General features: G+C 40.8%; 2 protein-coding genes across 4 annotated transcripts; one reads left to right on the forward strand and one right to left on the reverse strand.

Moving 5' to 3' along the window:
• Positions 1-6818: 6818 nt before the first annotated feature.
• Positions 6819-17295, forward strand: RB195_019601 (uncharacterized protein; the record flags this gene model as incomplete). 2 transcript variants are annotated; one of them, XM_064187528.1, is made up of 15 exons in its annotated part: positions 6819-6878; positions 7545-7617; positions 8441-8517; positions 10310-10462; positions 10536-10646; positions 10971-11106; positions 11863-11976; positions 12042-12220; positions 13902-13996; positions 14058-14198; positions 14819-14928; positions 15096-15163; positions 15277-15378; positions 17007-17074; positions 17130-17295. In XM_064187528.1, the coding sequence occupies 15 exons, from the start codon at positions 6819-6821 to the stop codon at positions 17293-17295; spliced, it is 1653 nt and encodes a 550-aa protein (XP_064043408.1). The 2 variants fall into 2 exon arrangements, with proteins under 2 accessions (XP_064043408.1, XP_064043409.1); XM_064187527.1 differs by lacking the exons at positions 6819-6878; positions 8441-8517 and having other exon boundaries at positions 7570-7617.
• Positions 17296-21634: 4339 nt separating this feature from the next.
• On the reverse strand, positions 21635-54475 carry RB195_019602 (uncharacterized protein; the record flags this gene model as incomplete). Of its 2 annotated transcripts, XM_064187529.1 has the most annotated exons (46): positions 21635-21763; positions 23533-23760; positions 24142-24249; positions 25105-25242; positions 25301-25437; positions 25756-25949; positions 26014-26147; positions 27378-27518; positions 27581-27760; positions 27821-27984; positions 29428-29548; positions 29605-29703; positions 29759-29838; positions 30020-30085; positions 30153-30289; positions 30486-30700; positions 30766-30891; positions 30982-31100; positions 31179-31251; positions 33917-34029; positions 34419-34512; positions 34577-34658; positions 34712-34896; positions 35195-35297; positions 35355-35470; positions 35528-35676; positions 36010-36109; positions 36172-36280; positions 38151-38263; positions 38317-38423; positions 38474-38597; positions 38656-38819; positions 38875-39004; positions 39517-39619; positions 39677-39808; positions 40138-40254; positions 40311-40398; positions 40480-40648; positions 40704-40799; positions 41129-41236; positions 42561-42638; positions 45072-45237; positions 45487-45633; positions 51959-52188; positions 54216-54322; positions 54448-54475. In XM_064187529.1, 46 exons carry the CDS (start codon positions 54473-54475, stop codon positions 21635-21637), a joined length of 5847 nt encoding a protein of 1948 aa, XP_064043411.1. The 2 variants fall into 2 exon arrangements, with proteins under 2 accessions (XP_064043411.1, XP_064043410.1); XM_064187530.1 differs by lacking the exon at positions 23533-23760.
• Positions 54476-60948: the final 6473 nt, after the last annotated feature.

The following is a 60948-nucleotide window of genomic DNA, read 5'->3' on the forward strand; positions in this document are numbered from 1 at the left end:
AGATCGAGTTGTAGGCGGATGAGCTTCAACTCTAAGTGAGGTTTGTACATCACTGTTTCTATTTGTTTCGGGAGAAATTATTTTCCGTTGATTAAAAGATTCGAACGCGATGTAATTTGGCGTCATACATACATACATACATAATCAGTCATACAGAATGATTTCTCTGCTTTTCCTGCAAAGATGACGTTTGATCCTTTCATTTTCTGAAAACTGGGAGTGAAAAATCGAAAAAGTGGAAAAATAAATCATGGATTTCTCTCGCATAGCTCTTGAGAAAACCAGAATACCATTTTTTTGAACGGATACGCTCTTAAAACCTTCATTGAAGTGTGTTAATGGTTTTTAGAAGTCGGTGTCGTTATCTCTTAGTGAGAAAATCTAAAATCTGCCGGTTTCGCTCACGCATAAAAAATGTGCAGTTTTGAAAAATGTTCAATAACTTAGCTGAAATAGGCGCTAGATAGCAGAAAGATGGAGCTGGGACCGTCCCACCTCATCCCTCTACCTTCTGGCACTGGCGCATCCATCTGACGCTGAAGAATCCGTCCCACTCCATCTTACGAGTTTCCGCTGTAGGCGCACGTCTTCACGCACATCTGCCTGTCCTTTTCCCCGGCGCTCTCGTACCTCCTCAACATCGTGGAACTCGCCTCACCGCTTTCACTCAGCTCACTTCTCGTCGTGAGAGTCGTCCTACTCCGATCGGACTAAGAATGGATGGAAAGCTTGGTTGACACTAGGGCGGATTTGAACTTCCGATCTATCGTACGGCCACAGTGGAACTTGATTCTTATGAGATCAAATCAAAATAAATTGAAGAATGCAACAAACTTTTGCTCCGTCTTATTTGGTTCCGTTGTCAGTTCCATTAAAATCCTTGAAATGCAAACTATCGTTGGGCATTCAAACCCTTTCACTTAACTTATATCCACAGGGTGAGGGTGGTAATATTGTTCGTAGACCATAAGCAGCTTACAATCTAAAAACACCTACAAATCATACTTAAGTACGACCAATGTGTATGAGTGAATATATATTGAATAAGAAACGTAAGCTTATGCACTGGATCGTAGCTCCTCATAAGAGAGACGCACGAGCTGCGTGCCAGCGGCAAAATGAAGCCCGTGGTGAGCGACGGAGTCACATCCTCACTGAAACTGCATCAGTGACCATGTCTACCGCTGAGACTGGATAACCTCTTTTTTATTTTATTACATTCAAAGGCATCACCCCACGAATCTGAAGTGGTACGGATTTGAGGTGGAGTATTTGTATACGGGATCGTAGATTATGGAGAGAAGGGTGGTCCCGTCCATTTCTTCCTAATTGCCGTAAAAAACGGCTCGGACGATACGGCTTCGGGCGTTCCGACAAAGAGTTCGATTGGGGCGCACCAGCTTTGTGCACGCGCCACATATTCCGGGCCGTTTTTACTGCAATTAGGAAGAAATGGACGGAATCACCCTCTCTCCATAATCTACTATTCCGTATGCGAATACTCCACCTGAAATCCGTACCACCACAGATTCGTGGTGTGCTGCCTTTAATTTAATTTAATTAATTAGTAATTAAATTGATCAATTAATTAATTAACTAATTTCCGCTCCATTAAAAATAAGACATTAAATGCAAGCTATTCCGATGTCAAGTCACATACCGTGTTTGCGATTTTCTTAACACAGCTCGTGCACATTGTAGACGAAGATCTTTAGGTTTCTAGTGTACAAGTTAAGTTATTCGTCCAAATCTGGTTTGTTGAGATTCTGTTTCCGTCAGGTGTTGAATGTGAAGCAGTGAAACGCTTCGGTGCACGTCTTCTTCACTTCCGCTGAGTACAAGCAACTAGTGTTAACCATCACTTCTCTTCAGCAGCACTCAAAGCATCTTTATCCTTTCATTCATCAGTGGCTGGGTGCCTTAATTCTTTCGTTTAACTTAACAAGTGTCAATAAGCGAGTGTGTTCAGTTCATAGACCTCGCGCGTTAGTAGCTTACGACATTGAAAAGTTAATACAATAGTGACCATGTACATGAATGCGTTTAACTGTTACTGTTGTACGGAACGAATTCACAACTCCCCCAGTGGAAGTGGGGCTTCAGAGGCAGGGTGTCTTGTTTTATTATCATTGGTATCGCTCAACCCAGGGCAGGAACATCAACTTCAGTCACTTTGTTGAAATCCTTACAACATCATGATTTTTTGAGACCTGAAGATGAAGTTTCACTTTGGAGTTTGAGTTCGCAAACCCATGGAACTCATATCGCCGATAAAAAGGTGAACATCTCTTCTGTGTTGATGGAAAGTGCTTTATTTGCTGACCACTTTTGAACAAAAAAGATTTGGAACTCTCTCAAACAACGATTAAGAAGGCAAGAATTGCTGATTACACCCCGTCAGCTGAGAAGAGAGACGAGACGATTCGTGGTCCTTCACTTATCAGTTATTTTGACTGCAGTGGGAGCCAAAGTGTTTGTACAGCGAGAAAGTATTATTAGAAACCAATCCCATACTTTATTAACGCTGTCCAAACAAGCTGAAGAACATATATTATCCACAATTACTAGGTGCTTAAAAACCAAAGCAACGTTTGTGCTTTTGAGATGTTTAACATGAAATGAAAATGCGACAATGAATGCGGCCAAAACGAATCGCGCCTTACGCCACTATGGAGTGGGAACTAAATTACTCAAACGAGCAAATGGGTGGAAAAGTGGTCTACATGCCGAAATTCACTGTTTTCTGAAGCGAATTGCACGCGGTGGGTAAAGGACGAGGGAATGAACTAACCTAGCAAAACTGATAGCATTGCAATAAAAACCAAAGCGCTGACAGCTTTAGTTAATCCTCCTTGGGAAGGTACGAGGCGAATAAACGGCGAAACTCATTTATTCCCATCTTACCGACAATAAATCGAATATCGCTAGCTGATAACAGATGTAATTCATAAACGAACTCTTTAAATACAAGTTTATACAAAAACAAAATATATACAAAAACGATGATAGTGCATAAGCTTCTTTCTCAATTGGCCGCAACGGCCAGCAGCTAAGAAGTGGATAGAAAATATGAGATGTGAGAGGAGCTTAGCTATCTATCATTTAAAAGCACCATTTCGAATCGGTGCAAGCTCTTAATTTAACGTGACCTCTTTGAACGCAGATGGTCGAAAAGAACAGGCTGAAACGTCTGGTGCAAGTGCTATCTGATACGCTAAATTAGAAGCAGTAACTTGGAATCACTGGTCTAAACAAGAAGCGCATAATTACCCTTATCAATGAATTTCTCGGTGCAACATTTTTAACTGGCGATTTGCTGTCCCAAATGAGAGGATTTGTTGTGGACCAAAGACAGGCTCCACTTCTTGTCATTTGCTTCATGTGCAGAACAGAACAACCGATAATAGAACGATTTCTACACAAGTGCTGCTGTCAAATCGATGATTGCCTTGTTGTAACGTCAACGCGATCCGAGATGGAAGAATTAAAACTAAATAAACAGTTGAAGAACATCAAAATTACTCGATGATTGTTGGCTACCCTATTTAAAGGCATCACTCCACGAATCTGAGGTGGTACGGATTTCAAGTGGAGTATTCGTATACGGGATAGTAGATTATAGAGAAGGGGTGATTCCGTCCATTTCTTCGTAATTGCCGTAAAAAACGGCCCGGAAGATACGGCTTCGGGCGTTCTGGCGCACTATTTTCTACATTATTTTCTATTCTATTTTCTACAAGGAGATCGACTGATCGACTGGAGCGCGCCAGCCTTGTGCAGCGCCGCATCTTCCGGGCCGTTTTTTACGGCAATTACGAAGAAATGGACGGAATCACCCCCTCTTTATAGTCTCCCATCCCGTATACGAATACTCTACCGGAAATCCGTACCACCTCAGATTCGTGGGGTGATGCCTTTAAGTGTTCGAATAGGACTTTCAAATTATACTGCATGAGTGAAATGGTACGGCAAAGAGAATATGAGAAACGTACTGAGAAAAAAGGACGAAGTCACTAGCGCATCAACCCATCTGAGATACACCATTGCGTTTTACTGGAATTCGTAATCGTTGAGATTTTGGAACGCGTATTGGCCTATACAATGAATGCGTGGCCATGAAGTCAGTGTTTTTATACTTCCGGACAAGTCTGGCACCAACTTATTGACCCCGGGCGGATGAAGGGTTTGGTTGGCGCTAGGGCTGTTTTGAACCATCGACCGTGCGGCGACAGCGAACCTCTAACCGCCTGCGCTACATCCCCCCACGTACTGAGAAATACAAGTTAATTTACCCTATAGACGTGAACGAGATAATTGTTTGCAACACAGTCAAAACAATTATAGAAATTTACATAGTTGACAAAATATAACACTTATTCTTGAACTGCTACGAACAGCAGTTACATGGCGACGCTGTCTTTTGTAATCTAGCTGATAAAATGTATAGCGTGCAAGGCTATTTGTATTGAAGGCATTACTTTGTGTCAAAGTAGGAAAGAAAATGATGGGAACTTCCGTAAGCGAAGGCTGGCTCAGTAAAAGAACAAACTACCATTTTTAAAGGCTCCATTTCTTTTTAGAGTTACTCGGGAAATTAGGATTTCTGGCAATTTTCCCAGTTTTCTTTAAATTAACCTCTGAGAGAACGATAATTAATGTCTAAAAAAAGTAAAAAAGAGTCTTGTAGAAAAACGTACTGCTGTAACATATTTCTGATTGAAAAACTTTTATAAGGTATGAGCTGGTTCTTTGGACTTGGTCCTAAATACGCACATTTTGATGCACATCCAAAAAAACTAAATTTTCGCGCTATTCTTTGTTGGGTGTAGTGTAATTGAAGAATCCGACCTCAGTCTTTACAGAGTATCACAAAGAACTCAACTGGATATTTTATCTCTGTGAATCCAAAAAAAAATCCAGAAATCACAAGAGAAATTTGCCATTTCTCTCAAGATTCCAATAAACCTAGTGAGCTTAGAAACGCCAGGTTTCGCTCAAATATGTACAGAATCAGTCTGCATTGCCACGTTTTGTGCTGCATGAAATTTTATTATGAACATCGTTGTTGACCAATTCGTCCAACTACAGGACTTTTTCTCGTTTTTCCGGCTGCATCATGTTTACTAGATTATCGGATTTCCTCGGAGAAAAAAAAAAACAATTCACTTCGGGTTATTTTTATACGTCGTTTATGAACTACTGAAGGCCTTACGACCTGCGTTTTATGATGCCTTTACTCGACATCAAACTCCTTTTTCTCGTTTTCCGCCTCTCCGCTCCAGTTTCCTTGTTGTCATCTCACTGTTCGTCCTACTCTCTTCTTCATTCCCCTCCTCACTCCTCTCCTTCTCCTTTCTCCTCATGTTTCTCCTCTTTCTTCTCTCTCCTCCCTCCAACTCTTACGATTGCCTATCGCTCTCACTCATCCCTCTCCCTCCACGTCCCCCTGTTGGGAAAACCCCAACGACTGACCCATAAAGGCTTTCCAGTAATGTAGATGTGACGATATCGAGGCTTGATGAAAAGAGAGGAGGAACCTGATTGGGATATGCATTGTGTAAGAAACGTTGTGCCTCCTTCGGGTCTTTGGTAAGGACGGCATTGTCGAGACAGCCGGATATAAGTACAAAATAAAGGGATGATGAATTCTCCTAAGCTCCGAGAGCGCTTAGACACTGACACCACAAATGTTCTTCTTGAGAACCACTATTTTTAAGGTGAAAATATTAAGCTTGCGCCAACAAAAAACGACATTTCTACACAATATCTCCACGTATGTACTTGTGCGTATGTGTATTGACAAGTACAGGTAATAGGAGAAACGTTAATGGCAAGAAACAACCCTCTAATGATATTAGGTAGTAACCTACACTTGATGCATGAAAATCATTTTCTTATTTTACCCTTGCTTCCTGCGAATTTTCGAGTTGCTGTTTCTTTTTTTTACTTTGCTCTGCTGTCGTTTAATTTTGGCTCAAGCGCTTACTGTTATGTCATTATTTCCGTGATTGGTGTCTTTAATGGAGTTTGTTAGTTTTGCTCGCCGTTTACTCGATTTGTTGAACTTTTAAACTATAATCAATAAAAAATTATTATGAAATTCGGAAACGTCGCTCAGTTTCCGCTAAGTGTCGAATTCCTTACAAAGAAGATAAGACAAGAGGTACGCACTCATTTGGAACTTCCCTTACTTTTAAAGGCATCACCTCACGAATCTGGGCCGGTGCTGGTTTCAGGTGGGTTATGACTATACGGAGTCATAGATTATAGAGAGAAGGGTGATTCCGTCCATTTCTTCCTAATTGCCGTAAAAAACGGCCCGGAAGGTACGACTTCGAGCGTTCAGGCGTGCTATTTTCCACGACTTCGATTGGAGCGCGCCAGCCTTGTGCATGAGATGCATCTTCCGGGCCGTTTTTTACGGCAATTAAGAAGAAATGGATGTAATCACCTCCCTCTCCGTAATCCGCTATCCCGTATACGAATACTCCACGTGAAATCCGTACCACCTCAGATTTGGGGGGTGATGCCTTTAAGGGGTGAAAGCACTGATCCCAAGGAAAGAAAGTGAAATATGCCGGTAGAACCGAAAAAACCTCCAAACAACATTTTTTTTCAATTTGGAAGTCCAAAGAACGTGAATGAAGTCTGATGGTCAAGATACCTCCCACTTCTGGGAATGAGCTCTGCGTTTTTCCGCCCTGCTGCTTGAGCTTTCTATTATTTTCAAGAAATCCACGAACTACTGGAGGATTTTCACTAAATAGCTGCTAGTAGTAACAATCATCTTCTTAGCCTCATGGCGCTCCTATCTTATTATGAAAATCGGCGATATCAAGTTGTCTGCGGCTTTGGACGAAATCTCAACTTTGAAGAAAGTGCGAGTGTCTGAGTTCATGACTCTCCCAGTTTCTAGTTGTCCAGACCAGAGGAATCTACAAGGAATTTGACCCTTATGACTTACACAAAAGTTACTTCCTACGCGGGAGTCGAACTCATGCATCTTCGCTCTCCATGCACTCGTGGTCACTGCTTCATGTCGTGTGTAACGTTGGAGGCGGATCGATTGAGTAAAAAAAGTGACGAGCAGAGCCCCAAGCTGAATGGATGGTCGCACCTCATCCTTTCCTCTTTTAGCTTTCTTTCCATAATACGATATATCCATGATTTGAAGACTTGTTAACAATATAATGCTGTTTCATTACATTGGAATTACATACTCACTCGCGATGAAAATTCCGTGAGTTTTTATGTTTTTTCAATGGCTACCCTCAGAGTTCTTAGAGGCAATAACCGCTGTTTCAAAGGTTAGCAGAAAAGCATTTTACAATTCGTAAACATTCGGACATGTCAGGACGTTCATAACATTTTCTCTCTGATAACAGTTCGACAAGGCAACTCTCTTTTTCCCGATACGATGTGAGGGAATCGTAGGCTGTTATCGAGAAGTTTCTGTTTCTACTGCACTTTTTTGTTCTTTTTTCTGAAACATGTGGATTTTCACAGTGATTCGACGCTGTTTTTAAAATCAATTGTCTTAATAGGGATGCGTTCATTCGAACTCGCTGAATGATTCGAACTTCGTCAAGTCGAAGCACCGACAGGACTGCAACTTCGGTTAGTGCCAGAATAGAACTATTACTTTTCTTATCACAATAGTTTTTTTTACTTCTGTAATTGATAAAATTCAGTTGCTTGGGTCTATTAGTCTGTGACTTAGCGAATACTTCAACAACTACATTTCTATGAATATTATCTCCGATTTGTTTCTGTGTTAGAGTTTTTCTGTCATGTTAGGCTCTGGCAAGATGACCTCTCGCCCTTCTATTTGTTTTGGTCTGATTACGAGTGTCAGAGCTGGGGCAAGTCACGGATTTGATCGCAAACTTTCAGTTCTCTGTATTTCATCGATCAAGGGATTCTCTTTTTTCTCCCCATTTTTTTTTGAACCGCCGGTACTATTTAGATAGTTGCGCTTTGACTAGTTTAGTGACTGTCTGCGTTGTATTCATTTGTGGTTATCAGGAGTCTACCTATGGGGTAAAATGGGGGCACTCGGTGGTGCCCTTATTTCTCGAAATAAATAATTAACTCAATTGGGGGACTAGGGCCTAAACATTAGTCTTAGAGAATCAATGAGATGTAAACTAAAGTTACTAAGAGAAAAAAGTAAGATAGAGCGTCGGGAAATAAGGGCGCCACTATGTGCTCCCTCCTCCCAACTAAATTTTTCCCCTACCTATGTGGGTGTTGTTTGTTTCCAAATAATATTTTACCAGTAATGTACACTCTAAAATACACTGCAAGACCAATGAGCCAGTTTTCGAATATTATCGGCATGTTATCACTGCCGGACGATTTCTGCCGATTTTATGAGGAGCTATTTGCATATTCAAATTACTTCATTTGAATTGAAGTGACACCAGTGACCTAACTTCAGTCAACGGCATCAAATCGACACTGCACTGTTGCCACCACTGGCGCAACCCGATCGTCGGTCAAATGAACAAAATCAAGGTTTTTCTATCACTTTAAGCAAATTTTTACCTCATCCGTATTGAATTCAACCCACGTTACGCAAAAATGAAATAATCAAATTCTTCTAAAATCCCACATTTGAGCAAGTTGTATTATTGTTGCGTCACTGTTATGTTGAGAAAAATCAGCGACCAGTAGTCTTAACTGTTATTTTGTTCTCTTATATTCGTCTGAAAAGAGTTCTGTAGAAAATCTTTAGAAGGATTGTAATCTTATTATTATTACATTTCAGTCGTTAGAAGGATTGTAACCTTAGATTGTCTCTGCTAATAATGTATTATTATTATTTCATTTATCGGTGTTTCGAGTGATTTCTTCAGCATTCTAATTAATTTTGAACCTCTCAAAATTTTTACACTTCTCGTAGTTCTAGTTCTCATCATTCTAGAATTGGCTCTTGAAGGAAATTTAAATTATAACCTCGTGACCGCTATCAATGTGCCCATTCTGAGCCGTTCATTTTTGAGAAACAACGTTTGGTGGAAAATATTTGAAAATTTCATTAGGCTGTACGATTTCCCAAATATCTACTTGATATTTATTATCTCCTAAATTACTTCGCTGTGGAGATAAGTATGTCATGAGAACTCCTTTTAAGACACTTCCACGCTGTTGTTTGTAAGTCTGTTCAATTCAAGATTTTTTTGCGTCTAATTCTTCATTAACTGTTTTCAGAATTTATTGAGCAATTTGTTCCTAGAAATGTGTTCAGTGAAATAACTTCAAAAACAGTAAAAACCGAACTACGCATGTACGCTTTTGGTTGGGACGAGGTACTCGTCCAGAAACAGGTTATGAAAGTTTGGATAATATGCCTAAAAATAGGAGAATCATGTAGCCGAGTTCTTGGTTCCGGAAACAGAGTATAAGACATGGTGCTTCATCTAATTGAATTCTACAAAGTATCATTTTTTGATTTTCTTTTCTTCTTCTGATTTAGAGCAGGGTATTTCAAGGAAATAACCGTTTTGGAGAAACTCTTTCGGCTTCTTTCTGACCTCTGCGGCAGAAATTACAGATCGCCAGCCGATTTTATGATATTAGCGCCGATGACCTGACGAATGTCAGCCCTGAAGTTCAAAAAATTGGCTATATTGTTGTTTTCTGTTTAACTGTTAAGAGAGTAAACATGAAGACAAAGTCTAAAAAAACCATTTGAGGTTGGGCTTTCTCCACGAATTAGTAGGGCTCGGAACGTAGTTTGCAATTACCACAGCGAAAACGTGCAGCTTTCCTTAGAAATCTAGGAATGTGTGGGGAGTAGAGCAGCTCAGACCCACCAGTCAGCCTCACCAATCGTAACTGCCAAAATGAGGACATCTACATGGAAGAGCAGTAGAACCTTTTGCCTACCCACTGGTAACTTGAATAAAAGCAGCGTTCTCCTCATTTTGTGAGAACTGCTCGTCTACAACGAGACCTGTTGTGCTCCAACCCCGAAAATGCTTCTAAGCGCAGTCTTTGACTCTCTACTATCACTGCCAATCTAACAGACGACGGTAGATCGCACATGGAAAGAGATTCACAAGATTTATAATTACTACTTGTCGTCTTTAATAACTGTTTTCATTATGTAAAAAGCGAGAATAAAGTGCAGCGAGATTATCGTTGTTTCAATGCCCGAAGCAGTGCAATTTCACCGAAAATACCGACGGAGAAATTAAGTTTGCATGTAGGGCTAGACTATTGTGGAATCGTTCATTTTAAAAAGGAATTGGTAGAGACAGCTCCGGTCACTAACATTCCAATGGTCATAGTTTAAAAAATTCAGGATGCTTGTGAAGAAAGTTCATTTCCTAAGAAAGAGAAATCCGAAGAACCGGCGACACCATGGACATCGGTTTACGTTGCTGGCGCATGTGCTTTCATTCAAGCCGCTCAATTCAGCATCTTTTTCAGCTCTATGTGGCCATATTTGAGAAAAGTGAGCTTATTTTGATTGATGTTTTACGTTTTTCTGGGTTCGTGATAAATTCCTCGACGTTCTTTCTTTCCAGCTCAATCCACACGCTGAGGAGACACAGTTTGGTTATATTGTAGCGTTGTACAGTTTCGGTCAATGCATATCAGCACCATCGTTTGGATATTGGAGCAACCGGATAGAACAGGTGTTTTACTTGAAAGATCCCGTACTTATCACTCGTTCCTCGATATTTCGGGGAGTTTCGCAAGAAAAATTATAATAAATTTCACTAAATATATACTCAACCATTCTGTTTTAAGTAAGCGTTTGAGTTTTTCTTCTCTCCTTCCGTTCATTCCTCTACCGCAATCCAATCAATACCCGATTTTCAAAAAAAAGGTGTTGTCAGCACGGAACTACGGAAATCTGATTAATGACAAATAAGACGGAGTGAAACAAGGAGGAAAAGGGGGAACAATAATGATTCAGGTGTTCCCAGACATGTCATCGAATCAACTCCGCCATTTAGGTACGAATACCTCTTCTAACCGGATTCTGCTTCATGATAACTGGGAACTTTCTGTATCTATTGCTCAGTTTTTTTCCTCCACAAAATGTGGTTTTGGGAATGGCAATCGCTCGGTTTATCGCAGGATGCGGGACAGGTAATAAGGAATTTTGCATTTGGTTGTGTTTTGTGGTTCTTCGCCCAAATATTGATAATTTGCTTCGAAAAACCTCTTCACGGCGGAATCGTTGCAGAACAAATGAGATTTCTTTCTGTTGTGACTTCCTGCTTTCTTCTGCAGACTCGTCTGAATACGATATTACAGGCATCACCCCACGAATCTGAGGTGCTGCAGATTTCAGGTGGAGTATTCTTATACGAGATAATAGATTACGGAGAGGAGCGTGATTCCGTCCATTTCTTCCTAATTGGCGTAAAAAACGTCCCGGAAGATGCGGCGCCGCACAAGGCTGGCGCGCTCCAGTCGAACTCCTTGTGGAAAATAGTGCGCCAGAACGCCCGAAGCAGTATCTTCCAGCCCGTTTTTCAATTAGGAAGAAATGGACGGAATCATTCTCCTCCCCATAATCTACTATGCCGTATACGAATACTCCACCTGAAATCCATACCACCTCAGATTCGTGGAGTGATGCCTTTAAAAATTAAAATGTGCATCAGCAAATTTATTTTGTGGAAAAACCCAGAATGTCTACATTTAAATAATGAGAGTAGCAAATGTGGCTTAGCTACAAAATGTTACCACTGCCTTTAAATGGCAAATCCAGCGCGACGGAAATGGTATTTGCGCTCTTGACCCATCATGACCAGTCAGCAGTTCTTTGCCCATGTAAGAAGCGCTATAGACTGCACTGTTTTCCGGCCAGTAAATGACGATAATAAAATGTGCTATTAGGTAATATGTCACTTCTGAGAGCTTACGCTTCTACCTCATCATCCAGATCGGATCGTTCTCGTGCAATCGCATGTGTGAGTGGTGGAATCGCTACTGGTACAATGATTGGACCAGGTAGGTTCTATGCCGAAATTTTGCTCTACGTTTCTATGTCGATAATTTGCTCATTTTCTCTCTAGGCTTTCAACTACTTTTCACACCACTTGGACCTGACGGAATTCACATATTGCCATTTTTTCGCCTCAATATCTACAATTCGCCGGCACTTTTCTCCCTCTTGCTGAGCGTTGCCGGCGTTGTAGTTTTGATTTTTGCTTTCGAGGAAAGATACGACGTGCTGAAGGCCGACGCTGCGAAAGTGAGACACACGATTCTTTTTAGATGCTTAGTTCAGTAATGTGATGATGTAATGGTATGGCTATACGTACTCCGTCAACTATGACGTTAAACGTTGGCGATGGCGACCTACATAATTCTTGATAGGTAACAACTTTGCACTGCAGACTAATGGTCGGAATGAGTACTTTGTATTTACGGTGCACTAGCGTTTAGTGACGAAATTGGGTGTTTATAGTTGAAAATCCACAACTTCTTGCAAAAAAGTATCTTTGGGGGAAGTGGCTGGGAATGATGTTCGATAACTGTGCTGCACAGCAGTTCAGCAGTTCATTGCACATTTTCTTTGCTGTGCTCCAAACTTCTCATCCGTCCAGCTTGCTTGAGTAGCAGTAGCAAAGAAGCTCAAACCTGCAGTAATAATTTCTTTACAGTTATTGTTTAAATCTATAAAGACGAATAGCAGCAGCGTAGATGCCAGCGATACGTAGACTACGGCAAATTTCAAAGCATAGCACGCGGTTGAAGTTTCGAATACTTATTTTTTTTCGTTCCTTAACTTTCTATTCAGACTCTTATTTTTCCATTTTGATTCTTGTTTTATTTACAGGCATACTAAAATTAATGAAATAATAAGTTGGTATCTATTATTTTTTTCTTCAACCGATTTTCTGCTGCTAATCATCAAATAAAGTGCAACTCGCAGGAGCAAAATATCTCCGCAGGCATATCCTGAGGACACAAGTTTGTTCCTCGACAACGCGGCACATTAGCGGAGGCACAGTTATCTGCTGGACAATCAGTCGCTGATTCATGCACTTCGCGGCAGGAAATAAATGATTCCAGGGCAACTAGCGGAATGGACATCCGTCTCCTTTCAACAATGATGAATTAAGATGAAGAACTTCGTCTTACTGGCAATACCATCACAACAGCCTTATACGTGGATCAGATGCAAAAATTGGCAGAAGAAATTCGAGGAAATTGCCCGATAAGCTCAATTTTTCGTCTGCTCCGGACAACGCATGGCTGCATGTCGCTACAGAAACTCGCAAGTCTGCAGAGCCCGGCTTCGACCCGTATTCGACGAATATTGCGCCCGTCAGGCTACCTTTTGTTACTATCACTTGCTCGACAAATTCGACCTCGACGAGGAAGTTCGACAAGTGCGACGACTTCAAAGCAGCAGTCGAGAATTTTTTTCGCATCGGAGCTTCCTGGATTGTGGGCAAATGGCATCAGTGATTGGCCAACAGATGGACGATAGTTTTGTATGTACAAGACGAGTATATTGTTGAATTTTCTCAAAATTATAAAAAAAAAACTCATAAAAAAACTGGCGGAATACTTTCCGACCAACCTAGTAAATCTCCATAGAAAAGATGAACTTAGCTTTGACTTTGACTTTGGCTTTGAGCGACATCGAAGGATCAACGTACGTAATGGTAATCTTTAACACCCTCATTCGTGTTCATTACCCTCCACTTTTCTAGACGGAAATCAAACGAGCCGAATATCCCAAGAGGTTTGGTTAACACCGAGCGTCTCAGTTTCTTTCAGTTCTAGTTAGAGGAGGCGGCGGTCACTGCTATTACGTCGTTTCACTGTTTACCAAAGAAAATAATGAAAGTCGCCACTGCCTATCTTGGATTTGTCGCAAACGTCGATGGCAAAATAACAGTTCTAAAATATACACATTTAAGGCAACAACGAAGCTACCACCACCATGTGCCATAGCAATATCTGTCTGCGTTGCAACCAGATTTATCCAGATATATGCAACAACCACAGTAGGAACGTTAGTTTTTTCAAGACCTTCCAAATAAGTTATAGAAAATGAGCAAGGTGCACCTATTTAGGATTGGATCTGCCTTTTCCATGCTAATGTTCTCTTTCAACAAAGAGGAGGCCGTAACGGCTAACGCAACAGCTCATCTCATTGCTGGAACAATTGGCGCTGCCTTATATTTCATACTGATAATTTTCAATCTTTTTAAATGGTGGGTTTCCTAGTTCAGCTTCAAGAATGTTAGAAGAATAGATGTCATCCGGAGAGGTGGAACAACGAGTCTTTGTAAATGCGTTGCACATCGACCACATGAGAATACTGCATATATTTCCAGCTATAACTCAGAGTCAAAGCTTACATTAAGGACAGAATTTCAATAGAATAGCTATTGTGCCCTCTTCGTAAAGTTCGTCCTCATAATATTTGAACTAGATTTCTAGCTAGGTTTCTGTTCCTGAGAGATCGCGGTTTCCGGTCTTCAGGATCACCGTCGAAGTTTTTTCTTTAGCAAAGAACAAGCAGTGAAATAACAATAGCAAAGCAATAAGTAAACAAATTTTCTGAGTTTCGACTGCAAATAGAAAAAATTAGAATTAAATTAGAGTTAGAAAAAAATCTGTTGAATGTGCGGAACATTTTCATTTTTGCTGCTTTGCGTTAGTGTGGCAATTACGCAATGCAGAAAAACTCCCATAATTTAAATTTGTAGTTTCATCCTGATTACCACAATTTCTTCTTTGTTCCCTTAAATCACGTTTTTTTGTGGCTTCATTGCCAAACAAATAAACAAAAATGATACTAAACTGCATAACGTTTGCTTTCTTTATTCAGGGTCCCTCCGCGAATTTCATCTTTATTGTGTTTGTGTATTTATGCCAGTCTGTTCGTGGTTTCATACTCATGGCCATTCCTTCCGAATAAAGTGAAAATGTCTGTGAACGGTACGCTTTGTATGTCATAATGCATTAAAACCAAAGTACTCCCTACAAATGTCTACAACTTAAAAGGGAGAAAAGAGAGAGAGAGGCTCCAGACTTGATGGAACTGCGCTATTTCCACAGCCAATGTTGAAGTGCTTGATGTAAATCCACATTACTTTGCCATTCAGGATCTGATTGGGGTTGCTATTCGGATCGGTTTGACTGGTGTGAAAATCTCACAGAGGTTTCACCTTGGGTGAGTTTATTTTTATTCGAATAGAGAAAATTTCATCTCATTTGCTTGTTTTCGAGTCACTTCCAGATTTTTGTCATGAAATGCGTTTTCTGAAACACGTGAAATAACTTCAGATTTATTACACTTTCTATGTCCTTGTCTTTGGATTCGCTGCATCCATAATGAACGTCGCTGTAACAACGCTGTACTCTGAAATAATTGGACCTCGACGACAGGTATACGCTATGTGTAGAGGGATCACTCTTGTTACTCATCATGTATACTATTACCTTACCACATTATTGATGACATTAAGACATCTACCATACCATGACGTAACGAGTGTGTAATACATTCCAATTAGAGCACAGAAAAAACAGTTATTCCTCTTGTTTTCTTGAGCGAGTGCAAATCGCTGCCAGAATAGTAATTGTGCAATATCCACGGTAATCCTTCTTTTTAAAGTTTGCTCAAATGTTGTGATTTACAGAAAAACAATCAAAAATAGAGCAAAGCCAGAAATAGTTCCACTTGTGTCGATCGCGCGAAGGGTTGCCCTGTTGCTTCTCTTCTCGAGTAGTACTCGATGAGCATCGCATTTTTCTTTGGAGGATTTTTTTTTCAAGAAAAAAGTTTGACCATCGGATCGACGACTATCCTGCAGTATGTTTCATATCACGTGTATCCAACATTACCCTCGTCCACGTCCAGACAACTATTTTCACTTTTCCCGGCAAATGCCTATGTCTGTGGGTCCTGGGTCTGTGATCTTCGATCGTTGTTATAGGAGTGAATTTTGAAGCTCTTCTATGACTTGCGTAGAGCGGAATACTCCTAGAATCACTTGGACTTCTTCACTGCAATGTCAAGCTTGTTTCCAGTTACTTAGCTCGAAGATCAGATAGTCAGTTCATCATGTTAATTTCCCGATACTCGATATATATATATATCGAGTGAGTGTCTGTGATATATATATATATATATATATATATATATATATATATATATATATATATATATATATAACACGGACACTCAGATATGTTCCCTCCGTTGTGGGTGTAATAGACCACTAGAGACCGATTGATCGACTCGTTTGTCATAAATATCGTACTGTCCATGTTCATCTGGAGCCTAATATTTCTATATGTTCCTCCAAATTCAGCCGGAGTCGCACTAAATATTTTTGGTGACTTTATCTCATATCTTTATCTGACCGGTTCCGTCTCAACTGAGTCTGAAGGCCTTTTTTATGTCAATGACCAGCCGCGCTGAATTAGATGAGTTGTACCTTGTGGAGTTTGTAGATGAGTGACAGTAATCAATCAACGATATACGAATACCCACCTGCAGATTGGGCGAATGATGCCTATGTCAAGTGCCATCTTATCTCTCCTTCTTTAACAACAGTACAGTCTTACTGGTTTTCCACTGCCTACGACCCTTGCAGGTAGCGAGCGAAGAACCCCATTGGTGTTGATAAGGACTGAGATAGGTCCATCGGATTTACAAGCGTGATTCTATAGAGATCGGGCGAAGATTCAAGTATATGGCATGCTGGACCTCCAAAAAGAGGACTTCTTCAAAGCCTTTGGGATCATCAAAGGATAAATCATAGATGGAAGTCAAAAAGCGGTGAGAAGACGTCTTTGCTGTAACTTGATGTGGAGCGTAAACGACGAAGACCGTCAAAGACTTCAACTATCTGTCAGATAAGAAGAAAATCTGGAGACATAAAATTTCAACTGCTATTAACAACTACACCCCGTAGAAGCAGCCGTTGTGTACTTGTTCAATGAAAGTTGGAAGAAAATTTTTTGAAATCATTTTCAACTTTGCACTTTGGTAACATGCATTCTTTAAGGGGACGCTTCAAGGAGTTTTTCAACTTGCCGGTTCCACAGGCAGAATGGTAGCGCCTCTCACTATCAGGTACTTCTTTAGATGGTCGAGAATTCGCTGCATTCTACCTTCTTTCATGTTTCAGTATACTATACTCAAAATATGGACCCCGTGTACCTTGGATAACGGAAGTTGTGCAAATATGCGCTATAATTTTGCTCTGGATAGTATTCCGTCACAAGATGGTTCCGCTGAAAATTGAACAAAATGAGAATAATCCTCCTGCAGGGAGGAGTTCTGTGCATTCGTAACTTATATAATTTGATCGAATTTGTTAGAAATATGCTGTTGAATGTTATAATATCGGGTTATTGGTTCTGGAACACATTCGATTCGCTCATATCTTTCTTTTTACAGCTAAGATACTCCAGGTAGGGGTGATAAACATTTCAGAATTGAAGCACACTGTCAAGAAATTTCTGAGATTCATGCAACTGAGCACATTGAAGTGCGACTGCGAAACGCGAAAGGTAGTTGAATGGGGTGAATGCGCATAGAATTATGCAATATGTTGTGGGCAGGAGTACCCAAGTTTCCGCCCAAAGTTAGTCCAAGAACTACAACAAATCGAAGAAGCTATGCTAAAAAATCGCAATATCACTAGAAATCCTTTTCTTACTAGACGACTGCCTGATAAAAGCTATAGTACCAGAAAGATGAGTAAGGGTGCCGTGAAATCCATGAAATCAGGGTAGTTTTATTTGTACGGAGGGTGTAGCGCAATCGGTGTAGAGGTTCCTGCACGAACGATAGGAGGTTCGAATCCGCCCTAGTGCTCACCAAGCCTTTCTTCCCTCTGAGGTCGATGAATTGGTACCAGACTTGTCTGCAATTATAAAAACACTGACTTGACACATCGGCTAGCCCCTGCAAGTAATTGTATAGGTCGGTAACACGTTCATGAACCTCAAACGATTCTAAATTGAAGTGAACGGGGTGGCGCATTCCAAGCGGATTGATTAACGGCAGACACTTTTCCTTTATCCTTTATCCACAATCATCACGGCTACAGTTTAAAAAAAAACAGAAAGGCCATACATGCAACGTGCCTAGGTTCAAGCACAGTCAACGTGGATGCATTATTCATCAATTGAAGCGAGTTTGGCAACTTGATTTAAATGGATTTGAAACCCCTTCCCTTTCGGTCCAGCCAAGCTTTCCATTAATCGAAGGTCAAATAATTTGTAAAAGATTTGTTTAAAACGATAAATGCTGATGTGGTACATCTGATGGCCTACGCAAGTAATTGTGTAGGACCACCATCTTCGTACGCCTCAAACGATTTTGATTTGAAGCCAGATGTGAATGCAGACCCTAAATAGACTGATGACCGTGAGCACATCGTCCTTTCATCCTCTATTTCATCGATCAATCGCCTCACAAATTGTCTCCATTCACCATGGATTGAACGCGGTCGGTGACAGCAAACCATTTTGCAACGCAGGGACAACTTCAGAGAACGGTTTCAAATCAGGGTCATTTCTGCTATGATAAGAAACAACCTTAGGTATCTATTAAAATGCTCATACGATCGCTTCGAATACCAAATGCACCAAGTACACCAATTTTAACTCTGCCTTATGTTAATGCTGGGTTAGTGCAAAACACGCCAACTTCTGGCACAGAGTACAATGCGAGACTGAATCAAAAATATTGGCAGAGCATGCAGTATATTTTCCTCTGGAAAAAGCAAACAGAGACACCTTTCTAATAGATAAGAACAGTTCGCGAAGTTTTCCACTGTTCTGGATTCCTTTCTTTCTAAAGGTAGGTCGTAATGTGCGCCGCAAAAATTACAAGAAACGGATGGTCACCAACCATCCTCTTCATGTGATTCTTGATGATCGGGCTCAAGTCAGGAGTTAACGAACGCAAAAGACTAAAGCAGAACCTATTCGTGACGATTCCCATCTCACGACGAGAACAGCTGCGAATCTTGTCTTTGCTCAGTAAGGCTGTTAGCTGAATACTATAGTTGCAGAAGCAACTATAGTATTCAGCTAACAGCCCTGCAGCACTTCTTTAGACCTGTCCTTCTTAGAGCTGCTTCCAGAATTTTCCTCTGCCTATGTTTCCTCCAGCATCCTCCAGCAAGCTTTTCTGCAGCTACTGTTTGCTATTAACCTCAATATGCGATGCATTTCAATCAAGCCTCGAAGCCCTTCTTTCCAACAATTCCTTGGTGGTTTTCGGAATTCAATGCAACTTCTCGTGTGCGACTTCGAAGCACAATCATTACAATCTCGTAATCCTCTAAGCTCTTAGTCTACATTTGAGTCATGTAGTGGAGTTCTTAAGTATGTTACTGTCGTATACCACTTCTTTCCTCCTTTGTTGCTTATTACAACGGGCGGTGTAGCATTTGCTTTTTGCACATCTTTTCTTTTCCATCTTGTAGATGAAGCAGAGACCGCGATTACAGCCAGTACACGATGGTGGTACTACCGAGAGGTCAAGAAGACACCATCTCTAGTTGGTGAGTATGTGATTGAACTCCGCATGAGTCGCGCTAATAGGCGATTCGCGTGTCCACCGACGATAATATTTCCTCCTGAAAAGAGATTTTCAATCAGAGATTATGAAGGGGGCGAATTGCGGACGGTATCAGGAGACAATTGTCGTTTTCATTCTGATCCCCTAATAGAAGAGAACCTGAGAATAGAAATGTCCTCCTTCGGTTATTTGATAGTGCTTCTAAAATTTTATTTTACCATAACCATTGCATGTTCGCAGAGTCAACTAGATGGACGCTGCTTACAGGCCCTCAAAAGCAGCGTGTCACAATTTTGATGCTTTGCGGAATACAGCGAAAGGGAGTTCGACTAGATTGCAGAATCTAGCGTTGTTCCGCTCATCCTCTCCTAATCGTCGTAAAAAAACTGAACGGGAGCGGCAATTTTGTTACGAAGATTTCAGTTGCAACGCACCGCTCTTGTGCACGCGCCGTATTCAATTGCGAGCTGTCGAAGATCAATGATTTCTTATCATCAGTGAGACAAATGGATGGACTTCTGAGAGGCCCAGGACGTGCACAAGAAACGCGTTCTAATGTGCTCCGTAGGAACTAAGACCGTTTTACGCCGTTATTACGACGATTAGGAGAAGATGAGCGGAACCACGACGGGTTCTGCAATCGGCTACAGGAATTATACATTTTCGTTGTGGTTTCAGCACGCGTCGAAAAAATCGTTAAACGTTGCCTCCAAGAAACCTGGGGAAAACAACGGTGAAAGGTCCCATTTGTTGACATATCAACGTTTTAATAACGTTAATCCAGAGCGTTGTAAAAAAATTAGACTGATGTCTCATCAGCCACTTTGGGAATGGACGTTTCCCTCCTTACTACTTTTGATTCCTTTTTTCTTAACACAATTGGGAGACGGTGGAAAGCTTAAACCTCTCTCCCCTTTGTGATCAGTGAATGAACTTTTTTGTCACTCACTTCTCCTTTCAGGACACCATGAGGCCACAAAATTAAACTCAAAGTACAAGAGTTTTATTCTGCAGTTATAGCAGAACTTTTCATTGCAGCATTCCACTTCTATATGCGCAGTGGAATAAGAAAGATAGCACCCCTAATCCATGCTTAAACAACCAAGCTGTGTTGATGTTTAGCCAAGTATGTAGCAAGACTATCACTCGGAGTGAGGGAGAATTGTTAGACTTTCTCCAGTGCAAAGCGACACACAACACTCAAGATTGCATCTTCTACAGAAATAGCAGCGTTCACCGCAATTTTAATCGAATCGATCGCAAAAGTTCGTGTTACGGATGAGCTACGATTTAGAATTTTCTCTTTGCTGTGCAAAGAATAAAGTCAGAATGGAAATATTTTGATCTGTAGGCTCACAGAAATATGGGAGTGTAAAAAAAGAATTCCTTTAAATGTGCGCAGTTCCGTCTGAGATTTAGAGTTTTTCGCGCTTACGGTCCACAGTAGAACATGTTGGTGCAGTATATAAGTAAGAATCAGGTTTTGAACGCATCAATACATTATCTAACATTTTTTTCCTACTGTATGTGTTGCATTTATTCGTCCGATAAGTAAAGGTGATGTAGAAACCATCTCTGGAAATGTAGCTAAACTATCTACGCTTCAATAAGATTCAAGGCAATCACTTTGAGATGATGGAAATATCTGGAAATCCTCGTTAGCTGAGTTGAGCTGCAAAAATACATAAATAAAAGTCGCTACTGATGGTTATTTTTTTGATCAACACTTTTCGACTTTGCGTCTCTGAAGGGCACTAGTTTATTCTGAGAATGATATGCATAAAAATGAGCGGATCTGTTGTTCGTTTTGTACACATTTTCCATTGTTTTAGAGACTTCGTATAACGTATGCACCGGATGGGCAGTCTTCAACTGATGCACGTGAGGTCAAAAGCAGTGTGCAAGTTCAGGAAGTCAAATTATCACTAAAACACACGTATGTGCACCATGCAATACTAATGAAAGAAACAAAAAATGAATAGATTGCTACTTGTGTTTCACAAAACGGAAGGCACATTAATATACAAGTGTAATCGCTAAAAATAAAAAAGACTAGATCAATGACGAATTGCACAACTGCACAGTACGAAATCAGGTCTACAGTATGGTGGTCTCTACACTAGTCGAGGTGTCATTGGTGAGGTACGAGCATGTTGAGATCGAGGAAAGCGACGCCTCGTACCGGTAAGACCGCTGGAACATCTCGCATGAGACCGCGCGGTGGACCTGAAACTGTGCGATGAGAGCATGTCACGACACACATCTGAAGAATTACTGGTCGACGGACACTATGAAGCGCTAAAAAAGGCTAAATTTGATGGTTGCAGAAATAGATATCGACTAACACTGGGCGCACCTCTATGGCGATGTGTTACGAGTGCATTTAAATAGCTGGCAACTACTTGCTATCTCTAGGAAAGATGCACCACTAGAAAGCAGATTCACATTTTCTATCCCAATCTAATCAATGTGCCAGGAAATCTAGGACTACCAATGAACTGTAGGTGAAAAGCGACAGAAGACGACTACCCCTGGAGTTTTTCTTCTACGTCTACACGTTGATATAGATGGGATTTCAGGAACAACGAAGGTAATAGCGAAAACAAAAGACGGGATGCGGGACAATCAGGGAAGGGAAGATGTAAATCTGGTCACGTCTGAGGCTATCTCGTTTCTCGCGACAGAAATTATTTTTAGCTCAAACATTAAAGACATCACCCCACGAACCTGGGATGGTATGGCTTTCCGATGGCTAATGAATATGCGAGGTCGCAGATTGCAGAAACGGGTGGGATCCCGCTCGCTTCTTCCTAATTGCCGTAAAAAACGGCCCGGAAGATGCAGCGCGCGCACAAGGCTGGCGCCCTCCGATGCAACTTCGAGCCTTCCGGGACGCTGTGTTCTACGGAGAGTTCTATTGGAGCGTGCCACCCTTGTGGACGCGCCGCATCTTCCGGGCGGTTTTTTTTAACGGCAATTAGGAAAAAATGGGCGTTATCCCACCCGTTTCGGCAATCTGCGACCCCGTAAAGTCGTTAGCCATCCGAAAGCCTTACCACCCCGGATTCGTGGGTTGATGCCTTTAAGCATGGCATTCACTCAACTCTTCAAAAATTGCTAATGATATCGCTTTTGTTTCGAGAAATGCTTAGTATTAAGAATCTTCATTGGTCAACTGTCAGAAATGTTTCTTTCATTTGGAACAGTTCCAGGGACTTGTGAAGTAGCAGCTTTTGGAAGTGAATGGGAAAGTAGCTGCTACAGGAAACAAGTCTTTTTTTCGCATTTTTTTCTCCGTGGACTTCGTCACAAACAATCGACGCACTGGAGAGTTTCTCTAAGTTGTTACCATTTCGGTCACTTCAGAAACTCTTCCAACTTAATTCTATTTTCTATTTCTAAAGAAAGCAATACCTAGAAGTGGTTATTAAAACCACATGGGTTCATAATGGGGATGCCTTGGATTCGCGAAACTGGACAACGAACATGCAGGAACAAAAAATGAACAAAGGTGGTGCAAGTTGACGTGGGGTGGAACAAGGACTCATGCAATCCCGTTGTAAGAGCGTTAAGCTGACAAAACACTGAGTATTTACATATTCATTTGGGAATATCGATAGAACTCTTCTAAGACGCAGTGCATATGAAAGATTTCAATCGCAATATTGGCTTATAAATGCAACAGATGGCAGATATAGTATGGCAAAGCTTTGTGAAGAGATCAGCGAAGAACGAAAGACGATCATAAGCAGTCTGCAATAACTTAGCTAACAAAACCATTTGGACAAAAATATGTTGAGCCTAGAAGGCGCACTCAATTCGTAACTATTAGCTTGACATGGACAGGCAGAGATCGTTCACAGGATAAAGATCAGCGAGACTAGAGCAAACCAAAGAAAGCATGTTTAGAAGCGAAAGTCACTCCCGCGGGCCATATGCATCAGAGCAGACACATCGCATCCTCGGGGACCTGCGACAAACCGAAGTGTTCATACCCGAAATGGGTTTTTCTGTCGTTGGATCGACTTGGATCTGCTCATGCGAAGATCCGAAGCTCGACTGAACTGTCGTTCAGGCGCAGGACCAGCACCGCCTCCATGCTGCGAACCGAGTCGCCTCTTTTGCTCGGCCTCCAGTTGATCTCGTAGAAGTGATAGTTGCGATTCCATCATCTTACGTTTGTGCGCGAAGGTCAGCTCCTTTTGTTCAATGACCATTTCAAGCTAAAACTGAGGGAGTATACACTGGTTAATTGCACTCACAAGACCATACTCTATCGATTTGTTTCGAAAAGACAAGAGCACAAAGGAATGTAACAAAGGGTTTTCTGGGAAATACATGTGAAATCAGCTCTGAGGTGAAAATCTCTACAAGACAAAAGAGGGTCATACAGAATAAGAGGAAGACTGAAATATTTCTGGAGTATTCCGAGGGAGAAGAATGTTCTAAAACCTTGGATGTAAGTTCAAAGAATAATGGAAGAAAAAATGACTCTTTCAGAATGACCCACTAACATGGTGGAACCTATTCGTTCGTTATAGATATAAAAACCTTTTATCTGAAGAGCAAAGATGGTAGAAAAATCGCTAAGAACATATCCAGACCTGTCTTTTCTCCGTTGTAAGCTTCGAGATTTTCGACTCCAACTCGCTCTGCTCTTTCATCATTTTAGACACATTCCTGCTTCCAGCATCTCGTTCGAGTTGAGCAATCTGAAACGGATGCAAAGTTTAGTTAAATACTGTAATAAGAAACCAAATAGATATATGAAAAACTATTTGGTAATAGCGAAAGGAGAAATTTTCTTGATCCCATGAAAGGAACATGAGCATTATTGTTAAAAAAAAGAACGCTACTTCCGAAAAGCACAACGAACAAAGCTAAAAATGAGGGGAGAAAATTTGAATACTTGAAAGGTGGTCACACAAAAAAGAATGGACTATAAATAACATGTCAGAGCATAGCATCTGGCGAATGTTTGAAGCTAGGAGTTCTTGAGTCCGTATTGGAACAGCAGTCGCCGAACGAACTCAACGCTATCGTGCAAGGAACCAAGATTGAGAAGATTCTACAAGAAGAAGGAAAAGGCGGAGTGGCGTTATCACCTACGGTTAATATGTTCTGCAGTGGTTATTAAGCAAAGGAAGTAACTTTTTTTTGAACGCTTTGGGAAAAAGCCATCATAACTAGTGACGAGTGGTAGTAAAAAACCACAATTTCATCAAGACATTGACTCTCCACTTTCCACCGCTTTCTGGACAGCGAAAGGTGCTTGCGTAACTACGGTGAGCGGTAACGATATATCTAGAGGGAAAACTTCGGCTATGGCCAGAGCACGCTAGCTATTTAGAGGAATGTGCAATATTGATTAACAATAGCTACCGAACTAATGACAAATTTTTCTGATTTCTCAGTCACCAGTTTCTCCTTATGAAAAAAGAATTAGCGGAGGATCTCACACTCAGCTAGGTAGGTCCCGCCCTATTGAATTCTACTGAAAAAGTACCAGAGAGTGGTGTGTCACCACAAACACCGAGCAGATGAAGCATTCACAACAAAAACGACACCTGTGACTGGAGTTGCGCACAGTTTCTATAAAGCTCAGTATTCTCTTTCTCCATAGCTGCCAGTGATTTGTCTATAGCCTTCCTCTCGCTGAGCGTGTTTCGAACAGCTATTTCCGTCCGTGATTTCTCCTCCTCCAACTGAAAATTTCTGACAATATATTTATTACCGATAACAAGCTCATCTCGTCAAACTCACCGCTTCGATGTGTTTTTTGAGAGACGCAACCTCTCGATCCGCGCGTGCACGGAATCCGTCCAACTCTTTCTTCTCCACCTCCACTCTAACCAGCTTACGTTTCAATTCCTCCAGCTCCGACGTCAACACAAGCCTCTCTAAATGAACCTCCAGTTAGACGGTAAAAAAATGTGCTGTGATATCAACTGGATCTAGAAGTGCGAGTCAAAACAGAATACTATAAAATCGAGAGAATTTTCGAGAACTCTCGATCTATGAAAGATAGAACGGAACTCTGTTATGAAAAGAAACAATTTGGATATTCCTTAATTTTACTAGTTCTTACTCTCATAGAGTACGGTTAAAGGATCATAGTGAAATCACACCAGTATGTTTCAGACTACCAAAACTAAAATCATTCTGTTACTTACGTTCGGTCAGAATAAATAGAAAACAAAAATCAAGCGGATACTCACCCTTGCGCAACATCACAAGTTCTTCTCTCATCTCACGCTCCAACTTACTCCACTCAGATTCGGTCTTCTGGAAGGCAAGAATCTGCTGCGTCATAGTTCTCTTCGACTGGTTCGCATCGTCAACGATTCGTTCGGATTCGGCCAATTTCTGATTCAACAACGCAACCCGATGGTTTGAATCACGCAACTCGGCTCTGTGTACATGAATACATTAGTTTTATTCATGTACAGGAGAAATGCAAGGCTCTGAAAGAGTACTTCAGTCGGTCAATTTCTGCAGCTAATGCATCGTTCCTTGAGAGAAGAGCATCATGATTGTGTTGTAAATGAGTGATTCTCTCCTCGAAGACTGACTTATGATATTCTTCCGACGTCTTCTTCGCTGTAACTGCCTGGAAAAATGCAGAGGCTTTAATTCTATATTCATATGACATTTTCATGCGCTTTGTTGTATGGACTATGAGCACCGGAATGGTTACTGGACTATGTATTCCTTGGTGGTCAACAGATCACATCATCATGCGGAAACACTGGTATCGTGCCTGAGGACTACTCAGGCGCGACTACTGGGATATCTCCGCTGAACTCTTCCTACTCCAGCATTCCCACGGCCGACGAGGGCGCTACATAAGGGCTGGCGTTCTCGGCGCTATTTCATAACCATTTTGCTATTTGGTTTCGTATGTTTCCGTATTTAACTAACGTTGGATTCGGTCAAGGATTTGGTTAGTCGATTAAATTTGAATGGTAGTTTTGTTTAATCTCGAAAGTAACTTGAAAAGCCCTTGACCCCAGCGACTGGACGGTCTCGCGCGCCTAATAGAACGACCCCCCACCCCACCGCTCTACCACCTTTGAAACGCTGAACTCAACCGAGCGTCATCCTTTCATGCAACCATCTGGCTTATCCCTTGATGGCTGTGTATGTGTTGCTTTACCTTTTTTGTTGCTCGTGTATTGGCGTTTTGTAGGCATATAACCGCATTGATGCATGCCAACTACCTCACCGCTATTAGGATGTCGTAAGGTGTCGAGAGAATAACGCTCGAATACCTCTCCGAAGGACAGGATCCTGGCCGCACTCATATGAGTTCAGAAGCATTAGGACGCCATTGGGTAGCTTGGCCCACAGCCAGTTCCCACGAATCCGGGAAGTTGTGTCCGGGTCACAACCACTGATGTCCTCCGCTTCTCAACGAAGGGACAGATCACCACAATTGGGAAAAATACTTGAAACATAGTCGGGTCAAACTGAATTGAAGCACGGTGCAGTCGCGCAAGCGGTTGCGCTCAAAGTGGCGGAGTGGGCCGTAGTGTTTAGAATCGAGTGGGGACCCTCACCAGCACCATCCGTCGCTGCAGTTCGCAATGGTCACATGTCGATTCCAACCGCCATCTCTACCGCGCCGCTTCGATCGCAGCCGCTTACGCAACTGTGCCACGCTTCATGTCGTTTCGACACGACTATAACTTCTCCATCTGGATGTGCTCCGACCAAAAAGTATAGGAAGTCAGAACAGAATTTTGATTTCATCAAAGAATCAAATCAAAGGTCATTTAACACCATCCGCCCCGATTCGTTGATTTCCTTTCCTGCAAATTTTGTAACTATTGCGACTAACCACTTGCTTCCATTGTCTTTCTTCTGACTGCAGCTTGTCAAGGTGCTCTTTTTCCTTCCGTTGTTGCCTCCTGGAATCTTCGAGAAGCCTTTTTGCTTGCTCCAGTTCATGCTCAACATCACTCAACCGAACTCGTGAGACCTCAAAGTGATTGAAAATGTCTTAAACGAAAAAGTGGTGTACTCATTCCGAGAGGAGAATACCTTATACTCTGACTCTACTTCTGACAACCTCCTCGCAAGTTGATCACGTTCTTGCTGGAATTTTCTGCTCTCGTTCTCAATGGCTTTCATCTCGTGTTCTGCTCCTTTTGCAATGGTAGTCAGCTTTTGTCTTTCGGCTCCGATCTGCGAAAGCTCCAATCGTAGGGCTTCCAATTGGCTCTAAATGGAAATCAACTTCGCTCTATAGTTTTACGTTCTGAATCAAAGCTTACGATTCACCATCATTTGGTTGATTTTGCTGTCCTTTTCGCGGAGGTGCAGCTCGGCGCTCATGATTTTCGCTTTCAAGCCTCGGTGCTCCAGATCCTTCGCCCTCATTGTCTCCTCGTTCGATATATATAACTGTCTCTGAGTCGATAAACGTGATTCGAGATTTTCGTTCTCTAAAAATAAGAATAGTCAGAACAAACACTTCGGTGATGAGGTTTGACTCTACCAGCTATCTACTAACAATCGAAATTATTACTAAAAACTAAAAAAGTTAGTCTTTTTTGCACACAACCAACATGGATGGAGCCAAAGCAGCACGAAGTTCTGATCCATAGTTGCTGACTGCAAGAATTGGTCTTAATTGTGTGCTAGAGCAGACCTATCTTAGCAGTATGAGCTTGTTAATAAGAATGCCTTCTGTTTTTCCCAAAGGATTGGCTGCTGGCATTTTTCGGTAGCAAAAGGCAAAAAATAGTCGAGATAGTCGAAGAGTTTCCATGATTTCGAACTGTAGGAGGTGTATCATACGTCAGTACAATCAGGAATAACAAAAAACTACTATAGCGTCGCCATTAAAGTTATCTGAAATGCAAACTGAGCAGAGAACAGTTTCTTTAAATGTTTGTTTTATTTCCTTTTATCTATAACTTTCTTGTAATGTCATGTCTATAGAGCGCTAACGGAGCATTCGAAAAGAAAATATGCTGAAAGTTGCACTTAGCATTTCCACCAGTGCATCTAAACTAAAACTTACAGCATACTTTTCTTTTCAGAGGTCTACACCCTTCAGAAGAGGAGGAAATGCCACTGAATTTCGAAAGTACGCGGTCCTTCTGAAAAGTGAAGTGGAGCAAAGCTTCACTAGCAAATCTCCCTTTGTTCACCAAGTGGTTACTATCAGAGTAGATAGGAGAGAAGAAAGTACATCATCGTATTTAAGTTCCTTCAAGAACCACAAAAAGTAACCTGCTACAAAAATCTGAAGAAGGCTGTGCTGGAATGAGAAAAAAGGGCTACTTAAAGGACGAAGTTGCATTAGAAATTTTCTTAGTTAGGTAACCTAGATGGGAAATTTCTGCACATTGAAATAAGGTTCTGGACGCAGTGTTCAAAAATGGCAGCGTAAACGCGAACTAACCCCTGCGAATCCATGAACTGAAGGCTCCAGGAGCACCTAACAGGTTTCAGTTCAAACGACCCTCATATCAATGCATGAGTGGATATGAAAGCGCGTAGGGAGGATTTATGTCAACATTACGAAACTCAAGAGTTTCTCCGTTCAAATAATTTCACCTTAAATCCACTATACAAGCTTTATATTTCTGCGATAAACAGCAGAGAGTTCTAGTATGCATGAACGTAACTTTAACGGAAGTGAAAATTCAACCAATCAAAAATAAGCGGAATTTCAGTCGAATTATAACCGACAAGGATAATCAGGCAGCAAGTGAAGAGAAAACTAGATCGAATACCTCTACCAAATTTTGAAGCAATGAAGTGATTTTTTCAAGACTTTGGCATGCTACTTTCATACTTTCAAACGGGATTGTGTTTTTCTTGAACCAAGAAGTTCGAAGAAATTAGCAAGGATTAGTCTGTGGATTTCTCGAACCTACCACTTTGCAAATCCTGCACGCGTTTTTCCAGCGACTGCATCGCATTGACAGCTTCCTGCATTCTGGTGGTAGTTTTTTGCATCTCATTTCGGTGCGAAATCAACTCGTTGTTGAGTTCAGCCTAGATGAACGGAGAAATGCCGACTGATACCGTATGGTTTTCAGTGTGGCGCTTACCTTATCCCTTTCCAACTGCTCGATACGTTCTTTGAGATACCGAAGGGTGATTTCCATAGAAGAACTAATATCTAGTTGATCCGAATCGTGGAAGTGAACCTAGTGAAGAAGTTAATTGTTGGGCCTTTCGCATAGAAAAACAGGACAGACTAACTGTTCTTTCCGGAGATGTTCTGAAGGATAAGTCGTGTGAGCTTGATGTCGTTCGCAAGACGGAGACGGATTCACCTATTCCTAGAATAACTTCAGTGATAGGTGGTTGGCTACTTTACTATATTTGAAGAGTGATTTTGTCAGCACTCCGAAAAATTGATATAAAATCGACAAAAATGTTGAACTTTTCAAAGCGAATGAAAAGAATGAAAAAAGGATGTTTTAGATCATCTCGCTCAACACAGCTCTACTCAAAGGTTACCTGAAGATGACGTGGCTTTCGATATGTCAACTATGGATTGACCGGGACGGAGTGGAGTTTGTGGTCCTAAAAACCGGTGATTGCGCTGTCGTTGTAGCTAACGAAGAAGGAACAACTGGATGAGTTGACAAACCAGCCATGCTCAGTGCCATTTTCGCGCTTCGCTCATATTGATGGATCTTTTTCATCAATTCAGAACTTCGTGCTTCTCCCTCCTCTAGTCGTGACTCCAACTCATTGCGTCGTTTCTCCAGACGCTCCACTTTCGCGCTGAAATTTTTGTGCTTCTAGAACTAATTGAAAGTTGTCACACATTTCAAGGAAACCTTAAAAGACATCCCCACAAATCTGCCCTAACTTTAGCTAAACGTAAAGCATGAGACAAAGCACATAGGCTCAAGACAACCTGGACTTCCGGGCAACGCTTAAAAGTATCGCGCTATCTTTAAAAAACCAAACTACGCACTTGGCAGATCGAAGCTGAACTTTGAGCTGTTCACATTCAGCTGCCCTTTCCACGGAGTTCCTTTCGGACTCTTTGTAGTTGTTCAGGAGATCAGCCATCGCTTGTTTGGAGGTGGTCGTTTTTTTCTCAAGAGCAGCTCGAACGTGGGCAAGTTCTTCGTCCAATGCTTTGCAGGTAGTACGAAGCTCCGTGTTTTGATGTACGAGCCCAGTATTCTGCAGCAGTGTTTCTCATACAATATTTCGTTTAACAGCTTGAATAACACCCTCGAAAAACGTACAACTTGTTTTAGATTATTTAGCTCTTGGAGCATACTCTGAGTGTCCGATTCCATTTTTTTCACCAAGTCCGAGCTAATGTCACTCTTTGCTGTTTTGTCGGCCAATTGAACTTCGAGTTGTCGAATCTTAGTGAGAGGTACTCTCGTTACAAGTGTGGAAAAAGATGGAACATTGTTTTAGAACCATCAACTAAGTACTAGTAAATCTGAAAGAACCTTGTTCGTGAGCACTATAACTTTGTCGCTGCGCTCACTTCTCTGCTCCATCTCAGATCGTACTTTTATCTGCGCATTTTGCATTCCCTTGTTCAATTCGCGAAGTTTTTGCTCTAATTCTGCAATTTCAAACTTTTAGTTATATAGTAGTGGAAAACAGCTCTTAGGTAGAAAGTGAGTTGCAAGCCCAAACTTACCAGTGGTTTTCTTCTGCTCATCCGCTAGTCTCTTGGCCTGTTTATCTCTCGAAGCGACCATTTCAATATTCTCCTGTAACTGCCATACATTTTGACAAATGTGCAGAAAGAAGAACAGAGAACTTACAGAAAAATGTGGGACACAATGAAACAAAAAAGCCAGAAAGGGATATTTTCACAAGAGTCTTTTTTCATTGGAAGGAAAAAACTGACTCGCATCATCAAGTCAGTTTTTAATGTAAAATATTTTCCCCAAACAAGATTATTACCCTTTTTGCTGTTAAAACTACAGAAAAACTAAGAGAAGTCATCGAGAGTCAACAACTTAACCATATCACGTTTAAATTGAGCACGGATAAGTCACGGATAAGTCACCAGTAAGCTCGTCTGTAATGCTACGCGAATGCTACACTGGGATGCGTAGATTAGTTCTGCGATTATTAGGAAACAAAGACGGACACATATCCGGCAGAGGATTACGGGAAGAGCCATTGCTGTAGTTCCTCTTATACATACATCATGCATGCAAAACCACAGTGACGAGCATCATCATCTAATCTTTCCTTCGAGCAGCACTGCAAAATCTACCTGACCAATTTCTAGAGGAAGAGATTCCATGATTTTTTCTTAGCTGATCGCTAGATTTCACTTCGAAATGCCGATCACGTGAATACAAAGATAAACAATATTCCATGTGAGCAGTAAGAGGTGTTGCTAAGAAGCCCGCGATCCCACCATAATAAGAAATCCGACGCAGTTGCTCGCATTGACATTGATTTTTTAGACGCTGATTATAGCAAAAATGTCTAGTTTTCTTCTTTTTCCCCCACTGAATGCAACGCAAGCAATTGACACGACTAGCTCTATCAAACCTAGTGTTCTCATGACTGCACAACAGCTGTTCTTCAGCAGACTTATTTTTTTGTAAGAAAAAAAGTATTCTTCCAGTGAGAAAACAAGGAGAAAAAATAAGGTGATGGCACTTTCTAATATCTCTAAACACAGTGAAGAGTTATTTGTTCACACTAAATAAGCAAAAATCGATAAATTTAAATTTAAGGCCTCTGGATAGTTTAAAGTCGCTGGTAGCAGCAAGGGATGGTCGATATATTTCCTGATATTTCCCCATACGAGAGGCTTCTTTCAATATCCAATATCTATTACTAGCTACACATATTGACAATACGACAAGAAGTATTGAGCAAACAATTTTCATCTTTGTTTAGTGGTTTTCTCTAACCTTAAAAAGGAAAACACGGATTGCTAAAGACATCCAGAGGGAAATTATAAGAAAAGAAATGTGTTCAAGCAGAACAACAGAGTCTTATAAATTTCTGTAGCATTTGTAATTGCTTCACATTCGCAACATTGCTATTTCATTATTTGTTTTCTTCTACTGTACTATTTCGCGTCGTTGCTGCGTTCACCTCGCTTTCACGCTACCGTTACCTTAATGAAACCTATAACCACCGAACATTAAATATTTTTTTTGCAACTCTCCACACTTATTCTAAATACTTATGAGCGTTTTTTTGTTCCGTTTCATTTTCTTTTTTTCTCAGCATCTTTCGAATTTGTGAGCAGTTTCACATTCTGTTCTTGTCACTTTCACGCCGGCTACAACGTCAAATTATGGTGAATTGAATCGAAAACCTAATAAAAAATGTGGAGATCAAATGAACCACAAACTGTACATATCTCAGTCATTTTTGACCCACTTGAAGAAATTTTTATCGTGGCAAAATTATGTTTTCTATAGTTCCGATTCTCTCGGTGATACGCTTAATTTCAGTTCCATACAACACATGTAATACTACTACACACAATGATGATCAGCGGTATTCTAGGAATCACCGCAACGGTTCAGAGTTCTGTCGCCGGCTACCGCCAGCAAACCCATAGGTAGTCGGCAACAGTACTGCGACGTACTCCTACTTCAATATTGGTGAACGCAGCGATAAAATATTAAGAACCTTCATGTGCTATAGCAATTGTGGTTGTTGCTAGGTTACACAGAAGATTTTAGAAACCAGACCACTTGGCTTAAATATGTGAATGTGGTATCGCCAGTGTCAAACGCGATATGTATGGTCCGTCTTGGAAATTTTAACGACACAACGACAATTTTAACGAATCCATTATTAGAATGCAGAAGTTATGAACCGTCATAGAAGTATCTAGAAACCAGTTTTTTTTTGGTCAGGGAGAAGTTCGATTAGTAGTGGAGAGTTTTAGTACTGAGATTGAGGCGGGCTCTAAGCGATACCTTGTGGTCACAATGTCCGAAAAGTGGTGGATGCAGATGAGTGCAGCATAATAACTGCTGAGCATTGTTGTAGCAACAAAACGGATAAGTGTAAATGTAAGGTAGTGGGGTAAAATAGGTGTAGAATTTGGAGATTTGGGCATTTGACGCCAAATGATTTGTAAACTGTAGCCTGTAAACTGTGCTCAGTCTAGTTTCTCTTCGACGTGAAAAACTCTCTTTTAAATGCTGGTAAGTCGTTTTGAATTAGATAAATTTTTGCGCATGCTTAAAGCCTCAAAACTAGTTGAGGGTGAGAAAGTAACAGAATCAACGAGGACAACAAAAGAGAAAAAACACAAGCAAAGTTAGAAGTTAGTTAGATTTTGCGCTCAGAAAGAACGCTAGGAAAGGTTGAGGATCTGGCAGCGATTAAATCACAATAGTTTGTCCCAGTAGCTAAGCAGATTAGGAGCAAAATCGAGAGTCGAACCTTCTCTAGGACTGCCAACCGATCTTTGTACTGTCGCTCTTGTGTTTCGCTTGTTCGTAACCTCTCCATTAGTCCGTCAATTTTTTGTTCCATTTCTTTCATCGAGTTCGTCTCTGTGAATATCAACATTCGGAGCAGTTAATTCTATTACAACTCTGAAAAGGTAGGACATTTGTTAGCGACAAACAACACTAAAAGTTACAGCGGTTGGCAAGTGGCTAGGGAGAGCAACATTTTTAGCGTATTCATCGTATATATGTAAAACACAAGTGTAATTTTTCTAGAGCGATTCTTAAAAAAACATCCGTTAAATAATCACTGTTATTAGACGGGTGTCAAGATTTGTCTCCAACAAATGTCCTGCTCAACAGTACTCAGGCAAATACTGTATTCAGATCAAGTAAAATAAATAGGCGGTGGTTCATTTGGCAGTAATGGTAAACCTGTATGATTAACGTAGATGATCATAAGCAACATTAATTACGATGCTGAACAAATTCACTTCTTGTCACAACTGCCTCCAGTTTTGCGATTTCCCCTTCTAGGCTCTGCTTCTTTCTATTCGCTTCTTCCAGATGAGCAGCGGATTTGACGAGCTGAACAGAGTGTATCAGAGCTAAAAGACGTCATTCTAAACGTTTATTGTACAAGTGAGCCAACCTTCACTTGGCTTTCTTCCAGCTGAGCAGCAAAATTGAGCCGAGCTCTTTCCTGCGACTCATCGCGTTCTCTTAGACGACTCCTGAATCACTTCATTTCTGTTCTGAGATGGAAACTTTCTGTTATTTAACGCACTGCTGCTCTTCTTTGTCCCTGTTCTCCCTTTCAATACGCTGTGACAGCTCCTTCATTTCCTCCTTGGCCTCGTCCAAATCGGCTCTAAGAGCTTCCTCACGGGCGTGAGCTTCTTTCACTTCTGCCTCTGCTCTCGTTAAATCGGCCCGCAAACCGTTCAAGAGGGTGTTTTTCGACTTTTCGAGCTGAAAAATCTTCGAACATGGCTCTTAAGTTTTGGAAAGAGCTATCTTCTTTTGTATTTGCTAGCAAAATTACTCTCATGAGCAGGTGATCGATCACCTGCTCATGAGAGTAATTTTGCTCAATAAGAAAAAAAGAAGTTCAATAAGAGAAAAAAAAGGCGACAAAGCAGTACGAGATAACAGGAGTCATGAAGGCACTAACGTGTAAACATAATTATTTATTGAGTGCTCCAGGTGAAAAAAGGAAAGTGGCAGAAATAAAATGTAATTGTTTCTCAAATCCAAAAAAGTCACCTACCTCTTGCCTTTCATTCTCCCACTCTTCTCTGTCAAGATTGTTCTGCTCAATCAAATCCTCCATTTCCTTTTTATGCTTTAACGAGGTCTCCTGGAGTTTTTCTCTGCAAAACGACCATTGAAACTTCACATTTCCATGGTGTACCATCTTGATCTCATACATGAGCTCAGCATTCTCTAAAGTTATACTATGCTCCTCTTCCATGAGCTTCTCGTGAAGACGAGTAAGTTGTTCCAAACGATGCTCGCATTCCTTCACCACTTTTTCTCTATGTTCCTGGAAAGCCATAGAAATTCCTCTGCTAACAACGGAAAAAGAGGGCTTTGAGCTTACTAATTCAGATTTCACCACTCGAAGTTTCTCGCTCCATTGCTGTTCGATTTCTCTTTGTTTAAGTTCGAAACTTTCTTCGGTACGAATTTTTTCTGCTTTCGCAAACTCCTCTTTTTCTGCAGAAGCAGACTCCAACATTTTAATTTGCTCTGAAAAAAAAACTGTTTAAGATGAAAAAAAAAACAACGAAATAGTCAGTTCGACAAGGAAAGTTGTCAGTAAAATTGTGAAAAAAGAGAAGAACGCCAGCAAAATAAGAAACCAACAGTAAAAGTCATTTAAATTAGTGGTGACCAGCAAATTCCGATACTCCCAGTACGGATTTGGTACGAGTTCTACACATTACCGTAGGTTGCTCGGAAAAATGGGAAATTTTAGTTTGGAAAAGTTCAAAAGCTGATTCTAGAATTCGTCATCTAAGTGCTCCCAGAACTTTTTCTTATTTTTCTTTGTTGTTGTTCTAAAATGGACAGAAATCATACCCTTCAGGTCTTCCACTACTAACTCTTTCTGTTTGATTTCTGCGGTGAGGCGGTCGAAATTCAACCGAAGATCGTCCATCAACGAACGTTTCTCGCTATCCTAAGACACGTCATTAGAAGCAACTCGGAGCTGACACTGTTTCAGAAGTTAGTTCATTTAACCTCGGCACGACGTCTTTCAGCGTCGCCTTCAGCTTGCGCCAAGCGCGAATTCACCGTAGCAACTTCGTTCCGCATTGTTGCAAGATCATCCAGAAGACCATCGCGTTCTCTGGAAATCATATGGGATTGTTGCTTTATTTCTAGTGTTCAAGAGACTACAGCTAGACTAATGTATCCTGTCATTCCTTATCCTATTTATCCTACGACACATCAAAACATGAAGAGAATTGACCTCTTGGGGTTTATTGCATGCTACTCTGAACATCTCTACCTGATGGAGCTCGGGCTGGACAGCCGCGATGATATTTCACTGAAGCAGATCATCGTCCCACCGAAAAACATTCTTCACCTTTGTTTCTTCATTCCATTTAGCTGATCATAGCAAGCAAATGGCGTTACCAAAAGATTGTAGTGGAATTACCAGTGCTTTCGTCAGGAAATGCGGTAAAGTACTACGGCAGACCCAATTCTTCTCCACTGACATCATAATGTGAATAACTAATGCCGCATAAAGGTAAAGAGGTAGCTGGGCTATAGGCACCGACGCCTTCTCTCGTAACCCTCACATGAAAGCTCTCTTGGATCAGTTTAAAGAATTTTGCTTCATTTTTTTCTACACCTGCACTTATATACGCTTACATGGTGTGGAGGGACTTTCCATTTCCAGCTGAAATCGGGACTTCTTCCGGACAAAAATGGTTGAACTAAAACAAGTATTGCATTGTGCGTCTAAAGGCAGCATACCATGAATCTAACGTGGTGACTTAATCCGCGGGAAAAGCGAGAGATGTGGTTGTAGACGGCGGGATCCGGGAATGTTCCGTTCATCTCGGGGAACGGTAAAGAGGGTTACGGCGGATTCTCCGCGGATACCTCCGAGACATTACGTGTACAACGGATATTCCTATGCCGGTGGATACGCGAACATACCTCGAGGTCACGCTCCAATCGTTCACGGAGACGCAGACAACCGTCTTAGGTGTTCTTCTGGCCATAGAGATGAAAAGAACTACGCAGTTATAAGGAAATACGTAAAGAAGAATGGTGTGGGTTGTCGAAACTAGTGAATAAATTAAAGAGGAATGGTGTTAAAAGTACATGTCATTTTATGTGTTATTCTAATAAGAAAACGGAAGCGATTTTTGTCTAGGAAGTCTAGGAAAAAAGGAAAATCACTTTCGGGAAGTCTTGAAATCTTATTGAATGAACTCTTTTTCTTCTTGTAAGTTCCAAGAGGTCAGAGAGACAGAAGATCCCTCTGTTCAAATATAAATTAAGCTATAAAAAGCTTGGAACGTACAGGGTAATCCTGTTGCTTTTGAAGGCTGGAATGTTCCGTTTTTAACGATAATTTTCACATACGTCATTTGAAGCTATTAGATAGAACTTTTCTCGTATTCCACGTGAGGATTTCTCTTGCTTCTGGTACGGTCGCAAGTTCACCTCACATCACAAAATTCCAGTGGGCGTGTATGATTCTCCAAAATAGTTTGGTAGCTCGCACATGGATGCGGCGCCCACACAAGGGGAGCGCGTTGCGACTGAGATCGTCGTGAGAAACGGCATCTTCTACGCCTTTTTTTACGACGATCAGGGAAAGATGAGGGGAGCCATTCAAATCCAAAAATCTGCAGCCCCTACCTTCTTCCGCGGATTCCCTCACCACGACATTCGATTCGTGGCATGCTGTCTTTGATGATATCAACCTTAATTAGGTACAGGTGACCACAGACACTGCTAACACTAACTTATGAAACTCCGTAGATTTTCATTCCGGAATAAATGATAGCTGGAACACGTGTGTCGTAACCAGAAGTCATGCTTCGAAGATTAGTTCTGTCTAGGGATGAGTATAGGAATTCGGCCTAATGAGTAATGTTTCTAATTTTTTTCAATTTAAAGATCGCCACCAAACACTGAGAAGGTCTTGATGATTTAAAGAAGTTTCGACTCAAAATAGAACTTGAAATACACGCTACCTCTTCACTTCTTCCAGCTGTTTTACCAGTTCAGTGCACTCGTTGCTTCTTTCCTTTGTGAGATTTTGATGGTGGTCTAGCTGCTCACGTATTAATCTTACTTCTTCATTATCCTGAGAAGAATTTATACGAAAAAATCCCGGAAAACTCTAGTGTTTGCACTAACCGACTCAATTCTCTCTTCCAATAATCTCACGGTGCTTTTCAGTTTGAGCACCTGTTGTTCATGAGCGATGTTTAACTGCTGCGATTCCTCCATTTGCGATTTCATCTCTAGAATTGATTTTTCCACGGATCGGAGGTGTTTTTGAAACATTACCAACCCTCTCTGTGCTGATTTGCATTGTCGAGCTGGTCCTGAAGTTTGTCGACGTCAGAACGAAGTTGTATCAACTGATCTTGCAAGGACCGGTTGTCATCGCTCAAAACGGTGTTCAATCCTTGTGCCTGTAATGAGCAAAATTTTCCACGAATTTCATAAGAGAACTCGCGAAGATCCGCAAACCTCAGCTAAATCTTGCTTCAGTTGTTGTTCCTTCGCCGACAATTCTTCAAAGCGAAGGGTGTGCTCCGTAATTTCGGTATCCTTCGCGTCTAGTCTGGACAGCTCCATGTCAAGGTCGTGCTTTAATCGTGAGATGTTCTCTTCAAGCGTGGATATTGTGAAGTCTGAATGGTGCATATGACAATCTTTGCTATTTCCACACAATTATCGTTAGGACACCTTTCTCGTCAGCTGCTTTTCGAGCGGCTGAATGCTCAGCCTTGACAGTTCGGAGCTGCTCGCGGAGGCTTTCGAGCTCTGCGTTGAAGCGGTCTATCTCGGCTTGCATTCTGCTTTCACGTGCACGCTCCTTAATAGTAGATTTATCTAGGAAGAGTGGATTATTCTGAGATAAATTCGATCAAAATGAATTTTACTCAGGTTCCCAGATCACTACAGCTCTATTGGGATAATCGAAGGAGGGGATGTGCAAACTTAGAGAAACAGTACCACAGAGAGGCTTTTTGTTCAAAATGATTGATTGCACCAACAAAAAAGATAACTTTCTTGAAATCAAATGGAAACAAGTAAGGAGAACGAAAATGGAATTCACTCTGTTCACGAAAAACTGCAATTCAGAAAACTTTGAAAAGGGTGGAAGTCGACATTTCTGGGGAAAAAACTTACGAGAAAAAGATACGAACTTATTCGCTCAAGATGCGGACAAGATACTCATGATATGTGACTGCTGCTTATCAACTCAAGAGCACTCAAGAGGAGCAAGCAAGTGCATGAATGATCGGTATTTGCGCCCTATCGCACTTATCACTCATTTCACACGCAGACTGAAATGTAAAAAAGAACACACGAATGAATTCAAACCTCATTCAACCGCTCCTCCAGTTCAGCTTCGTGCATTTTATCCCTGGATGCCAACTCATCGCGATGGCTTGACATGAGACCTTCGATGAACTCCTTGTGATTTCTGGAGTCAGCCTTATTTTCACACGCATCATACTAGATCTGTTCAGCAGAAAATCACCTGTGTGTGGATGTTATCGTATTTTGTAACGACGTCAACATAGCTTCTTTCATAGACTTCTCCTGCTCCATTGTTTGAAGACGCTCGGTGGCTCGGCGCAGTTCATGTTCGACTGTCGACAACCTCATTTCTCTGTAATGCTCAAATCCAGGTATATATGCGTTTCCTCTGAGTCAAGCTGGACCTCCAGGTCCACCTTGATCTCTTGCCCAGTCTTTTGCGTTCGGTTTATGTGAAAAGGATTTCGGTAGAAGATTTATCATCCTCATTAATAGGAGAAGGACCGGTTGAGTTATGAGTTGGAATTTACTAAATGGTGAAAACTGATGCCGGTGATCATATGAGGATACGCAAAGCTCTTGAATTAGATGACTGTCAATTATTTTCGGGGCAGCTTGGGTGAATTAATCAAATTAATTAATCAGCAATAGCTTCTCGTAAAAACTCATACTTCAATATACCTTTCGGTTGTTTCCTCATCCCGCTGTTTGTCACGATCTTTCTGAAATCGCTTTTCTTTTTCGTGAACTTCTAGCTGTTTCTTGAGACGATTCAGCTCCATTTCAGTGTGCTCGACCCTGAATTAAAATTGGAGGTAATCCCCTACAGTGTTAAGGCTGCAGTGATGTTTTACTTCGAGTCAGCTTCTCGTAGTTGGGCTGATTTTGCGGACAGTACGGATCTAATTTTTCGCATGGCATCGTTGGCAGTGTGAGGGGTAGCTGAAATGCGTCATTCCCACGGAACGTTAATAAAGGGGCGGAAAATTGGAGAGGTGGAAGCGATGGTAGCATGGGGCGTACCTGGACTCTCGCTACGTGTACGCAGACGCATGGGTGCTGAACTTAGTTCAGCCATGTTGCAGATCCGCGAAATCGCATTTTCCACATCCTCGCACTGCTCCTTTGTTCTGTGAAGCTCGTCCTGGAGTTTTTGAAGTTGGCGAGTCTTATCCATCAGTTGTTTCTCCGTCTACAAAAACAGTTTCATCGCTTGCATTTCTTCCATGGTAGAAAATATAAGAGACCTCGATCTGACTAGTTGACAAAGCCTCGTACTTCGCCATCACCTCCTCCAACACTTCGTCCTTTTCTTTCGCCATTTTATCGCGTAACTCGTTGTTCTGAAAGTCGTGTTCACAAGTTACGATTTCTTCCGTGCACTACATTTTCCTACTATGAAAGAAAAAAGACTACAAAATTCATAGAAAAACTTTTGAGAGCTACTAACGCTGCTTGGCCCCACTGTGGCTTTGCCCAGATTGCGATATAGACTACAAATAGGAAATCGCGCAAGGTTTGCAAAAAAGACATACGAAAATCCGCAAGATCGCTTGAAAGAGATTATATACAGCTCCAACGCAGATCCAGGTTACCCAAGTTCGATGTAAATATTGACGATCTTATCTACACAGTTTTACGAGTCCATAGCTACACAGAAATTCTACAGTACCTTGAATTCCGCGTGTCGGATCGCTTTTTTCATCACGGCCGCGCATCGAGTGAATTCCGTCATTTGCTTGTCCAGATCTTTAGCTGTAGATGTATGAAGCTCTCGAACCTAAACCATGGAAGAGTCTGGAAAGTAGAAAGACAAACTTTGTAACTGCGTATTTCCTAAGGAAGGCGGAATGCTCTAAATCATTTTAAAAAACCGTATGCATACAAGCTCTTATCTCACACTTACCTACTTAGACTCCTGAGTTCATCCATTCATGGATCTTTCTCTTCTCTATTCTTTATTTTTTAATGGAACGATCATTCTTTATTTACGCTTCACATAACGGTATATGTACATAGGTATGCGCAGTAAAGGCGCCTTTGTCGTGTTCAAATCTACTTTTCCAACCACTAATTACTCACTTTTTTCTCAAGAAAACTGCACTCCATTAACACCTACATCGGCAATCTATCAACTCCAAGTCAACAGAAAATTGTCCAAAATTATTATGGATAACTAATTATTAGCGCAAGCGTAACAGAAAAATGTGATATATCTCTAAGATGTTTCCAAGCGATAACACGGGCAAAATTGTGCCATTGCCAACAAATAAATGGTTCCGACGCAGGAAAGGCAACTTCGGAGCATGACCTCCGCAGCCATAGCAACACAATTAAAGCAGTAGCCACTAACACTAACAAATAGAGTCTAACCACGTCGGTCATCCACAATCGAAATTTATACAATTTGCAACCGGTTCTCCATCAGCCACATTCATAGGACCTTAGTTGAACCGTGACCAGTAACCACTACCACTTTCCAAAGCCCTTTCGCCACCTCAGTTTGACTTCAGAAAAAAAGTACCAGAGATAATTCTAAACCAGTTTGAGACTGTCATAGGCATAACGTTTGTTGCATTAGTGGTCAAAATTAGGATCAAACAACTAATCTACGACCTGTTATCGAAGTTTAAACGTCTGCGACATGATCAATGTTTGAGTTTGACCTTGTCAAGCCTATGTTGTGACATTTATAGGAAAAAATGACTATTTACATAAATATACTTAACAATTAAAACAAGGGATACACAATATTTTTGACGTTCGAAGTAAAACCGTAGAGATGTATCTACCAAAAGGGTTGGGAATTCTATCCCACAGCAAACTAGATGAAGCTCTGAGGCTGAGTAAACTATCCGTTATAAGGACTGTATGCCAAGAAATTGAGCTCTAAAACATTTCTATTTTAGAAAACTGATATGAGAAACAATTTTTTCGGCTACTTCTTGCCAGTGTTAAGTCACTAGCTTTTCTACAAAGCTGAAACTGATACTTTCTCAACACCAACAGGAAAGCAAAACAATCTTTTCCTTGAACAAAACACTTCCATCAGTTTCAGAACATATTTTCCTTCGAAGAACATTATCCACTGAAAAGCTACTCACCTTTCGTTTCACAGCCGTGAATGCCTTCCAGAGGTCGATAAGTTGGCGATGTTGATGCTCAACTTGGCTGCGATAGCGCTAAAATATGTTTAGTCATTAAAACAAGGAGTGGAACATGTTTATTTTCCTTCTAAGGTCCCTAAGTAGTTTGTCAAGAGGCTATGAAGATAAGGAGCAGGCATATAGGAATTCGAGTTCTGCGACATCCGGCAATAAGGTGCAATGAGGTCATAAATAACAGGGTGACAGATATGAACGACTCTTGTCGAGAGCATAGCACCACTGGAACGCTAACAATAGAAGCTGGGAGTCTCATACAACCAAGTACAGGTCCTCTTCTTTCCTCCTCCATCCTTCTCTCTTATATTTCTTTTCGCAGAAGCAGGATGTCCGTGCTGCACGAAGAGACAATTCGAGAGAGACACGTACATGTTTCCGTAGGCCCAAAATACTCGCTAAAGTAAGCAATTAATCCCCTTTAGGTACGATAAAATGACGCATTCTAACGAATTTTCACATGCTCAATCCGAAGACTAGGAATCTTTTCGGATGTCAGGAGAACTAATTAGGGAGATTCGTAAGAAACAACCAAAATCGTGCATTGAACAAAGAGTGGGATAGAAATGGGACAATTTCGATTCTCTATCTCTACTTGTGATAAAAAAAGACACCTCTTTTTTTGTCTTAACTGAATGTTGAATCCAACACACAGCTGTGATAAGGAACGTTATCAAAGGTTCGCTGTTGAAAGGTGTTTTTTTAAGACTCAACCGAGATATTTGAATGCCTCTAAGAAAAGTGAACGCAAACAAGAACTGACAAAAACTCAATGGATATTGGCGAGGGGACGATACTTAGAGTGAAACTCCTAAAATAATAAGCTCCTTTAAAGGTAGTTATTCTTCTCACAGTCTCTGGGGAAAAAAAAACGTAACAAGCTTACGAGAATTATTGATCACAAAATAGAACTGAAGTAAAAAAAAATACGTATTTACGTACAAATGGGTAGGTTCAGCTTCAAGGAAAGTATCGCCCCACAACCATCTCGGGTATACAGTGAATAAGGAACGCGTATTGCAGAAAACGTTTCAGTCGGTTCAGGACAAAATTTTCCGACTCACCTGATTTCTCACCTATTCCTAAAAAACTAATTCTGAGCACAAGATGAAAAGGAGGAAATGAAACCCCATTAGTCGAGAGTTCATCACTTGTGCGTAAGAGCTACTCTATCGAGTAATTTCGAAAAAAAAAGGTTATACGCAGTTTCATTTCGACAATCCTTGACGGAATACTACCATGGGTGTGAAGGAATACCTCGCTGGGGAAAGTGTTCCTGCGAGTGCTCTTGTTCTGGAATAGTCAGAGGGTGTTTTGCATTTTTGCCGTAATACTTGTAAACTGACCCCAAACCTATTCACTACCAGAGAGAAACTAAGATGAAAAAAATCTCGAAAATTATCTTTCACGTCCCACGAAATCGGCAGAGATTGGCTGGGATCTCTCCAGGAAAACATCCATTTCTTCGTTTAAAGATCTCAATATTTTCAGTTTCGCGATATGCTTTCTTGAAAGTAGAGTCGAGGTTACTTTAATATGTACGCACCTTTAACAATCTTACCCTTATTTCGTAGGAATTATTTCAGCTTCAGATAATACGAATGAAAGGAATTCCGGCGTTTTCCGTTAGCTTTCATGTGCTGTGCAGAATGTCATAAAACGCTAGACTGAACAGTTGTTTTAGATCAAAATGAAAGTGGCACCAATGAAAATGCAGTGATTATTCTGATTATGCGATGTGATAGCAATGCGCGCAATAAGAATATTATTCGAAAGCTAATAATATCCCGAAAGTATTATATTTCCATCCCTAATGTAGTACGAAACTCGAGATATCAGTGCAATATGGCTGCAACAGGCCATTCACAAAAAGTAACGCAATCTCATCTGACAATGTGAGCTCACAATAACATGGAAACCCTGCACTGAACAAAATTAGCCGATAAAGTCAGAAGTGCATGACACCGGTTAGGGTTAGAATAATCTGCGGGGCAACTATTGTGGTTAGAGCTATTGTTTAAGCGAAACTAATTAACACAGAGAGATTCTAACAACGACACTACTGGTGATTTTTTTTTTCAAAGCGGCGGTTATCTTGCAAAACCATGAAATATATATGACAGACTTAAACGACTAGTATATAGTGATAATGGAACTATCAGGAATTAAGAATGAGTAAGTGGAAAGATGATTACTACTGCGATAGCAATTATCATTTTCTATGAAGGCTAAATGAATTGCGCATTGAAATTGTGAATTCCAATACCGAATAATGAATTCTGCATGATTCAGATGCACTTTCATTCATCCAAAACTGAGGTGCGCTGGAGGAGCGAAACGTACAAGGAGTTAGATTATGAGTGAACGACTAAATCCAGAAAGAAAAAGATAGCGGATGTGTCACAGAAACTATATCGAAGGTATTTTTTTTAAATAACTTCAGTAGCAACTTACTGTGTTCTCTGCTTTAAAGCGATCCCTGTCATCCCGTTGGCTTTGCTCCAGCTGCTCGAGGGCTCTCGTTAGCTCAACCACATCCTGCCTGAGATTGTCGTTTGCAGCCAGCGCGGCATCGTTTTCTTCACGCAGCATGTCGTTTATTTCTTCCAGTGTGTTATTTCTGGGAAAAAAGCAAGTCGTAGAAATTCAGAAAACTTACAATAGTGAACATAAAAAACATCCAATCGCTTTTCAATTTTGGTTCCTTTGAATGTTTTGCAAAAATGCGTTGTTTTGTCCCTTTTTGCGTTTGAAGTTTTACTGAGAAAAAACTAAAACTAAAGCACTTCGAAAGGATTCTGAATTCATTTCATGGCCACATACCCAGATGAAAACTTCAAAGATGTCAAATGAGGGGAAACTAACTCACTTGAAAAGCTCACTCTTCAGTCTAGAAAAGAGCTCATCAATACTTTGTTGCTCCTCCAAATTCAAGTGTTCGTCGGAGTACTGCAAAAGACGTGGAGATGAGCGAAATCTGGGCGAATAGACATGTCGAACGTCGATGGAGGAAGATCTGGAGAATATCTACACATTTTTAAAAAAGAATCCACAATAATGTATGAATTATAGGTATATAATTATATTTCGAGCACTTTTTGGATGGAATGACACAGGACGGGTTTATTCCGGGATGTTCTACAAAAATGCTGCAATGGGTGGTATGGGTATGCGTAACTGGAAGCACTGTTCTCGCGACTTTCTAAAACCTCTATTAAATTTTTATCAACGCAATTACATTTGTATTGCATTTATTTTTTGCGTAAAACAACTAAGATCTGAAGGTAAAACAAAGCTGTTGTCGTTGTTCACGCTGCTAAGTTTTCGAGCAACAGTTATTAGATCACGACGAGAAAATACTAAGCATGTGATCCTGTAATCTGCTTCACCCATTCAACTGTTTAAAATGAAGGTAGTTGATTTTTTCATGTCCTTACGCAGCTTTCCAAACTCGCAGTTAGTTATAGGCACCAGAATAAATCTCTTCGTCGGCGATCCCGTAACGGGCAGTTTGCACTGTAGACGCTAATTAGAGGTTGTCCATCTATACGAACACCTCTGGTGTAGGAGGTATTCATCTACAAGCCGACATGACCGGTCTCGGCTACGTCTCCTCATGTAGGTAACCAGGCTGGTGGGAAACAAAATGTTGCGAGTTCTCATCAAAACCGCCTCCACTTTTTTTATGATGGGATATCATGAAATAACGATCAACCATAGATGGAGTCACAGTTATACTACAGAATGGTGTAATGTGCATTGGAAATTGTAAGAAAAACTTTGAATGGCTACAAAAAAGCCATTCAAAGTTTTTCTTACAATGTAGTACAATGTACAAAGTTGTAACAAATCTGCAAACAACTGCTCGTTCTTTTGTTTTTGAAACCCAGGAAGATTGAAAATCCTGGAGGTACACCAAGGAGCTACTAAGAAAGAGGAATATGCACATAAAGATATTTGTTCGTGCACGAAATGCTATTGGAATGAAATAAAGTTGTTAGCTGAGAAAATTGTGCCTTAAGTAGTCGGAACCGTCGACCGTGGTGTAAACACTTAGAAAGAATGAACGTAATCGCTTATTTTTGCTATGGTTGAGTAGACTGCGTCATTTACAACTGATTATACGGGCATATCTATTTTGTGTCTACGGTCAAGTACAAACAAAACAAAGCCACATATGAAGAACTGGGTGTTGAGAGTGAAATCTCATTTTTTTTTCATCCTGGTGGATTTGTTCACTTTTCACTGAGACAAGAAGCATGTGGGTACCAAAAACTTGTTCAAAACCTTCCTTTTATGCTATGAGGAGAAGAATATCTATAACGGATCGAGTAAGGATACCTGTACAAATTATTAAATAAAACGATGAAACCTGCAGCAGCTGCAGAAAAAAAATACATGAATACAAAAATAAGCCTATGAAAGTACCGCTCTAAAAAGTCGTATGCCCCGAACTTTGCCATGGCAACGAAGTGAAAAGGTACGAATAAGTGATAAGATTAATTATTGTGCCCATGTTATCCAGCGACAGGATCCCTCCACTTTACTCAATTCAAGTAGGACAACGAACTCTGCGTACGTATGCGATTCGCGAAAATTAGCAGATTTACCCACATCACAAAGGGTGTCTGCTGTATCTTTCTCAGCCATCAAAACCGTGCAGAGATGACTACCAAAAAAAAAAAACTGCGTCGGTCCAACATTTTTGCAAATGATTTTTCATGAAAGATCATTTGCATCAAAGAATCCTTGGTATTTTTCTGATTATTCGAAGCAGTGGGACGTAGTTTCCTTGTCATGTCCATATGGGACATGTCAAGGAAGCCATCACCACAGCTTAGAAAAACGGAAAATGTTGTAACGTAGAGCAAAACACTGCAGCGAGTCAAAGTGAAAAATTCACAAGCTGTGTGTCTTCCGGAACCACCCCACAATTCTCAACGCTGATAACTACATATAGGAAACAGCAACGGGATATCATAACTCAAAACCAAATGATAAAACTCAATAGTACAGCTATCCACATACGTCCAAAACATGCGTCGAACGATGTGGATGTCGAGCTTATAAGAATAAATTATATAATAGCCCAGGAAAGCGTTTATCCATTCATGTTAAGCATTACCGTTTAAAAAACACGTCAATCTGGGAAAAGCAGCGGAAATTCAAAGCGATTGGTGATGGTTTGACGATGCCTGCATATATTTATTCTAAGAATTCATTGTAATCCACGACTGCAAGCGCTCTCTTCAGGTCAAAGCGATATGCTGAGCTACTTATAAATCTTAAGCTAACCTATTCACTGTTTATCTACTATTTTTTCTCTGCTTGCTATATGACATGATCATGTCCATTAAAATTATCCATTAAAATTCACATTATTCGAGTTCCCCGCCTAAATAGCCGACCAGAGATATGAAAAATAAATGTTATGATAGGATTTTAACACTCGAAGAAAATGAACTGTATTGTGAAACTGATGATCCTTTTTTATAAAAGAAATTTTAAAAGCGGAAACACGAGAGGATAGATTGAAATATCGTTGTTTTATAATTTTGAAATAAGAACTGCGAAAATAAGAAATAAAGAAAATTTCTTTCTTAAAAAAAAGAGAAATGAAGTAGTGGAGTTCTGCAGTTGTTCTGATGTCCCCATAATGTAGAAAAAAATTTTCGCCTCAGTTACAAGAAAACGGACTAGGACTATAGGACTTACAAGAAATAACAATTCTTCGCGAAAGTATTCGTAAGCTCAGTCCAATTCTTAGATGCTTTAATGATAATGCGATTATGCGATGTACTCGGCGCAAACAGATTCGGTTTAGGATTGTTTTGAATGATCTCTCAAAATTTCAGCTCTCTCGTTGCTGAGGTGTCTACTACATGTAGTTACATGAGTAAATGGCGGTTGTTGAACATTTAAAATAACCATATTGGTTTCAAAGTTGAAATCCACGTAGGTACCTCGGAACCGAAAAATTAGCGTCTAAAAACGCAGGGCATAGCTGTTACGTTGTTCAGTTCAAACCAAAGTGAAGTATGGTAAGACGACTTTGATTTGATTATGTATTTAGTCTGAGCAGAAAACTTATTCTTCCCCCATTGGGATGACTGTGAGCGCAAGGTCCAAGGATAGCTGGGACGTCGCTGGGTATTTAATGTTCCTGCCATTTCTGGAAGTGCAGCAGAACATGCAACATGTGTTTAATGAATTTTCGTCTAATTGCGTCCTGGTGCTATGTATTGCCCACTCATCTTTTCCTCTACGACGTGTTCGGAAACACACATCATCTCACAACACACGAAGGGGGAACCAGTTCAAAATCAAATCTCTCAATAATACATGTTCGGCTCACATCAAGTTTTGAGATAAGTGTCTAATTGTCATACAGGTTTTTAACAATGGTGAATAGAACGCAGCACTAAAATAAATAATAGTATTTACGTATTAAAGCGCCAGAAGCGAGCGTAGCGCACTGCTAAGAGGTTGGGTTCTGATTGTGTGGTCGATGGCTCAAACCTGTAACAGGCCGGCGGATCCTTTTATTCTTCGAGGTCGTTACATTTTTACCAAAATTGTTTAGGAAAGATAGGAGGATGAAGTTTCTGGTGTTAACCAATCCGCTTGGGGTGCGCCCTCACGTTCACTTCAAATCAGAATCGTTTGTGTTTGCGAAAGTGTAACTGGTCTATACAATGACTCGTGGTGGCTAGCCGATGTGTCAAGTCCGAGTATCCCAGGCAAGTGTGGTATTAATTTATCGATCCCAGAAGGAAGAAAGGATTGATTGGCACTAGGGCGGAAAGATAAAACAGTGAATTGATACATTGGCTGAATTCGCAACTTATCGTATAGGCTGCAGTCGCGTCCATAACAAAAAAAAAATGCTGGATTGAACACAAACGCATTGCCTCATCACAAAGGGATTGATAAGCAGAAGAGTCCTTTATGCAAAAAATGACGCCTCTGAGATTGCGTTGTATGTACTGACTACGTAGTCGGTGTCAAAGGCACCCGACACAACATAGTTTCTTTTCAGATAGGCGTTGATAGTGTGCGATTCGATCGTTACGATCACGAAAATTCCGTCCACAATCAATTCCAATAAAACTTGAAGAGATGCATCAGAATGTAAAGAGGCTAAAAAAGTGGGCTTGTCTCCTTAAATCTCATTCCATGTGATATTTGGATGCCAGTTTCAACACAATCACAGGTGCACCTGCCTTTTCTACGGTTTTTTCACCTGCACTTGAGCTATCACTGTGTTGGCTACGAATTGAAGCATTCTCATTTTCTTCTGGACAAGAAACGAAGAGGCGAATGCCGTAAGAACAACAAAACTTTCTTATCAAGACGTGGTGTAAAACTATTTTTAGGCCGTGCGTTAATTACGCGAATGAATCAGGTTTTCACCGTTTTTGCTGCTGATCATCACAACTACTGACGCCTCATTGGCCGCTAAAAGTTTGATCAAAAATTGCTAATTTGGTTAGCTTATTTGCGCAGAATTCCCTTTGAATATCTTTTTTGAGTAAAAAAAAAACTGCGTGCCAACATAACAATAACTGAAGGTATTGTCATTAAATCATGCGGTTGTCGAGATGCTCAGAAAAAGCATGCACTTCATATGTCTGTTCATAGAGCTGTGAGAGTAAGTGAAAAGCATCGGGAAATTTCTGAGAACCATTGGAACTGAACAAAATTTCTGTCTTTTCTGCATTAGAACTTCATAGTTGCGCCATAGAGGACAAGAACAAAAATGAGACCACAGGAAAAAAAGTGGGCAATTCAAAGAACAAGTTTTTTTCAGATACTGCGGTAAGAGTCCTAAAATATATTATAGAAACAGGGGCTAGGACTGAGAGAAGTGAATCGTTTCGCCTCTTCCTAGACGATCCACTTTTGGATACACAACCGCAAGGTGTTATCCTGCTAGTCCTGGGGCGAATCATTCTCGTATTCACGCATCATAATCAGGGCTACCATAAAACTTATCGTTAAGCTTTAGCTTTAGCTACTCACAAAAGATTTAAGCTCGATTTTATCCTACAGTTCTCTTCCTTATGAATGAGAAAATGAAATCTAGTAAGCATAGGTTGTTAATAAAAAAATACCTTCAGCAATTCTTTCTCAGTGGACAAGCACAGAGCTTAAATATGTGGGAATGTCTGATGTTGCTGCAAACCTAACGGCCAAATAATTATGCATGCGCTATCGCAGTACATAGAGGTTGCCTCTGGAGCTCGACTGTGATATGTAGACTTTAATGTTTTTTCTCTTAAAATTGTGTGCGCATAGACAATCAAAACACTATGTGCTATGCACAAGCGAAAAATATAAGGATTAAAGAAACGAAAAAAGCTCACACTTCGCTAGAAAACTGGAGTTCTAATACTCAAAGAAAAGGATCCCGAAGAATTATTTTAAAGACAGAATAAGGTGTAGCTTTCTGGCTACTGTTGTCCTACCGGTTTTTGACGACGTTTCGCATAATTGTTACTGTTATTTATTGTTTGTTATTATCTATTGTTTATATTTGTTATTGTCATAGCAAAATTGTTAACATTGGCAAACAGCATATCGAAAAGAAAGAATAATCGAAACTTTCGGGGCAACGAACAATGTTATTGGATCAACGCAACGAATTCGGATCCATCGAAGTCAGAATTCAAGGCATCCAGTGTACTTAACATAATGAAATGCTCGACATGGTGATCGGTAAATAAATGGTTACTGGTTAGTAATCAACGCCAAACATCTTATCCTTTTCTCCCTGGATAACTGTAAATTCTTGCCTTAAAGGCAACGTATCATCAAACTAACGTAGTTGGAAAACTTGTTAGTCTAACCCCATTCAATCCCTCTGCCAACCCGTCCCCCTCCCAAATCGCCCTGAAAAATGGCACGAGAACGGCGTCTTTCCTACAACATACGTTTTAGTCCGCTCCCTGGAACACGCTTCGGTCCCCTCAGCAGCCTATTCATTGGTTTTACATGAATAGGCTGGTGAGCAGACCCCACTGATCTTCGACCGTTCGATCGTGGTTGTGGAGCGTGGACAAGGGTGACGCGTTTTTACGAACCTCGTGGAAACAAACGAAGTATCCCAGCCATTTTTGAGGTCGATTAGTAGGAATCGAGAGGGGCCACTCTTAGACTCGTAATCTACACCTATGTATATTACCCCACAGGTTTCGAAATACGTCATTCTAGTGATGTGACAAGGCTTTAAGCTTGAAGCACAAGTTTAAAATTTTCTAGGGCTATAAATGTTCCCTTGAGTGCTCCGCTCTGATTACAGAACCACAACGTAACCAAAACAACTAAGCAAATCAACTCACAGCGCTACAGAACTGGCAGGCTGGTCGAGCCTTGTCAGACTTTTATTTCTCGAACGCCGAGCGTGCGAGGTTCTGCTGAGATAGCGTGGCGAGGAGTGCGACGGCTCCACGTAGTCAATGTATGGTGACGAGGCCATTTCGATCGTCAGTTGTGGCAATGAGGAGGCAAGTGGAACAGGTGAGACGAGTTGTGCAGAGTCTCGAGCAGTGCGTTGTCGGAACTTCTGGATCTGAAAAAATCTAATGTTTGTATTCAAAGAAATCTGAAAATGGAAACTTGTTACCGATGAGTCGATAGCAGTGTTGACCGCAACTTTTTTCGGTGAAGTACTGTTAAGTTGAGGGTTAAAGCAAAGTGAAGTCACGTAAAGTGAAGGGAAGTAAAGTTAGAAGTATAAGTTGAGTGAGAGATTGGCGCATAATAGATCCTCAAACTATTTAACAAAAATAGTGATGAAAATAACGGGCTTCTTTTTAGGTATACATCATCTCTTGAAAAACCATCATTGGGTCCAAATATTCTCAGTGCTGAACTTCACATGGAGCATTTGTTTAACGTTTGCAAATGTCAACGCAGAAAAATGTTGGATTTTACCAACATCACGTATTCACTAACGCGTCGAAGGTTTTTCGATGAATAATGCTTAACAAAACCCTTTTTATGGACTCCATGAATATTCCATTATCTTCAACGCTTGCAGTCTTTTTTGTAAAGTACGTGACACACACAAACTAATTCCCTGATAGTGGTCTTGTTTGCGTAGATTAGAACAGTTTTAATGTACTACCACGCAGAAAAAAAATCACAGGAATTCATTGTAATCGGCCTACTTATTTTAAAAAATGTACTAAACACGAATTTCTCGTAGGCGATTTTTTTTTACGCAGCAGACGCACTGCAACTGCAGAACGTTCTGAGATATGAGAAAACTTTGAGGATTAGGGGCAGGCAGCTATCTTCTGTGTGCTAAGCGGATATTGATGAGGCTTCTGGGGAAATGCTCGAGCAACAGTGAAGAGTTCATGCTGGCACTTAAAAGCAGGCAAAATTAAATCGTGCCTTCAGTAGGTGAAGGGTGTATTTCTTTTTCAAGAAAAAGAGTGGATTCGGTTCGAATGGATAATTCAGTTCGTCGAGAGTGCAGTCACTTGTAAAACAGCAATTGATACGAAACCTCTCAGTTTTTCCTGCTATTTTATACTGTAACGAAAAAAACGACCAAACAAATGTAATTGAACCCGTGACGAAAGAACATACATAAGAGTGCATTTCTCAGCTATTCCGAGAGCCAATCACGTACAAAGAAATGGAGCGAGGAACTGCATAAACTGGTATTGCTGCACATATTTTCTTAACAAAGAGCATGTAGATTGAGAACATAACTACAGCCAATATTTTAGATTACATATAGTAGTATTTAGATTATATATATATATATATATATATATATATAGTAGAATCCCGTTGACTGGCATAGAGATTTCTAAAAAGTCTGGTAATTTTTCTCAACTTTTTCTGTCATCCCGTTCCAACCAAGATTCCTGTTAGCGGCGATGTTCACGTTTAGCGGGCAAAAAAAAAAAAGAAATTCTCACTGGTTTGAGACCCCTCCAAACGTTCACCTCAAAAATTTCAGCATACTGCAGAACTAAATGGTGAAGACGAAAACGAGAGAAGTTAACATGTGAATCATTTGCGACACAGGAAGAAATTAGTGGAAGAATTTCTTGAAAGGCGCGGTGCATGAATGATGAGCACAGGTTAAAACGATTAAACGACGACGGATTCCAACAACAGACCTGGGACAGGAAGCGAACATGTCTACCAAAACGGAAATATTTAACGTTTTTCAAATTTTGCCCTCAAATCCGCAAACTGCACGCGCGAATGTATTTGTAAAGTCACACAGATTAGTCCACTTCATTGTTTTGCTAAAGCACTGTTCACTGATGCGTAAAATATCGATGGAATGTGCTCATTATACAAAAAGGTGAATATTGCAACTCTTGCACTGACTAGCCTAAATCGTACAGTTTACACCAACTGTTAGAAAAAAAAACAGAAAAAAACGTAACTAGAATCGTTTCTTCTAACTAGATCCAACAGATGTAAAATGATCACTCAACCAAACAAACATAATATTTCGGAAACCGATAAACTTCTAATACTTGAGTGATATCCAAAAAAGGCTTCATAAGCTGCTTTTTACTCTGCTAAGCGCAACAAATGAAGATAAGCGCAAAATCTCCCGCCGACCTGGTCAGTGAGCCCTTGTATGATGTCCCTGTTTCTTCTGTTTTCTTGGACTCCAGCATCCAATCGTGTCCGACAATGAGAGAGCTCCTCTGTCACCTTCGCCACATCTGAAATTAAGTGGATATAGAAACCTGTAGATCTTATGGTGGGCGCAGTAGTATGCCAAAAATGTACGCGATGAGATTAACGACTAGATCGGAACAAGAGCGATGCAAGAAAGGTGCGAGATTACCTTCACTGCTGCTGTGCAGACTCGACATTTGCTGAGTTCAAAAGCGCCTTCGTCTTGCTATGCTATTCATCTGTAATCAAAAGGAGACGATGTGTGTTCGATATGTCGGTAAACACTCGTTTCCAACAGCGAACTAACGACGCTGACAACTACGCGAATGATAAAAAGGTCAAAAACTGTCATAGTGCTAGCGATTAAAGTCAAAAGCCCTAAAGTGCGAGGCAAGGCAGACGAGTGAGTGAGTGAATAACCGGTTAGGCGCATCGGATCATGCGCCACTACGAAACAAAAACGTCCTCAAAATGCAATAAAAACCGATTGATTGAGGGGAACCCAGACGGGACTATTTTGACATACATATGAGGATCCTCTCTGAACACAATTGATACGTTGAACTGTCAAAGGAGGAAGATTAGCAGCCCTTTTTGCAGTGAAAGTATCCAACCTTCTCCTGAAATGAGGGTTCAGGAATGGGCGCAGCGGTCGCATGCTCTCGCAAAACATTAGAAAAAGGGGTAAGAGCGAACGGGCAGAGAAATGAGAGCGAGGAAAACGGGTAGCGAGGTGACGCCTCCGCCGTGTGGAGGAAAGAAATCGCCCTCACTTCACAAGCTTGAATGGCGATCTTACACATAGCCAATGTAAGCAAGCAAAACAGCGTGGAGTTTCTCACTACGGAGATTTCAAGTGGAAAGACAGTCGACGTCACCAGAAAATAATATGATGCCAATTAAGGAACAAGAACGTGCATAGGACCGTGGGAGGTGGATTCGTCCAGTTTGCAATGTTTTGTTGCAGTTTCCGCAGAGTTATTCAAGCACACTGTTCATTCCAAGACATAGGAAAGAGAAATTACTCTGTGGCACCTGTTATCCGAAGTGTACTGCAGAGGATATCCACTTCAATCATGGCTTATAAAGTTTTTCCCATCAAGGACCAGTCTGTCCTTCATCATTTCAACAAGTAGCACAATTTCTCAAACTCAACTCCAAGTCTACATGGTGCAACTACCAGTGATCCTTCAATAGCATCCCAGAAAATCTCTGGAAAGTTTCTCGAAACCATTGTCAAAGCAGTCCAGTGCAAAGCAATCCAATGCAGATGTCCGAAGAATCTTTATTTGAAAATCCCAAACACATCTGCAGAACATTTTCGGTCGAAATGTCATAATTGCTGCATAAAACTTGCATCGGATGGCCAGGCGACTTCTAGAAATAAAAAACGTTGGTGGAGTTCTAGAGCACCGACAACTATTGTGTTAGGTGACCTGAAAAAGAGGAACAGCGACACAAAACGGTCAATTCCGAACCAAAAGTTGAATGCCCTGTCATCAGCTCGGGGAACACGATTAGTTGTCTACTCAATGATGAACAAAATACTTCCCCTTCACACAAAATGGAAAATCATTCAATTCTGCCTCAAAGGCAGCATTCTCGGTAATTTGCCTGTTAGGTTCCTTCCAATTATAGGTAGAGTGGTTTTCAAGAACGGCAGCGAAAACGCAAAACTTCCTCTACAAATCGAGGAAACGGAGGATTTAAAAACACCCAAGGTATCACTTCACCCGACGAAACAACTTCTTAGAACCGTATTAATATAATAGCAATACAACTGGATCATCGTGAATATATCTTCCACTCAAGTAGTAAATCGGTCAAGATCCTTTCTTAAGCAAACTACAAATGACCCTCCGTGCTTTGTGGGCCGAGTACGATCCAAGGACGTGGCGAATAAGTGTGGAAAAAGAAAAGAATGTGAAAAGAATAAAGAGAGGAGAGCGGAGTGGATAGTATCTAAAAGTTCATGATGGGGGAACCCGGAGGGTTCGACTAGATGTCGATTCGAACTGAAATGGCTCCAAATATGCACAAATTTCGGTTCAACCCGACCAAACTCATTACTAGTTTGTATTTTTTGTCGGATAATCGGCATTTACTCCTGAAGTCACAGTGTTGAAGTGATTAAACAAAGTGTTGGTCAATCTGTTTACGATGTACGACCAACGCGTTCGACTACGAAATGATTTGGGGGAGGGCCAGCTGATGTCTGAAAGTCAGTGTTTTTATCCTCTCAGATAAGTTTCGTAGCAATTAGTCGACCCCGGAGGAATATAAGGAATATAATATATTCGTTACCCAATGCTAGTTTCGAACTGTCGGCCATGCAGCCACTGAGCTAGAGCTGCCACAAAGAGCAGAACAGTAAAAGTTAGAAACGAGAGCCAACCAAGTGGGCTGGTCGTACACTTGGTTAGCTCACTGTAGTGACTGATGGATGGACATCATGCGAGATGTTGCAACAACAGCGGATCCGAACGCGGATGAAGCGTTGAATAGAGTAGAACAGCGAGTATACGTGTATTCCATAGTGAATGAACTATGCAGCAATTAACAGATCGGTTTTATGAACTCCCCCAACCATCGATCGTCGTGGTGATAGTAGAAGCTGTGCGGGGACCTAGAATGGGGATTTAGTCAGTTCCCTTCCGTCGCCTTTGAATCACTCGCAGTTGAGGAATGGCTAACTATATCCCAGACCTAAACATGGAGTGAAGAGCTCTGTCTGCCCAACGAAGTACGAAGCGCAGGTATCTAACAAAAACTATCCTGATGCATATTTAGCTCACACAGTCTGCATGTAATGAAAAAAAATTACCCCTCAAGATCTGGAGGTGATGCAAAAGGAACACGAGGAGATAAGAGAAAGAATAGAGTTCCCGAATACAGAAGACATCAGAAGAGAGAAGATGCGGCAAAATCAATGTGAGTTAACTGAATCTTCAATGGATTCAACAACGTACGAGCGAAAACTCGCAAATAGGAAGCAGGAACGAAAACAAACAATGAATGGTGACTTGAAAAAAAAGAAGAACTCGAAGGACGCAATTAAAAATCGCTGGTCATGCATGTCCTTATTCAAACGTATCGGAAGAAGTAAAATAGAATGACAGATAGCGACGGCGTACTCGTCACGTTGAAAAATCCGAAACGAATTAGAGGGCTTTCGGAATAGCCGGGAGTTTCTGAGAGAGATTTTTTGCAAATTTTGTCATTTTTAAATGTTATTTCATACACTACAAACTACCATTGAAAGGATAAAAAGGATAAAGTGCACGGCATTGACCAATCGCTATTGGGATGCACCTACGCGATTGACTACAATTTTGTATCGTTTGGGGTTTCTGAACGGGCGTGCAGCCTTACAATGAATAGAGGGGCAAGTCGATGTATCTAGTCAGTGTTGTTATCCTCCAGAAGAGTTCTGATATCAATTCGTCGATCCCGGATGAATGAAGAGCTTAGTTAATGATACTGCGGCGGTTTCCAACCATCGATCAATCGTGCAGTCACAGCCTAAACCCTTACCAACTGCGCCAGTCGCAAACCCAAACTGCCATTAAAGAAAAATCCTTATCCATATGTGGATGGGATAGGAAACAGACAGAATGTTGCGAGTTAGGCAAGCGATTACTGGAACTAGATTTCAAATTGATTGGAACATTTGCTTTATCGCGAAGGATCTCCCAGAATCATAATTGAAGATTCAGTGTGTTGTGAGTGGGCGGATAGGCTTGGACGTGCTTGACGTTTCTCCAAAAACTTCAAATTGTTTTTCGACCATGAAATAACTGCCGTTCTATCTGATTTGTCATCAAATCGTCGCCTAAATGTGCCATGTGGCAGTTTAATGATGTACTTTGAGTAACAGATGCCGACCAGACATGGAACGTATGTTGTGTGTGCCACAGCTTTTTTTTTTGGCTATCGCTTCAAACACTCTATTTCATACAATCCTCCTGGTGCTTTTAATCTATGATTTTGTGAAAATGAATCGCATTGTTAAGTCTTTTCTTTGCTTTTTTTCTATTGAATTTTGTTGGAAATTTGTTCTCTCTGAATGGGACCAAATTTTAGCAAAGTGAGCAAAATATCTGCCTGTTACAGAAGTTCTACAATGGATATGCGGTAAAAAGCAGATTTAGTATGGTAAGGAAGTTAAGGTAAGGTCCACAATGCTTAATCGCAAAATTTTGCAAAGATCTCCCAATAAAACATACCCACTGAGAATTCATTCAGTCAAGAAATTCTGTTTTTAAAAAAGAATAAACCAATAAAAATGAACAGTGAAACGAATGTGGAGATTAAGAGGTGTTAGTGTTTTTAAATCTAATTTTGAGCATGTATACATATAAAAAGAAACGAGTGTAAGCGAGATTTCGAAGGATGTGGACGTCCGTGCTCATCCACTTCCCCCTCATTAATATCAAGACACCGATATCGACGGTCCACAATCTCGTCGCCGTCAACTCGGAATTTCCCTCTTGCACAAACGTTTCAGCTGCATCAGACGGACAGCGGCGATTTCTTTTTATCTTCAGAAATACATATGCGATACTTCTATAGAACAGCGTTCTCATATAGGCCGCGTACAGCTCGTTACGCAAAAAACGACATTCCTGATTGTGAAATCGACCCTCGAATAGTGCAAAGAAATATTCCACATCATAACATATTCCATAGTACGCATGTTGCAGGAAATTGTGCATACGCACAATTACGGTAAAGACACGATGCCTTTTTTCTCACCAAAAACACCGTTGCCCTTTTTTCGAAAGCGAATGTAACGCCGATATAAGTGACAGATGTGTAGCTCCCGAGAAATAAAAAAAAATATATTAGGTTGGTGCAAAAGAAATGCAGGTTTTTTTTTGTTTCATTAGTTTCAACACTATTTCTTTTTTTTTTGATAAACTAAGGCTTTTTTACGAGGTATTATACATTGTTGGAAAGCTTATTATATGAGTTTTTTATGAGCTATTCAAGCACCTTGATAACTTCTTGCGGGAGAAACACTTCAGAAACCAAAACGATGCAGAAACTGCCTTCGATGAGTTCATCGCTTCCAGAACCCCAGACTTTTATGATATTGGCATTAAGAAGCTCGTTTCTCGTTGGCAAAAGTGCGTTAATTGTAATGGAGATTACTTTGATTAAATAAATTTTGTTAGATCTGAGTTATATTAATTTAGATTTTAGGTAGAAAAACCTGCATTTCTTTTGCACCAACCTAATACATAGATGGTCTTCAAAATGCAGAGCCTAATCAAGGAGACTTCAGAAAATTCAAGTTCATATGTAATTACCAAAAAAAAACTACATACCATATTCTTAAAGTGCAACACTGTTCAAGGGGAACAAAAAATATAGAGGAAAACCATGTGTTAGCAGTAGACTAAAACAAACAGATGAACCGAAATAGGGACCGTTCAGCGAAGATATTTTGAGAGTGCCGGATGTTCCACACTAAAATATGAAAATAAATGTTTTAGCACCGAATACGTTACGAAGACTTTCGATGAACATTCGTAAGAGGCGCTGACTAAAGTGCCGTTGATTTGCCGTCGGCCCTATTCATAAAGCGGAAAAAAGAAAACAATGACGCAGAGCAAACTCAAACAGCGTTACTGACAATTGCTCGTACTCCATTTTATGTCCAATGCTCAACGCTCGGCTTTGTCCAACCTTCAACGCTTGAAGGCGTTAAAGAATAGACCAGAGTGGAAACAAAACCCACAAAAAACCTTGCTAGCTGCCCTTTCTAATGTGCACAGCTGTGAAGCGCCAACAAAAAACAGAATCGGAAATACGCCTACATGCATTTCACGAGCTATCACCTCCAGATGCTCACATCTCCTCCTGGATTTATTGTTTGCTACAGGAATCGTGGGAACGTACGTCAAGGGTGTAAAGCTCGAATTAAATCGCCTTTACCGCATAAAAGTCTACAAGCTAAGACGCAATGCGTTGTTACAAATTCCCTTTTCTTTCTCTAAATTCTGCACAATCGCGAACATTTAAGGATTCCAAATAGAAAACGACTTCAGAAACCCACGTGTGTGTGGCCAAGCTCACCCACCATCCATCAAATAGACGAGTTCCAAATAAATATCACGAAACTTTTTCTGACGATAATCACGCCGCAAAAATCATTCAATGTTGCGTTTTCGAGCGGAACTATAGAAACCTAGAAAATAGAAGCAAAATGTACGATTCACACCACAGTTGGTCCACTCGGAAGTAACAGGAAATCCCGTAAACTCGGCTACCTCCAGCGCGTGAGAGCAGTGGTTGTCGGTCGAGGGGCAGATTTGTGTGGACACGCCCACTTTTCCCGACATCACAACTTTATTGCATCCGCACTACTCCAACACTGAGACATTGTGTCCGGAAAAAAGTGCTAAAGCTAACTTCTCACGCACATATGAAGAATCTCTCTTTACACGAAAAACCGGAAAAGAAGGCCGCATCCAAAGATTTTCAATTCTTCTTTCTTTTCTTTAGTAGCAAATGAACTTCGGCACGCACACTGCAAAGAACACAATGAGAACGAAAAGGAAGCACTACTCAAAATCCAGAAGTCAGCGGATAAAAAGGACTCTGCGGTATCAGTTTCTCCGACGAAGCAACTTTTTGCGGCACTAGGCTGATGGAAATGAAAGCG

Source organism: Necator americanus, chromosome II, assembly GCF_031761385.1.
Source record: "Necator americanus strain Aroian chromosome II, whole genome shotgun sequence".
Taxonomy (NCBI): Eukaryota; Metazoa; Nematoda; class Chromadorea; order Rhabditida; family Ancylostomatidae; genus Necator; species Necator americanus.